Source organism: Aquarana catesbeiana, linkage group LG06 (genome assembly GCF_042186555.1).
Source record: "Aquarana catesbeiana isolate 2022-GZ linkage group LG06, ASM4218655v1, whole genome shotgun sequence".
NCBI lineage: Eukaryota > Metazoa > Chordata > Amphibia > Anura > Ranidae > Aquarana > Aquarana catesbeiana.
The window spans coordinates 79,835,739-79,907,827 of record NC_133329.1 but is presented as its reverse complement, the minus strand read 5'-3'; the positions used below and the strand labels follow the sequence as shown (position 1 = coordinate 79,907,827).

Sequence of the window (72,089 nt, the reverse complement as noted above, 5' to 3'; positions counted from 1 at the left end):
CCACCATGATAACTTCTCGGTAGAATCAATAACCTTGTGAATTTGACAATTAAACAGAATGTCTGTATTTCACACGTCCAACCGTTACTATACTGCAGGTAAGTAAGTGGTTAACAATGTGAAATAAATTAGACGTTTGTTTTGTCAATAAAAGTGGCAACTATGAAAAAAGAAAAATATAATGAAAAATTTGAATCTTTAGAGAAAAATCTACAAGGCGGTTATTGATTCGGGAGAACGATTATCAATTGTATAACATTCAATAATCCAATATTTGTGAGAACATGAGAACATACAAGATAAAATCAACATGACATAATTACCCATTCCAAGATGGCTACTGTTCCTATTGACTGGTTACCAGAGTTAAGATGGCTGCTGTGGCTTTCAAAATGGATACTCTTAAAGAGGATTTACTTCTTGCCACCTCCGAGTTCCAAGGATCAGGTTTCAGGAATCTTCATGAATGTCAAAATATGTATTCATGCATGGTGCATGAGTGTCAGTCTGTCTGGGAGTGTGTGTATCTCCCACTGTCCCCCCTAAGGGTGTGTCCCTAAGTGTGTCCGTCAGGGTGGGTCCCCTGAGCCCCCCTCAGCTCTTCCTGAGCTTTCTCCTCCCTCCATGGCCTCTTACTTGCCTCTAAATACCATTTCAGATAATGAGACCATAAAACTTATAATGGCTCTGCCCAAAAGGATGTGGCTTCTTTTCTATTGGTTAAGAAAAACTTAATCATTTACCTTTCCCGTAAATTTAGTGAGTTCAAATAATATCACCTTTAACCACCAGGTGTCTCACATGTGTTTTGAGTTTATCTTTTTAAGTTGATACGTTCTATTTTCATGTGTATAATGGTGAGAAGAGTGTATACCTTTAAATATTCTGGTAATCGGTCTAATATAAAATACACTCAGTATAATCTTAATTAATCACTATTACATAAACTGGTTACATCTATGTGTCTCTATAAATGTATATCTATAAAAACTGGTCTATCTATGAAAGACACATGTTGTTATATATATTAATCAATACTACATAAAGTGATTATCCATATGGATACATGTATAATTCTGGTATATCCAATGAATATTTGTTTATCTAAACATAGGCTACAGTCTTATATAGTTAAAATCATCATTATATGTTTTTCATAATACTAATTAGTTTTTTAAAACACCTCTACTTATAAAATCACACTTTCATATATATTTTCTTAATACCAAAGTTGTTGGGTCCGCAGATACTAAAATTATATGTCCCTGTGACCTACATTACCATACATTATTTGAAATGACTTATGATAACCATATAGGTACTTTTAAAATATTTTTGACTGGCACAAAATTCACCTCTTTCTACCATGTGTTGAATTGAACTTAGTTTCAAGGGATATTTGGACAGTTTAGCTTAGTTTGTCCAAATAGTTCCTAAAAATTCACACAGTAGGTTTTGTTGGCCAAGGTGTTAGCTATTTAAACAGTTCCTCACTCGAACACAATAGGTTTAGGCCAGGTGAGGTAATTTCTATGTGATAACAGTCCGTATAACCTTGTTTCCTATGGCTGTAAGGGTAGTTTTTGTTTATCCACTAAAACCATGTAAATATCTCCTTGTTTTGTGACTGAGAACTACCATTGTTCCATCGAGTTTCTGTCTCAAAGCAGGCTTGTAAAACTTTAAGAGATGGATGATGCATTAAGCTTTGTAAAGTGTGTGAGTTCACCTGTTTTGCATTAAAGGGTTCCAATAGGGGAACAGTTCAATTATTGCAACATCACAGTTCATCTACTTTTTGATGCCTAAGCAACTCTCATATTTCTGACAGTAAATATAAAATGTATTTCTTCATGAATTCACAACATCCCAAAGGTTCCTAAAAATAAATAAAATCCCCCCGGGAGACCCTTCGTTTATGGGATTAATTCGATGGGAGCTAGGCTAGGAGAATACCTGGATTTCTTCTTGCAACCAGTAGTAAAAGAGATGAAAGCTTATTTAAAAGACACGAAGCATTTGATCCAAAAATACTTGAACAGATTATACTGGATGAGGAGCCAATATATCTAATTACAGCTGATGTAACATTGCTGTACACGAACATTAGTCATCAAGATGCCCTATCAGCCACAAGATGGGCCCTAAGGAAATACAGCGGTCTGAAGTGTAAACAAAGAAAATACTTGTTGGAGTCTTTAGAATACAGTCTAAATCATAACTATTTTTGGTATGACCATAATTATTTTAGACAAATACAAGGGGTGGCAATGGAGGCTAAATACGCCCTAAGTGTTGCCAACCTCCATATGGTACAATGGGGGGATGACTCTATATATAAAAATAGACCCAACCAGCTAATTATATACCAACGTTATTGACGACATATTTATTGTTTGCAAGGGAGACAAGGAGAGTCTCATACAATTTGGGCAGGATCTGGAAATAAATTTTAAAAAATCAAGCTATCCTGGGAAATAAATTTATCAAGAATTAATTTCTTAGACCTGGAAATCTGGCATGAAGAAAGAAGAATTAAAACCAAAACATTCTTCAAAACAGTTGATAGGAACAGCTATCTACCTATGGATAGCTGTCACCATTCATCCTGGTTGATGAATATTCCTAAAGGACAACTGGTCAGATTGAGAAGGAATTGCACAATAGAATCTGATTACAGACAACAAGCTGAATTTATTGGATAATGTTTCTTAGACAAAGGGTATGAAAAATCTTTCCTACAACAGAAGATCGAGGAAGTGGGAAATATTGAAAGACAAAATCTTCTGAGAAATAAAGAAAAAGAAGAATCTAACTATACAGAAATTCCATTAATCCTTGACTACAACATACCATTTAAGAAATTAGAATCAATTATCCAGAAACATTGGAAGATCCTGATAGCTGATCGTCATCTAACCTAGGCGCTACCCTCACTTCCCAGATTCATATACAGAAGGGCTCCTACACTTCGTGATTTGATAGCCAAAAATGTTTTGGATCCTCCCTCGAAGAAACCATTTACTTTCTTTGAGGGTAAAGGGTTCTATCCGTGCAAAAATTGTTATGCCTGCCGACACACTACCTTTAGGAAAAAGAAAAAAGAGGAGTTTAGTGCCACCACTACAGGAAAGAAATATAACATCAAAGACTTTATTTCATGTAAAACTGAGGGGGTAGTCTATGTATTGGAGTGTTCATGTAACCTCCAGTATGTGGGCAGAACCAAAAGACCCCTTTGGAAACGATTAAGAGAACATGTTCAAAATATAAAGTCAGGTTACCCTAAACACAGTGTATCTAGACACTATGCAGAATTCCATGGAAAAGATCCTAGCTAACTATCTTTTTGGGGTATTGAAAAGTACAAGCCTCATTGGAGAGGAAGCAACAAAATAAGCACTCTCAGCAAATCTGAATCTCGCTGGATATTTGAAATGCAATCTTTTGTTCCCCTAGGTCTGAACATAGAGTTTGATTTGAACTGCTTTATTTCCAATTATTGAAATCATTATGTTATAGGTAGGAGATGGTGATTATACATTTTAATTCTTTTTATTTATTTATTTTATTATATTTTTTATTTTTATTTTTGTTCTATTTTTATTATTTATTTTTATTTTTATATATATATTTATTTTCATTGTCTCTTGTCTTTTATTATCATTATTTGACTATTTTTGATCTTAGGGTTTTTATACCATTGTTTTTTACTATGTTTATAGATTAGTGAGAGCTTGAGCGATTTGTTCTTCTGGTTCAGTTATTCCCAGACCGCTCTGCTTCCACTTCTCGTTTGCATATACCAAGCTCATTATTGATTACAAGGCTGTTGCCATGATTACTATTAGTATTTAAGCTCATCTTCGTCACCTAGCACATATACCCTTGATAAAGTCACGTGTGTTTTGAAGCAATGCGTTGGGAGGAGCTTGGTGACGTCACTTCCGGTTACAGCCGTGACCAGAAGTTCTTACATTTTTGACACTTTTTTTGTTGTTTGGCTTGTTATGCCGTTTTTAAACTGAGATGACACTTTTTAAATATATGTAATAACTTTTTAAACCTACTACGCTATGGAGAATCTTCTTTTCTGCTCTTGATCCTGTGGTCCTGGAAATATTTTCTTTTAGGAAAAAGACTGTGGAGATTGGAGGAAAAGCTGCAGTGATTCCCTGTCCTGGACACACTAAGGAGGATAAAGCAATTGTTTTGACGCTTATTGATGCACCACTAGACCCGTTGGGGTCTATCCATAAGGTGAGAGGCTAGCACCACTGGGGGAGGATTCTAGAAGGATTTTCCATATATTATCATCATACATCTGTAAATTGGACTCCCTTATCTGTCCCTCTCTCCCTCATCTCTGCTTGTCTGCACAGGAATGTATTGACTTATATCCTGAATAAGAGACTGATTATCTCTCTGAATCATTAGATTCTTTTGGATGCACTTTATTATTGGACTAATTTCATTGAATTATTTAATTGAATGTTATTATGATGTGATGCAGTTTATTATTGGATTATTTCTATTAAACATATTTATATGAATGTTTTTTGATGAGATACACTTTGGGAAGAATTATTGGTATTTTTGCCCACTAGCACTTTATTTTTGGTTGTGTTTGTAAGTAATTAGCGCTGCTTTACTATACATATACATACCTATTGGTGTTGGCAACACTACAGAAGTTTAGCTGCTTTTTACATTTTTTTACTAAGCACTTTAAATTTTTTCACTAATCACTTTACATTAAGCACTTTACTTATTATTAACACTTTCTTGGTAGTGCATTAGTACTTTATTCTTCAATGAAGGCATTATTCCTTCCACTAAAGGTTTGCCATTGTTTATGCCCATTGACACCAGGATATTTTCTACTCCCACTGGCCACAGTCTGCCCCCCCCAAAAATCTGAAGGGCAGTAAACTGGCTCTTTGTCTAGAATGTTTGGAGACCTCTGGTTTAGATACTATCAGTCCCTGCTCTCAAGTACAATCTAAGCACACAAACACAGGGGAAAATGCAAAGAGAGCCCTGGCCAGGATTTTCTAACCACTGAGCCACTGTGCTGCCCACCCATGTAACGTGATCTCACCAATACTGTGCTCAAGAGCAGATCACTACAACACAATGGCTGTCCAGGTAAGGCGAGTGCTGCTGATTGTGTGATGGCCAATGTGTTGCAAAATATCTGATCATTTTACTAACATCTGGAAATATTTGACAGCCTAAAGGGCTGCTTGGTGTTGGCTAGAAGAGGGCCCGTGATCCATTAACATCAAAGGCAGAGAAACAAGAATGGAGCTGCTCAACTTCAAAGAGTCCAAGGTACATTTATTAGTATTACCCGATACAGAGAAACAGGAGCTTAGTCATAGAGATTCTCTCATATATATTTTATATATATATATATATATATATATATATATATATATATATATATATGTGTGTGTATATATATATATATTATATATATATTCTAGATCCCATTAGATTACATCTCTATGACTAAGCTCCTGTTGGAGTGAAACGCGTATACCCGGTGGATTTTTTCTGTATCGGGTGAAACTCATTCGTGCGCGCAGCCTATTGCATATAGAGTGTGCACCTCAGAGCACAAACACACAGCCGTGTATATCAGTAGAGCAGTGGATGGTGTCAATAGAGCAGAGATTGGTGTCAGTAGGGCAGTGGTTGGTGTCAGTAGTTTTTTTACTTTTATTTTTTTTTTTTTAATTATTGTTTACAATTTTGCTTTTTTAATTATTTTTTTTACAAAATTATTTTTTATTATTTGTGTACACTTTTTTTTTAGAAGCCCCATGGGGGGGGGGGCTTTGGTAAAATGCCAAGGGTCTAAACTGACCCCTGATGTCTCACTTTTGAGACAGAAGAAGGGACTGAGGACAGAGCTTCCCCAATCCCTTTCTCTACAGCCTCAGCTGCACTGGACAGTGAAGGAATGGGAAGTGCTATATGCTGAGTGGCATAGTTTACTATGCTTCAATTAAGAATGAACACAGGAGTGATTGGTATAAGTACTCAATCGTGAAACTACCCCAGCAGCAGCTGGAGGGAGAGTATGAAAGCTGGCAGCACTGCAGGGGGGAGACAGGGGGTGACAGGAAGCAGGGGGAATTTGTATCGCACGGGGTGATTTGGGCACAACCGGCACGCACTGTGTGCATGCCTATGGTGATACTAATAAATGTGCCTAGGACTCTTTGAAGTTGAGTGGCTCCATTCTTGTTTTCCATCCAGCTTCATTCAGCTCACTTCACTTGAGCCCAGATTGTCATGGACCCGTCCCCCCTACTGTGATGTAATCGCAATAGCCGGGGTTCGCAGTAATTCTGGACTGTCAGAAGGCCCTGAGACATCACTGGCTTGAAGACCTTAGGAGAAAGATACCTATAAGGAGCTTAAAAAAAGTTTGATCCAAGGGGGGACTTCAGGGAGGGTAGGGGGCAGGTATAAGCATGAGTTTCACTGCTACTAAAGTAAGAATCAATGACAGGCTCACTTTAACAAGTATTCATTAAATGCAAATACAGTATGGTTTGTGAGGAAGGATTTAGAAGCCCTGAGCTGTCAGTAACATCCAGACTCTTTCATTGCTTCCATCCACCATTCAAATCCTGATATCAGCTCCTGTTCTGTCTGGCTTGTTTCATTCCCATGCCATAGTTAATCGATTAATTAAACAGTTGCCTGGTTACATAATTGCCGTAATGAGTTTAATTTTTATAGTTTGTAATAGCATTTAGGAAATTTGCACAGCATGATTGTGTGGTTCCAGGTGCCTGGTGGAAGAGACGTACCATTAACCTACCTTCCACTAGAAAATGATCCACCATGCTGTCCGAAAGCGGCACTCAGGAGCTGCTATGAACGTCATTACACCCCCGCTTATTCACCTGCTTGCTGGGTTCTGTTTACTAAGTGTACTAATTTTCCATTACGTGTTTTTATTAAAATGAACACCAAAGACATATCCTCTTCACAACAGCAGCAATTAATTTCGCAACACTGCCAAAAATGAATTTTCTTTGGCTGATGTGAGTTTCTGCACATTGGAAGATGACCTCCTGAAGCAAGGAAACTACACAGGCCAGAGTGTTCCATCATTACAGAACCACATTGCTCAGTTCTTAGTTTGGGTATTTGCACAGCACAGAGTCATGTGAAAAGAGACTGCAGCACTTCATAGGATACAGAAAGCCTGCTGAAATATGCTACAGTGGATTATATAAGTGTAACTAAAATAAAGTCAAGAAATGGCAACTCCTACTTTCTTCTCATGAGAGGCCGTTGGCATGTGCTTTTACCTGTGGCCTTTCTTGATGGTCTTCTCCTTCATTACCCAGTCAAGGTCTTCTTTGGTGAAGTCCTGCACATTCTGCTGTTTGTATTTCAATGTATACTGTTAGGCATATGCGTGCGCAGGGGGTGTGCCAGGTGTGCCTGGGCACACCCTAATCACCAAAGGATTGATTTACTAAAACCAGAGAGTGCAGAATCTGGTGCAACTGCTACCAACTTTGGTTCAATTAAGCTTTGACAAATAAAAAAAAAAACCTGGAAGCTCATAGTTGCCAACTGTCCTGGATTTCCCAGGACATTCCCGGGACTTGGACTCCATTCCCGAATTTGTGGTGTCCCGGAAAATGTCCAGAGAAATCCAGTTCTCGATTTTCGAAGCCGCCGCCGCCGATAGAGGTCCACGGCCGCCATTTTAATGAAGTTCAGGAAGACGGCTGGGGGGGCTAGACAGAGCGCCTTCGTCGCCGCCCACCCTCCGCCCCGCCTTGCCCTGCCTACCCCCCCGCCCTGCTGCCAGTCTGATATGGAAAGGGGCGGGGGTTCTTGCCATGCTTAGGACACCTCTGAGGTGGGGGGGCGCACCGCTGTGGGACTCCTGATGTGAGGGGGGCTCCACTGGGGACACACACCTGATGCAAGGGGGGCTCCACTGGGGACACCTGATGTGAGGGGGGGTCCACTGGGGACACCTGATGTGAGGAGGGGGTCCACTGGGGACACCTGATGTGAGGGGGGGTCCACTGGGGACACCTAATGTGAGGGGGGCTCCACTGGGGACACCTAATGTGAGGGGGGGCTCCACTGGGGACACCTGATGTGAGGGAGGCTCCGCTGGGGACACCTGATGTGAGGGGGGCTCTGCCTGGGACACATGATGTGAGGGGGGGCTCTGTCGGGGACACCTGATGTGAGGGGGGGCTCTGCCGGGGACACCTGATGTGAGGGGGAGCTCTGCTGGGGACTCCTGATGAGAGGGGGGGCTCTGCCGGGGACACCTGATGTGAGGGGGAGCTCTGCCGGGGACACCTGATGTGAGGGGGAGCTCTGCCGGGGACACCTGATGTGAGGGGGAGCTCTGCCGGGGACACCTGATGTGAGGGGGAGCTCTGCCGGGGACACCTGATGTGAGGGGGGCTCCGCCGGGGACACCAGATGTGAGGGGGAGCTCCGCCGGGGACACCTGATGTGAGGGGGGGCTCCACAGGGGACACCTGATGTGAGGGGGAGCTCTGCCGGAGACACCTGATGTGAGGGGGAGCTCTGCCGGGGACACCTGATGTGAGGGGGAGCTCCACCAGGGACACCTGATGTGAGGGGGGGCTCCACAGGGGACACCTGATGTGAGGGGGAGCTCTGCCGGGGACACCTGATGTGAGGGGGGCTCCACTGGGGACACCTGATGTGAGGGGGGGCTCCACTGGGGACACCTCATGTGAGAAGGGGCTCCACTGGGGACACCTAATGTGAGGAGGGGCTCTGCCGGGGACACCTGATGCGAGGGGGGGCTCTGCCGGGGACACCTGATGTGAGGGGGAGCTCCGCCGGAGACACCTGATGTGAGGGGGAGCTCCGCCGGGGACTCCTGATGTGAGGGGGGCTCCACTGGGGACACCTGATGTGAGGGGGGGCTCCACTGGGGACACCTCATGTGAGAAGGGGCTCCACTGGGGACACCTAATGTGAGGAGGGGCTCTGCCGGGGACACCTGATGCGAGGGGGGGCTCTGCCGGGGACACCTGATGTGAGGGGGAGCTCCGCCGGGGACTCCTGATGTGAGGGGGGCTCCGCCGGGGACTCCTGATGTGAGGGGGGGCTCCGCTGGGGACTCCTGGTGTGAGGGGGGCTCCGCTGGGGACATCTGATGTAAGGGGGGGCTCCGCTGGGGGCACCTGATGCAAGGACGGACTCTGCTGGGACATCTGACGCAAGGACGGATGCAGGCCCGGATTTACTCCCTTTGCCGCCCCAAGGCCGGGTCCTTCAATGCCGCCCCCCCCCACACACACACACAAACCACCAGTCTTGTCCTTTATCGATGACTTCTACAATAGATCAGTTAAAAACATATCTCCATACACAAGAACACTGAAAATAACTGACTTTAATTGTACAGACTAAAAATACTTCAGGGTAAGCGCGCGAGGGGTAAGGATTTTTTGCGGGCAATTTTTCAGGGCAATTTTTCAGGGCAATGGCTGGTGTTAGTGCTTCAATCATCCCCAGCACCATGGTTGTTATGGTGTCAGGATGATTGAAACACATTACTTCTATCTTTACATTGTAATGTAAAATGAAATAGTTCAACTCACCATAATGCAGAATCATCGGGAGCCCTGAGCGTGTCACTTGCCACTATGCCTGCCACCAGATGGAGACGTCACTTGCCACGCTGCCACCAGATGGAGATGTCACTTGCCACACTGCCACCAGATGGAGATGTCACTTGCCACACTGCCACCAGATGGAGATGTCACTTGCCACACTGCCACCAGATGGAGATGTCACTTGCCACACTGCCTGCCTGCCACCAGATGGAGATGTCACTTGCCACACTGCCACCAGATGGAGATGTCACTTGCCACACTGCCTGCCTGCCACCAGATGGAGATGTCACTTGCCACACTGCCACCAGATGGAGATGTCACTTGCCACACTGCCACCAGATGGAGATGTCACTTGCCACACTGCCACCAGATGGAGATGTCACTTGCCACGCTGCCACCAGATGGAGATGTCACTTGCCACGCTGCCACCAGATGGAGATGTCACTTGCCACACTGCCTGCCTGCCACCAGATGGAGATGTCACTTGCCACACTGCCTGCCTGCCACCAGATGGAGATGTCACTTGCCACGCTGCCACCAGATGGAGATGTCACTTGCCACGCTGCCACCAGATGGAGATGTCACTTGCCACGCTGCCACAAGATGGAGATGTCACTTGCCACGCTGCCACCAGATGGAGATGTCACTTGCCACACTGCCACCAGATGGAGATGTCACTTGCCACGCTGCCTGGCAGCCACCACATGTTGATGTCACTTGCCATGCTGCCTGGCTGCCACCAGATGGAGGAGGGTGGAACAGCGGTGCGGGCAATGAGAGATGTCATCTCTCTCCCCCCGCCGCCGCACCGCTGACATTACTCGTCGATCTTTTCAAAAATGGCGCCGGGCAGCGCAATCACGCTACTGTGCATGCGCCGCCCAGCCGAGCGCATACGAGCTTTCCCGAGCCCGGCCGGCTTCGGAACGGCGCATGCGCAGTAGTGGGCGGCTCGCGGCCATCATTTCTAAGGGCACCGGTGCCCTTTATCGACTTTAACGGGCAGCCTGAAGGGGGGGCGGCCGCGAAGTCACCGCAGGAGCGGCGCCGCCCCTGCACCACTGCCGCCCCGAGGCCTGGCCTCGGTGGCCTTGTGGCAAATCCGGCCCTGGACGGATGGCTGGTGGCAGGTGACACGCTCAGGGATCCCACTGATTCTGCATTATGGTGAGTTGAATGATTTCATTTTATATTACAATGTAATAATAGAAATAATGCACTTCAATCATCCTGACACCATAACAACCATGGTGCCGGGATGATTGAAGTGCTAACACCAGGTGTTTGGAGTATCTTTAACTGCTGATTGTTAAACTTTCTAGAATACACATATTTTTATTGTGTAGGATCTGGGGCTGCTGTCCCGTCATTTCCCTCTCCCCCTCTCCCCCTCTAATCCCTCTCCCCCTCTCCCCCTCTCTCCCTCTCCATCCCTCATTCATCTCAGACTCTAACCACACCCTCTTGAGACACGCCCATTTAAGCCACGCCCACTATGACACGTAAACCACGCCCATTTTGCCACAGCGCGCTAGGCGCGCCGCACTTGTATATTTTTACTAAGCCACGCCTACAAACGAATGTCCCACCCCCTGATTATTGTACAGCTCCGCCTACAGCCACAAAAGTGTCCCACATTTTTTTTTACAATGTTGGCAACTATGGAAGCTGATTGATTTCTATGCAGAGCTGTGCCAGATTTTGCACTCTCCAGTTTTAGTAATTCAACCCCTATATGCGGTGACAATTCCCCCCTACTGCCCGGGCTTCCTCCCCTCTTGTTGCCCCCCCCCCCTGCCCCACAGTGCTTCTGGCTTCTCTCCTCTGCCCCTGGCTGCTGTGGGGGATGTTTCAGGATGGAGAGCGGGGAAAGGGGCTAGTGAATATGTAATTTACCAGCCCCTTCCTTTTCTAAATTAACACAGTGAACACACTCGCTCACTGTGTCCATTCATAGCTGAAGCATAGTAAACATTTTTTTTACTATGCTTCAGTTTGTGAATGAACAGGAAGCCACTTAGCACAGAACACTTCCCATTCATTCACTGCCATGTTCAGCTGAGGCTGCAGAGAAAGGCATGTGTGTTTGAGCTTTGGGGTGCACACCCTAATGCAATAGGCTGCGCACACCTATGCTGTTAGGGAACCAACAGGCAACTGGTTGACATTCTATGACTGTCCGAGGCAGCTCTATGCTTTGTGAGGCCTTAAGCAAAACTTAGACAGCAGGCCCCACTCATGCCTATAAAGCGAAAAATAAGCTCCAGAGCTCCAGAAGTCTTAAGTTACGCAAGAGATGAGTGTAACAGGGCACACAGCAGCATTAAGGTGTAACTAGAACTTTCAGGGCCCAGGTGCAAAAAAACCATGCAGAGCCCCCCGACCCCAGCCTGGGGCCCTTTACTCCCATGGTGGGGTCCTTTATTATGGTCCTGCAACAGGACCCTTTCACGTGTTCTGCAGCGGGCCACCTTCCTGCCCCTACATTAGAATCCCCCTTACATCAGAGTTCCCAGTATTCCCAGAGCCTCCTCCGCAGGGTTTGCCTTACAGTGCAAGTGAGAACTCTGCGGGCCCTAAAGTAAAGGGGAACTCTGCGGACCCTGATGTAAAGGGGAATGTTGTGAACTCTGATGTAATGGGGAACTCTTACTCCTTACCTCAGAGTCCACAGAGTTCCCTTGCACTGTAACCCTGCCAACTGCGATGTAAGGGGAAACTCTGCGAAGTCTGAGTCCACAACATTTCCCCTTACATCAGGGTCCGCAGAGTTCCCCTTTACAGCAGAGTCTGCAGAGTGAATACACTAAGGCAGGGGTCTTAAACTGGCAGCCCTCCAGCTGTTGTGAAACTACAAGTCCCATGAGGCATTGCAAGGCTGACAGTTACAAGCATGACTCAAAAAGGCAGAGGCATGATGGGACTTGTAGTTCCCCAACAGCTTGAGGGCCACCAGATTGAGACCCCTGCACTAAGGTAAAAGGAATCACTGATGTAAGAGGGGAGTGAGGACACTGATATGAGGGGGGACCTTTATATCAGTGCCCCCCCACCTTACCTTAGAGTGACTGACTGTGTCACATACTAACCTGTAATTGCCTGCAGGCTTTGGTCTTCCTCTCCCCCGCTCACCCTCCTTGCTGATGCTTTCAAATTTTCCGGAAAGGCGACGAGCACCATGATGTCAATGCACACTTAACCAACAGCCCACCAATCCCCCCCCCACTCAAGGTAATCCCCGCCCAAGCCAAATTCCCCTGAGCCCGTACTGCACTCAACTAGTTACTGATTGGCCAGCTCCAGAACTGCGCACAAACAGTTCTGGAGCCAGCTGATTGGTAATCGGCTGAGGTTGACTCGGGCTTGAGTGGAGGGGGGGGTCGGGGGGTGGATAGGCCCCTGGTAAGGTGCGCAAAGAGGGGCACAGGGGAGAAGAAGCTGTTTATGGACAGCAGGAAGTGCAGTTTTTTACCCAAAGGGCCTGGTATGGATTAGGAGGGGGACCCCCACGCTGTTTTTTTTTTTTAACATTTTTGTATTGCTGGAAATGGTATTCTAATGCCGGGGGAGTTTGGCCCAGCTCTAGTACACAAATAACAATCAAATACAAATATAAAATTTTTTGAAGAAACACTAATGAAATTAACCTAATTGCCTGAATACATCACCCAGCCCCCAAACAAAAAAAAACACACACACACGTTTGCTTAAGCAAAATAATACATTTGAGAGTTTCCTATTCAGCACAATTTTGCCAAGAGCTAAAGCAGTTCTTGCCAAGATTGCTCATCGTTATTAATAATGCACCATAAATAATTGGAGAATTTATCAGTAAGTGTTTTGTACTCAAACAAAGCCAGCACTTTCCCCGGGCACAGCAGGAACACAATTATAGACTTAAATGTGCCTGGGATGGATAGAAGACAATGCCAAAGTATGGGGATGCTATCATGAAAAAAAGATAAAAGGAAAAGAGAAGACTTCATACAACTGGAAAATTATGGGTTTTGCAATTTCAGGTCAGTTCATCAGATTATGCGGTTCATTGCTCAGGCTAATCTCACAGCAGAGCTCTGAATGTCATAATCAGACTATAAGGTTTCAGGCCGTGTTAAGGTCAGATACACAAACTACTGCAGGAAATCCACGGAGATATAAATCCTCAGATGGCAAACTAAAACTGAAGCTTCAGGTTTGGTTAGAGCTAACCTTTAAAGGGTTAGTCCATGCAAAATTGATATTTTAGTTTTTGGTAGATGCTGAAAGGTGCAACCACCTGAGGGATCCCTTTTTTTCTTGGTGATGAAATCTCAGGGTATTTGCACCAGCATCTTCACACCACTATGAGGGCTACTACCATTACTGCTGAATTTCTATTTATATAATGGAGAATGTAACAGCGGGAACTAAAAAACACAAAGGTGGGCAGGAGCAGCCAAAACTCCAAGGTGAACAGGAACATAATATGTTAAAAAATTATATTTACCTTACCTTTGGCTTCTGCCAACAACTTCTAGACATGGGTAAAATCATGGGACTTTCGGCAAGATTCTAGGAACACTGAGGACCACAGCTCTTGGAGGAGATGCTCCAACAGAGTGCAAAGTTTTGGGATCCTTGGTGTTCCAACAATCCCGGAAGGCCATTGACATTACCCTCTTTGAGACACCACAGTTGGAAGGTGTATGGTAAATATATTTTTATCTTTTCTTCCCAATAGAGGAGTGCAGCATTTTTACTTGGTAAGCTGGCCAACTAACAAACACGTAGACCTTGATTTTTGGTGCAATCTCTGCTTTAAAGCTAGCCATAGGCTGTTCGAAATTCAGCCCTTTAACAGGAAGCTTGTAAGGGGGGTGGTAAGCAGGAGATGATGGACCTTTCCTCCATGCTTCCTGTTGACTTATTGGGCACAAAGTTCTGGGTCACATGAGAGGACTACCCTGGGATTGGGTTCTTAAGGCTACGCCAGGCGGTGTCCGGGGTCACTCATGCTAGCACAGGAATAACACGTCGCCTGAAGGCATGCTCGCCAATGCCTGGGACCAGGTGGGGAGCCACAGTCATGTGAAGAGTCAAACATTAAGGCAGTCCCCCAACTTAGAGATGAGCCATTTGTGTGTACTGTTAAGTGTAGAGTTTCTCCAGAAGATGTTGTCCTACTCACTTGTACAGGTGTACGTGTTGCATTAGGAGGGGCATGCAGAGCCTATACCCTCTCCACCAGCCAGTGTACCTCTGTTACCTCACTGCCAGTAACAGAATGGGGTGCCCTCGAGCGCTTAGCATTGACCTCATGCATTCTCTCACTTAACTCTTGCCTCACGTACCCAGTGAGCAGGCCATAAATCTCCTTAACGCTGTTTAACTCCCGGTGACTGATAGAGACAGGCAGCTAGGGAAGGAGTTGGAACCCTCTCACTACTGAAGGACCAGTCACCTATCTAGGTACCACACCAATGACTGGTTGTTGTTTCCTTCTGTGGTTATCCACTGCAATTTCTTCTCTTCTTAGACTCTCAAGCTAACCTTGCATTGCAGTGCTGTTTCACAGACTCCAATGTGTTATTTCAGACCCTGGTTCCTTGAAGAAACACAGGGATCCCACATGCACCCCTTGAGTAACTTCAGACCAGGCCTTGAACAGTTGAAACAACTTTACTAAACTTTTGGCAGGACATGTATAATTTCCCTAACTAAACCTTACTGTGACTGCCCCAGGTTATCTGCATGGTTGAAGTCTCTTAGAGAATAGTCCAAACAGAGAAGTCCATGTTCCCAGTTTCTTCCAGCGAATTGACATTCCAGTGCACACCATAGGTCCCAGCAAGTCTTTAGTGTAGGTTTCCAATGCGTTTCCCCAGTGTTCCCCAGAGCCCCCTTAGGCACCAGAGCTCTTCCCTTTTATGGAACACGGGAGCATAGGCATGTGTAGGGGGTGTGTCAGGTGTGCCTGGGCACACCCTAATCATTATGTGATTACTGCCCCGGGGAATTACTCTGCTTCAGTTTGTGAATGAACAGGAAGTCACTCAGCACAGACCAATTCATTCACTGCCCCATGCAACTGAGGCTGTAGAGAAAGGCATGTGTGTTTGAGCTTTGGGATGCACACCCTAATGCAGTAGGCTGCGCACATCTATGCACGGGAGGGAGGCTGGACTACAGAGAAAGCTGTTGTACGCAGCGGGGAAAAGGCAGCAAAACATTAACACTTTCCCCCTGACCAAGGCAGTCGGGTTCATCCTAAGGTCCAAGATGATAGCTTCAAGTTTGCCCTCTTTACTACATATTATAATCAGCATTATGAGATAAAAAGGGTTATTCGTAAACATTAGAAAGTGTACTGCAAAATGACAGTTTTGGGATCACGTCTCCCTGATCAGCCTCAGGTGGTCTATAGGTGTGTCCACCCATTAAGATTGCAGATTGCACCCAATGTTGTTGATCCCCCTTTCTTTTTTTCAAAGTGTGGGTGTTTTTTTTCCTTGTAGGAAATGTCCGATTTGCAAAATTAATGCTCAGAGATGTAGGAGAACTGATTCCTTTTAGTCTACTTCCACCCATGAACATATTCCTATCAAGCCCTTTATTACATGCTTGTCCAAAAATGTCGTCTATATCATTCGTGGTCCATGCGGGTTTCAGTACATTGGTTGTACTGTCCGTATGTTACAGACAAGATTGGGTGAGCATGTAGCCAATATAAAGAAAGGATTTCCTAAGCATAGCCTGTCCAAGCATTATGCATTATGCTTGGACAGGCTAATCCGAGGGTACTACCTTTCTAGGAATAGATAGGTTTACTAGCCACTGGAGGGGTAGCAATGTAGTTAGAGAGATTCCCAGGTTAGAAACGAGGTGGAGATATCAAGTCAAAACTTACACCCCATTCGGTATGAATATTGAATGGGATATTAATTCCTTTATGAATAATGGCTGATAATATATGCTGTTATTGGTGTATTATTTTTATCAATATATGTTGAGGTGGGTTTATTGTTGTAATATATGCACCAACCACAAGATGGCGCTGTTTCCTAGTATATTCGCTTGATTGGGAATGGCCTTTGGTATGGTTTCGGGATCTCTGGAACGCAGCTAATATCCGCTTTCTACAATAGGTCGTCCCTTATAAAAATAACTGTATTGTACACTTAGCCACGCCCCTGACAATGCCATCCGATGACGAAACGCGTTGGAAGCAGTTGGAACGTGTGACACAATTACGTGCTAGGATGCAGCGGCCATTTTGTTAGTTGGAAATGCCTGGTCGTTTCTTTATGCCTGTATTCTACTTTGAACATGTGAGTTTTATACGTCGGTTTAAATAAACATTGTTTGGAATGTCTGCACAATGAGGTTTGTTCCATTTATGTTTGAGAATACCATTGCCCTGGTGAAGAGTTCCTATTGACATTTTGTGTGGGCTGTTGATGGAATATATCTTTGAACCGACTTTTTCAGTGGCATTGTTAGGTGGGTGCGGGGGGGTGCGGGCCGCACCCGGGTGACACCCGCCAGAGGGGTGACACCCGTAGGCAGCGGCACGCACCGCTAACACTGCCCGCTGCCCTGATTTGCACCACGGACTTGCGCTGTGTCCCTCAGCACAGCGGTCTGAAGCCGCCTCCCCCTCCTCTCTGTTTACATTCACACAGGAGGAGCCTGAGGGACACACACGGCTGTGTGCATCTGTCCGCGCTGTTCTGAGGTCTGTACACTTCATGTATACAGTATGTGGGTGGACATGTTCAGGGGGATTCTATACTAATGGGGGCTGTTAAGTGCAGTTTTCAACTTAACTGCTTCTAGTTTATATTGCTTTGCCAAATTTAGCTATCAAAGAAATAAGACACAGAATATAGATTTCTGTATATCAGATCCGAGCCTTAAAGGTCCCGTACTATCAACTGAACCTGTCGGCTCTTTATTGGGGCTTTTTATAAGGCTTGGTTACACAAGCATCAGTTTGAGCAAATCTCCATATAAGGTAACAAGCAGTATAATTTCAACATACATGACGCTGGACACATCTGGAAAGACTTAAGCTACGTCTTACAACTGACACGCACACATTATGTAGAAAAATGAAAAACAACTTAAGTAGAACTCCAACCTATTATTTCCAACCTTATCAATTTCCCCCTTTGACATCATCCCCTCCACGATTCTGGGTCCTTGCAAACAAGTGAATAGCCGATACTTCAAAGAGTACTATCCCTGACCGCGGGTTGTCAGAGGAGGATAAGTCTTCTTTATTTACCCTCATCCCTCAAATCCATACCAGCATCTTATAAGCAAAGAGAATAGAAAAGGGGTGATGTCAAGTTACCCTTTTTGTCATTGGAGTTCCTAATACCTTTCTCTTTCCATTCTATCTGTTCATACCTTAATCTTCCTATATAATCAACAGTTTATCACAGTAAGCAGTACAAAAACTAAAATTAGATTAAGTATCGGATTGAGCATCCAATTAAAAATTGCCGTAGCAGTGGGTGACCATCCAGCAAATACATCATACCAATGATGTGTTGTTTCATCTCTTATTTGTGAGGATAAATGTATTAATTTCCCTTTATCTATAACCGCAGATATTAGATTATTTTGAAGGGTATGTTCTTGTGTCTCTATGTGTTTTCTAAGTATTTCTGACTCATTTAAGATTTGCCGTAAGAGCTCTAATGATATTATAAAAGGAGTAGTATCAGTAAGATTATCTACCGTCCATTCTAGATTAAATATTCTATGTGCATCTGGTTCAAAAAGGAAAGTGTCATTTTGTCATTTAAGCATTTTAACATTCTTTACGCATCCTGAAAAAAGGGGCCGTTTTATTTAAACTTTCCATAGTTTCCTGATCATTTGTGACTAAACAAATATGTTGTGGTCCTATCTCCATAAATCTGTTTCCTACACCTGCTGGTAATCTCTGAAACTTACATATGTTAGATTGATGTTTCAATAAGCAAAGTTCATAGACTGGAGAACTTCTTCCACAGACTATTCCCTTATTAGTTTTAACACATAAACTTAGATCATGAGTCATGTTTTGTGTATCTACATAGTGTCCATAAATCTCAGAATACCAAAATTCAGGTAGATCCTTTCCTATCAGGAGTGGCATCACTATTAACTTACACATTACCTGGACCTCCTCCACTTTGTATACATCAAACCTTCCAGCACACCATCTTTCCTCACATTCAACTTCTTTTCCTGGTACTTCAAACCATGTACTTTCTAAATTTAAACCCTTGAAATAGTTCATCCAAGTGCGATTTGAATGTGATAAGATAGTGTAGAAAAAGCACATTAAGTAATGTTTATAAACTCCTGATTTTCTTTCCACAACTCCAGACTAGCTAGTGCTGTGTGATTAACCATAATATTGAGATATTTAGTTAATTGTACCTAGCTAATTTGTGTTTCGAATGTTGTAGGTAACCATTTGCTTGTAATTATTAAACTATCAGCTATGTGACTTCCTGCACATTTCCACTTATTTTGTATCATTTCCATCTGTATCCCATTCATTATTCCCATTCCAGTTCCTGCAGCCCCGAGAATTGTATCATACCATTCTCGGCGATACCTACATTCTGGTAGCTGGGGAAAAGTTACATTAAATTTGATTTTTGTTTTCTGTTGTAATACCGAAACATTTATGCAAGATCTAGGAATAGGAGTTAATAGAGAAGATTCGAAGATGGTGGGTAGAGCGTCTTCTATTTTTATATTGAAACCATAATGTTGCCATTGTATATATATCCTCCTGTTGTGCTTCCCATTTCCTTACTAGTACAAAATACCATTCGTAGTAATGATATTGTGTTATACTCTTATCCTGATTTACCCATCTAAGATCAGTACTATTTTCATGAACTGTTACATTGATACCCGGAGTCCATGTATAAACAAACATTTGAAAACATTCAAGCACTATTATCATAGAAGAATCTTCATTCTGTTTCTCTCGGTTCAAGACTCTTTTTGCAGTGTGATGCGTGGATCCAGGCTGCTTTTCCTTCCAATTTCACTGAAGTGGCTGTAGTCAAAAGCACTTGATAAGGACCTTCAAATCTAGGTTCCAATGTCTTTCTGGTGTGTTTCTTAACATATACATAATCTCCTGGTAGCAGTGTATGTGTACCTGCTATTGAGTTAGGGTCTGGAAGAGAAGAATACACACTTTTGTGGATCTTAGTTAGACGTTGTTGTAATTGTATCACATATGCAGTCAAACTATCACATTGCAATTGCATACTCTGTAGAAAGTATAGACCTAATCTAGGTGCATTCCCAAAAAGTATTTCATATGGGGATAATCCTGTTTTCCCTGTTGGAGTGTATCTTATAGAGAACAAAGCCAAAGGCAGGCATTCTGGCCATGGCTTGTTTAACTCTTGCATGGCTTTTTGTATTTTCAACTTTATTGTCCCATTTACTCTTTCCACTGATCCTGAACTCTGTGGATGATAAGGGGTGTGGAAACTTTGTTGAACCCCTAACATGGTCATCACATTCTGCATGATTTCTCCTGTAAAGTGTATCCCCCTATCTGATTCTATTGTTTCAGGAAGACCAAACCTAGGTATTAACTCAGTAATCAGTTTCTTGGCTGTGACTTTTGCTGTAGCTTATTTTACTGGATAACTTTCGGGCCAACCTGAGAATAAATCGATACACACGAGGACAAATTCAAAGGGGCCGCTCTTAGGCATTTGTATGTAGTCAATTTGCAGTCTCTGGAAGGGGTATTGGGCCCGAACCTGGTGTTTCCGTGGGGTTTTTACTCTCTATCCTGGGTTATTCAGGAGACAGATTTGGCAGGCTGCACAGTAGTTTCTTGCAGTACTACTGAATCCAGGGGCGAGCCATCCTTGGTTCACAATCCTATACATGGAATTGGAACTGACGTGTGTGGGTAGGTGAACTGCCGCTGCCATTGCTGGGTACAGAGAGGCAGGCAGGCATACTTTGCCTCCTTCCCTCCATACATTGTCAAGGTCTGGTGCTGCTCCCATCCTGACCCACTTATCTTTCTCGCTCTCCCCTACTTGCTCCTGTAATTTACTCAACTGCTGCCATGTTGGTTCTGGGATACTCACCTCTACCGCTGCTAAGGTTTCAGGGCTTCCTTCCCCTAGAGCTGCCTGTTTTGCAGTCAAATCTGCAAATGCATTTCCTTTTGCCTCAATTGTTTTTGCGCTCGTGTGTGCCGCTATCTTCATAATGGACACTCGTTTAACCTTTTTGAAGATTGTTCAGAACTCTCTTAATCCCTTCTCCATGTTTTACAGGTGTACCTGCTGCTGTCAGATAACCTCTAGCCTTCCATATATGGCCATAATCGTGCGCTACGCCATAAACGTAGGCAGAGTCAGTGTAAATATTCCCTTCTCGTCCTTTTAAGTATCCTAGGGCTTGTTCTAAAGCTTTTAATTCTGCTTCTTGTGCTGACATGTGGGCTGGTAAGGGCTGTGCTTCAATCACCTGTGTATCAGTCACTACGGCATACCCTGTGTGATATTTACCCTTGTCATCAGCAAACCTACTACCATCTATGTACAAAGTGTGCTCAGCATTTAAGATTGGTGTATCTGTAACATGTACCTTTAAGAAAAAAAAAAAAAAATGTACTCTGTCTTAATTATCACCAGATGTTCCTTCTAACTAGAATGACTCTATTGTAGGGATGTTTAACCCTTTCAACTCTGAAAATACACTATATATGAATGTAAAAAATGATGTGTAAAAAATATCTCATCTTGATATAATAAACATGTCCTGTCACATAAAAATGATATATAAAAACTGCAACATATCTGATGGATAAATTATTTCATCAATAGTCAAAAAAACTAAAAAGTCCATTGTTTTTAGAATGTCCTCTCTTATCAGAGGTTCTCGAGAATTTTTTTTTTTCTTCCTCTTCTTCTTCCTTATTAGCACTATTATTCCCCCTTGCCAAATCTGGTGACTGAAGAGGCAAAAAGGTAGCCAAATTTAAAGTTGTACAGCGCTGAAAAGTAACATTTGGAGGTAAAAGTAAAGTACACTGTAACCTCAGTTGCCTAGCCATTGAAATGTGTTTGGGCTGTACCTGAGACAAGATTGCATGTATGTCATGTGTGGTGTGCACTACAACTGGATTGTCTAGAACAATCTCTGATGACTTATCTAGGATTATCGACACCGCTGCTACCGCCTGTACACAAGACGGTGAACCTCTGGACACTGGATCTAATGCTGCTGAAAATTAAGCAACGGATCTTTGTTTTACATGTGCCTGTGTCAAAACACCTGTGGCGTGTCCAGTGATTTCAGCAATGTACAAATAAAATATCTTGGTGTAATCTGGAATACCAATAGCCAGGGCAGAAATCAACAACCTTTTCAAAGTGACAAACGACTCATAAGCTACTTCTGTAAGCATATACGGTACAATTTTCAAACAATCGTATAATGGCTGCCTCAAAACGCTAGCATGTGGTATCCATTGTCTACAATATGACACAATACCTAAAAACATATGCAATTGTTTGAAATTCCGTGGGGGTAACATTCCCTTTATCACTTGAACCCTCTCCTCAGTGAGATGTCTCGTACCCTGTGATATACAATGTCCCAAAAAGATAACCTTTTTCTGACACACTTGCAACTTTTTCTTATTAACCTTGCAACCTTTTTCTGCCAAAAATCGCAACAAATTAAGGGTGGTATGCAGGCTTTCAGTCTTTCACTTATCTGTGGAATTAATCCTTCCATAAACTGTCTATTGAAGGCTCAGATCGTGACTGGCAGAGCCAAATCCAATCCCTCATCTGCCATCATACTTTCCATAGATAAGTAAAATTCTGATACAGTCTGTCCTGGCATTTGTTTCATGAGTGATATTGACCCTCTCTCCTGTTGTTTTGCCTGAGAGAAAGCTTCTAATCTAGCAATAAAAGGGGCCCTTGAGTCTATGTGTCTGACCTCCTGTCTCTAAATTGCCATCCCCCCTCAGCTCGGTCTGTAGGTCGGTCATAAACTAGTTAAACAGGGTCAGAGTCATTTTATGTCTGCATAAATCCTCCCCATCCTGCCAGGTTGCTTCATGTGTATTCATTAACTGTGTCACAAATCTACAGAAAGCAGCTGGCTTTGCTATACAAAACCCATCCTCTACCCTCAATTTCAGGATATATCTTGTGTAGTTTACGTACTATGTCAGTATATGGGGGTGGGATGGCTGAACTAAGATTATTTAAAATTTCAACATTTTTTTTTTTTTTTTTATTCTTCTGTCTTTCATATCCCAACCATCACAATCTGAATTATATTTCCACCCCTCTTCTTTTGCTCTATTTGAGACCTTAATTAAGCATTGAATCTGACGCATCCATTGCTTCTCTAACACCTCTCCTTGTCTGTCCCTTTTTATTTCACTCCATACATCCAGGTCTAAACCCGCTGCTCCTTTCACCTTAAATTTACGAAGGACATCCTTTAAGTCCTATGCTTCATCTTTCCCATAGATGTTCTTAATTATCTGTGGCACCGTATAATGCACCACAATTCCCTGACGGGGTTTCGTGTTCTGCTGGCCCATTCTGACAGTCCGTGCCTAGGTAGCGTGTGGGACACTTAGTGTACAGTACTAAATACTAAAAAAGCTACACTAGTTCCTCGTTGCCTTCCTCCTAGGGTGCCAGAATACTAAAAACCTCTCCGGATGAGATTTCTGAAATCGAATTACTTTATATGCTAGCCAACTCACAAATATTATGACCAGACTGACAGCTACACATATACAAGCATTCCTTTAAGTGACCAGGTATCCGACTAGATCTCCGGGCTTATGGAGACCTCATTCCCCCTGTATCTGGGAATCCCTCTCATACACTCTTATCCCTGCTTTATGGAGCAGACAGGGCTTATACTTTCAACCCGTCTATGGTTTATGAATTAAATTGAATATCAAACTTAAGCGGCAGACCCCCAAAGTCCTCTTGCGAGGTTAAGGACGCATTCTACTGCTCATTGGGATGATATTCTTTCAATTCATACCAACCTAGGCAAGGCTCATTCACTTTCTCAACAAGACAGACAGACAACAAACAACAATTAATTCCAGCAATATAAACCACAATATGCAGTAATTCTAGACTCACCACTACAGAGGCTGGTGTTTTAAAACCAGGAGAACCGTAACTGACAGAACGGATAGGCACAAATCAGGGGAGCACAGAATATAAGAAAAATAAAGCTTTTTCTTACCTGCGCAGGTTTTCAATCTGTGGTTCCCGGAATGCCTGACCTTTTGTTCCGTCAGTCCAATTCATCCACCTCTTGAAGTGTCATCGGTGTGTCCCTGTTCGGGCGCCAGAAATGTTAAGTGCAGTTTTCAACTTAACTGCTTCTAGTTTATATTGCTTTGCCAAATTTAGCTATCAAAGAAATAAGACACAGAATATAGATTTCTGTATATCAGATCCGAGCCTTAAAGGTCCCGTACTATCAACTGAACCTGTCGGCTCTTTATTGGGGCTTTTTATAAGGCTTGGTTACACAAGCATCAGTTTGAGCAAATCTCCATATAAGGTAACAAGCAGTATAATTTCAACATACATGACGCTGGACACATCTGGAAAGACTTAAGCTACGTCTTACAACTGACACGCACACATTATGTAGAAAAATGAAAAACAACTTAAGTAGAACTCCAACCTATTATTTCCAACCTTATCAGGGCTCTGCACTGGGGGGATTCTATACTAATGGGGGCTCTGCACTGGGGGGATTCTATACTAATGGGGGCTCTGCACTGGGGGGATTCTATACTAATGGGGGCTCTGCACTGGGGGGATTCTATACTAATGGGGGCTCTACACTGGAGGGACTCTATACTAATAGGGGATCTGCACTGGGGGGGGATTCTATACTAATAGGGGGCTCTGCACTGAGGGGGATTCTATACTAATGGGGGGCTCTGCACTGAGGGGGATTCTATACTAATGGGGGCTCTGCACTGGGGGGATTCTATACTAATGGGGGCTCTGCACTGAGGGGGATTCTATACTAATGGGGGCTCTGCACTGGGGGGATTCTATACTAATGGGGACTCTGCACTGGGGGGATTCTATACTAATGGGGGGGCTCTGCACTGAGGGGGATTCTATACTAATGGGGGCTCTGCACTGGGGGGATTCTATACTAATGGGGGCTCTGCACTGAGGGGGATTCTATACTAATGAGGGCTCTGCACTGGGGGGATTCTATACTAATGGGGACTCTGCACTGGGGGGATTCTATACTAATGGGGGCTCTACACTGGAGGGATTCTATACTAATAGGGGATCTGCACTGGGGGGGGGATTCTATACTAATGGGGGGCTCTGCACTGAGGGGGGTTCTATACTAATGGGGGGCTCTGCACTGAGGGGGATTCCATACTAATGGGGGCTCTGCACTGGGGGGATTCTATACTAATGGGGGCTCTGCACTGAGGGGGATTCTATACTAATGGGGGCTCTGCACTGGGGGGATTCTATACTAATGGGGACTCTGCACTGGGGGGATTCTATACTAATGGGGGGCTCTGCACTGAGGGGGATTCTATACTAATGGGGGGCTCTGCACTGAGGGGGATTCTATACTAATGGGGGCTCTGCACTGGGGGGATTCTATACTAATGGGGGCTCTGCACTGAGGGGGATTCTATACTAATGGGGGCTCTGCACTGGGGGGATTCTATACTAATGGGGGCTCTGCACTGGGGGGATTCTATACTAATGGGGGCTCTGCACTGAGGGGGATTCTATACTAATGGGGGGCTCTGCACTGAGGGGGATTCTATACTAATGGGGGCTCTGTACTGGGGGGATTCTATACTAATGTGGGCTCAGCACTGGGGGGGATTCTATACTAATGGGGGCTCTGCACTGAGTGGGGATTCTATACTGATGGGGGTCAGCACTGAGGGGGGTGTATGTACTGATGGGGCGGTCTGCACTGAGGTGGGAGGTTGATACTGATGGAGGGGGGTCTGCAGACTCTGCACTGAGGGAGGTTTTCTGTACTGAGGGAGGGGGTCAGTACTTAGTGTAGGGTCTATACTGAGGAAAGGGGGTCTGCACTGAGCGGGAGTCTGTACTGATGGAGGGGGTCTGTACTGAGGGCGGGGAGTCTGTACTTAGTGGGGGGTCTATATTGATAGAAGGGGGTCTGTACTGAGGGAGGGGAGCTATATTGATGGAGTGGGGTCTGTAGTTGGTGGAGGGGGGTCTGTACTGAGGTAGTTGGTGGAGGGGGGTGACACCAATTTTTTCGGCACCAGGTGACACCAACCCTAGTGACGCCACTGGACTTTTTTATGAATTTTATGAAGTTTTATGTTTTTTTATGAATTCTACACAGTCATGCACATGAGCACTTTGGATTGAGTTGTGCATTTGAGTTTTCACATTGTTGTTTATATAAGCTGTCACATCACACATTGATCACTATTTACTTGTATTTATGTATTTCGGTATCCAGATTGATTGGGTGTGCATAACATATTATCTAGCGCAGCATAATTATTTTTAAGCTGTTACATCACGTATTGATCTATTCTCTATGCTAGTTATTTTTATGTATGCACTTCAGTATCCATACTGATAAGGTGTGTATTACATTTATACGCGCAGCATATATATTTGGTTAAATATATAAAAAGAGGTCACCCTCCAGTCCAGTAATTTTTAAAAATCAATAACTGTATTTTAAATACTGATAGTATAATAATACACCTGAAGTTCGTATTTTTTTTTTTTTTTTGTCCTCCACAGGAGCAAAATAAGCCTGAGATAAGTGGATGTGAGCCAGACAGGTGACACAGAAAGGTTGCAACAGGAAACAATGGTGTCACCTTATAAATGTGGCTGCGCTGTCTGAAAGACGGTAACAGCTGAGCAGTATAGAAAAAGTAATATAGTGTATTTATAATTATATTGTGGATTGGTGCTGCTTTAAATAGTTCCATCAATATCACCCGCAGGGCAGTTGCTCTGCCACAATTGGACAGTGGCTCCATTTGTGGTGTGTGATGTTAATATCTTTGAACATAGGTAAAGGCCATCAATGACCTGTAGTGTAATCATCAAATGTTTTTAGTACATGGATGACAACCTTCGTCTCGGTTTCCGGTATACCTCTGCCCTTTTCAAACACTGTACTCAGTAACAAATCCCTGAAATTACCTCCTAGGGAAATTTAAGCCGTCTAATTCCATTGATCCTACACGGGTATCCATAGTGATGCTTGTTCTTGCCGAAAAATGCATACATATATATAGCCATAGAAAATTATATTGTCCTGGTCCATTGTGATTTTTTATTTGTGTCTGTCTCCATAACAGTCTTTCTCAACCTTTTTAATATGGAGGAACCTTTGCAATACCTTCAGGTGTCAGGGAACTCCTGATAATAGTTACCATATCTACAGCTCAATATGGCATGTTAATAAATACAGTAGGTTTATAAATAAGAAATAAAAAAAGAAAAAGGAATGTGGAGTACTGGGCATATTTGACAATCACTTTATATGACAAAATAATTTTCAGTAGCAACAATTAGATGATAGAAACCATAATATGGCCAAAAAGAAAAAGACAGTAAAAATCGTATTGTGCCCTGGTGGTCAGTGGCAAATTGCCCCTTTTAGTACTGGTCAGTGGAAAAGTGTCTCATTACATCAGTGGTCATCGAAATGCCCCCTTACATTGGTGGTCAGTGAAGATGGATGAGGGCCCCTGAAGATTGGTGGTCAGTGGAAAAAGAACCAGCTTACATTGCTAGTCCTTGAGAGAAGGGCCAACTTACACCGATGGTCCCAGTGCACTGGTGGCAATTTCAAAGATGACCCCCTTGCAGATAACTAAAAAAGCATTAGTGTCAGTGGTAACTTATCTGAGAGGCAGAAATTGGCCATTGCTCATGGAGCCCCCAGCAACCTCTTGAGGAACCCTTGGATTCCATGGAACCCTGATTGAGAAAGGCAGCTCTTTCTGTAGAGAATGGAAATAAATTAAAATTGACCACAGTCCTCAGACTCATTTTATTGATTTATACCGTCTTAAAGTATTTTTCACCCTTAGCACTGAATTTATCCAATCCCATCTAGTACATCTTAAAAATAAAATTACAGAAATTCCACCATTTGCTGGATACACTTTTCTTGGCAATAGTCCCATATATCCAAACTGCATTTGTATTTACATTTCCCTGCAGATAGGTGAGAGGGCAGCATCTTGTTCTTCTTCTTTCCAGAGTTTAGTTGCAAAAGACATCCAATTTAACATTGTTATCTCTCGCAAGTTAGCAATAAATTAGTATCACCACTTCACCAGTGATTATATAGTTTCAGAATGGCTTATCTTGAGACATGACAATGAATGGATTTGGGGTTGCTCCCAGTGGAACAAATATAACACTGGTTATAGTTGCTATTCCTTATTTCCCATCAGTTTTGTTTAGCTTAACCATCTACTATTACAAAGTGGTTGTTTTGGCACATATTTTGTTGCTCTAAAGAAATAAATGTAGTCTGAAATTTGTCTTTAAGTGCTATAAGATATAGGAATTGTCCCTCTGTTTAGAGTAACCTGTCTTGACGGTGGTGGCCCTTTGGACACTTTTGTCTTTTTTACAGTCTAGCCACTGTTTGTGTTCCACAAAAGAAGCTGACATGTGGAGTAAAACCATTCACAGAGGAGGTCCTGGGAACATAGGTGACTTGTGGTTCCAAAGATAATCTTGTCAATATAAAAAGTTGACAACAAAGTCATCCCTCTGGTCATGTCATGTGTGTAGGACCACTCTTTGTCAAGGTGCTTTGGAGTATTCTTCATATTTCATCACCTGAAAACACCTTTATCATTTTTGAAAGGAGTTCAAGGATGGTTACACTTGGTTTCTTTCTCTTGTTTTCTTGTCGAAAGTTCAGGGAGTGCCTAACGGTCTAGAAGAGTCTGAATGATTTCCAGTTGTTTGACGAACACTTCTCTTTCCATGGTCTTCATTGATGTGGGACACTTCAGTGGAGGCGGCATCAAACCCAGGCTCGGCGTGGGCCACATTGACTACATGCACCTTGTTTCGTCCTTTCTTCCTTAAGAGACAGCTGAAGACTTTCTGGAATCCTTTTCGGAAGTGCTTGGACACTAGAGCATAGACAATTGGATTGAGGCAAGAGTTGGCATAGGCCATGCAATGGGAGAGAAGGCGGAAAGCATAGGTAACTTGGTTGAATGGAAAGTCACCATAAAGATAGCACATGACCACCACATGGTGAGGAAGCCAACACAGGCAGAAGAGGACAGTCACAATAATTATCATCTTGGTCACTTTTCTCTTGGCTTTTTTGGACTCCGACATGTCCTCTAAGGGATCTACAGCAGTCCAAAGATATTTAATGGTTCTGGTGTAAGACAGGCTTACAATAAGCACCGGAATAACATATCCCACAATGAAGGTGCCAGTATCCATAATTTTACGAGTTCTCTCTTTCCATCCTGGCATGCAGATGTGGCTGGTATCAAAATCCATCAAGTCGTAGTAACTTAAATAGGGTCCAGCAAAGACCACAGATAAGCCCCATATAATGGCCATGGTGGCTACAGCGTTGCAAGGAGTCCTCAGTTCCCGTGAACGCAGGGGATATCGGATGGCCAGGTATCTGCAGGACAACAAAAATAATTGCTCAGTGTTTTTTACTCATCTAATAACCTTGTTGTATTGATTGTCTTCAAGATAAACTATCACTAAATTCAAGCAGTGTTAAAGCCTTCCTTTCATCTTGGTTACTATCCTGTGGTGCCAAAAATGTTCCTATTCTTGTGACCAGTCAATTTTTTTTAACATCCCTGACCAACAAATAAATAAACAAATCTTGGCACTCCATTCGAAAAAACTAAACTCATAGCTTCACATAATGCATACACATAGGACACCCAATGTTAGAGGGTATCCTACATAAGGCAGCAACATCTACACATGTAGGACACCCAATGTTAGAGAGTGTCCTACTTAATGCAGCAACATTCACACATGTAGGACACCCAATATTAGAGGTGATTTATTTTTCCAAAGCAGATACACCTTTGCAAACTGATATTGACTAGTATTCCAGTGTTTCCCTTCTCCTTCAGTTTCTCTGCCTCACTCAGCTAATGTGACCCCAGTGCTGATGGAGAGAGGCAGTAAAGGGCAAACAAAGCTGCTGTGATCTCCTTCCTATCAACTAATGATGTAATTGGATGCTGGCAGATAGAAGGTTGTAATGGTGCACAATAAAAACATGTGGCTTTGTGTAACTAAAGGGCAGGCTTCATCCACTTGCTGGCTTACAATACCATTTTTGAGCAATTTTGGGGGGTTTTGCCAAGGGACCCCTGGAGAAACCTGAGGGCACCCCAGGGTGCTGGGCACTCTGGGTAAGAAAGGCTGCTATGGACTACCAAGAGTGACAACAGGTGACAATGATCTAAGAGGGGATCCCCCTCCCTTTGGAGAGATTTCCAATCATTTCCTGAGTTGACCCTTGGTAAGGAATTGATGGAAATCCTTGTAACACGACACAGACTGCCAAAACTCCAGGTGGATAGATAGTTGTACGTATATAGGCTTAGCTATGAAAGACTTATTTTTGCCTACTTATTTAGCCTTACATACTCTGTGGATGAATAAAAGTCCAATGTATAAGTTAATTAGTATTAATTATTATAAGGTGACCAGATTTTCAAAATAAAATCTGGAGACACCCTACTGACCATGCCCATTTTTATGGGGGTGGGACAGATGTAGGGATAATAGCATCATGCAAAGCATGCCACACCAAATGTTTGGTGTGGCAAAATTGGTTTAATAATACCTAAGCCTACTTTGCTCTGGTTCAAGAGTGCAGGCTCAGGTGTGCACTGCAGGTCACCGTCACAAGCTAAGGTAAGGTGGCAAATGATTAATTTTCTTGCCTCCCACCACGAGGTCTGCAAAAGACATTATTAATAACCCTGGACATAGCTGGGAGCAGACACACCCCTCCTCTTCCTCCTCTTGCTCCAGGCCAGTCACAGAAATGTTGCTAAGATGGATTACCTTGAAGCAGTTGGGAATGGAACAAGGGACATTTTTTCCCGGTGACAGCATTTATAATCAGGAACTGTCCCCAGAAACTGGGAGTGCCTGGTCACCCTAAATTAGTAGAGTGGGGAAGGTTAAGGCCACTTTCACACTAGCGAACCAATCATCCAATCTTTCAGGTGGACCCGATCATACCATCTAGTCTCCTTTATGGAACGGCTGGTGTCAACAGACATGTGACCGTTGACACTCGCCGACATCCGATCCTATCTGCTGAAAACAGACAGATGGGGATAGGATGGGATGGTAGTCAAGTGTAAATGGACATGTGGTCAGTTTACATCTGACTGCCCATAGAGGAGAGCGGGCTTTGTCTGTGTCCACTCTGCATAAGCAGAATGGACATGGACCAAACATCCGCCTACTCAGCGGGGATCAGCTGACAGATTCCCCCCTAGCAGGTGGACTCCAACGGAGCCTGCCTCGTGTGGAAAGGGCCTAAGAAATTCTGACAATGTTTTTGTTGCTGTTGTTCGTGCTTTCATGTCCTGGTGGCACTAATCTTTCCTTTTTTTGTGCAAAGGTCTGGAAGTGAGGTAAAATCTACAGATAGAGATAAAAACCTTAAAAAAAACTCTTTCTCATTTTAACTAAAAGCAAAAACAATTGTCTGTAGTTAGACTGTATGAAGAATATAATCAGCTACTTCTGTTCACTGATTCTAGAGCTTTTATTGCTTTTTCTGATGTTATTGCTCCACTACGTGTGCTAAATGCTATAATAAATTTACTGATGCTTCATTAGTCCTTGTAAAATGACAGTCTTAGTCCCTTTCAGATCATTAAGAGGATTCCTGACTAACTTTAGCTTCACATAGATCTGTTTTTAAAGCTGAACTCCAGCCTTCCCCCTAGTCTTGCACAGTTTTACAGGCTCCTCTCCTGAAATTTCCTGAAGGTTCAAAGAAGATTCTATGTCATTTAAGTGATTGAGTTCAGATCTTCCTTAAATGGGGACTTACCGATCCACAGACACAGCTGCCAAGGTGAAGCTGCTGGCATACATGGTCAGGTAGATGAAGAAGTGAACAGCCTTGCACATGAATGCTCCAAAGACCCAGTCCTCCAGAGAGTAGATGGTGGCCTGGAATGGGACGCAGAAGATGATGAAGGACACATCGGCCACACTGAGGTTCAGGATGAAGAGGTTGGTGGTATTGTGAGTGCGCTGGCCACTTCTCAGAAGCACAGCCAGGACAAGACTGTTCCCCACTGTTCCCAGCAAGAAGATGAGAGAAAATATAACTGGCACCACCACACTGGCTGGGTTAAAGAGACTCAGATCTGATGAGTTCCAGGAGCCTGCCAGGGCCGCAAAGTCATCCGGGTCCGACATGGACACAGCTGGAGGAGCTGGAATAGGAAAAGCCAAAGTAAGTTTAAAGGACAACTTCCCCTTTCTTATTTCCTACCTGTGGAATGCTTTATTTTCTGATCTATGTCCTTCCACCCATTAGGGTTAGCATTAGGGTTGGTGTTAGGGTTATTGTTAGGGATAAGTTTAGTATTATGCCCCGTACACACGGTCGTATTTTCCGACGAAAAATGTGTGATCGGACCTTGTTGTTGGAAATTCCGACCGTGTGTAGGCTCCATCACACATTTTCCATCGGATTTTCCGCCACACAAAGTTTGAGAGCAGGCTAAAATATTTTCCGACAACAAAATCCGTTGTCGGAATTTCCGATCGTGTGTACACAAATCCGACGCACAAAGTGCCACGCATGCTCAGAATAAATAAAGAGATGAAAGCTATTGGCTACTGCCCTGTTTATAGTCCAGACGTACATGTTTTAAGTCACCGCGTTCAGAATGATCGGATTTTCCGACAACTTTGTGTGACCGTGTGTATGCAAGCTGAGTCTTTCGTGCAACAACGCTGGATCGAGATGGGGCTCAGGTAAGTATTAGGGACGGTGCTGCACACAGAAGGTTTTTTATCCTAATGCATAGAATGCATTAAGATAAAAAGAAAAAACCTTCTGCCTTTAGAACCCATTTTAAATCTACAATGTTGCTTTTAAAAGGGTTTTTTCCTGCCTCTCACAGTTGTGTCATCTGCTCCATCCCTCTGAAGTGTTATCTCTATATTATAAACAGTAGGGAGTTCTTTGTTCTGCATTGAAGCATTTGAGTTATGAAAACTTCCAGGGTCACAGCTCCCTGCCTCTCCTTCCACAGGGAGAACAATGTGGAACATGGAGAGAGAGCAGTGAGCTCACCGCAACAATTCTGATGGATGTATTGACGTGTGTGGCTGGAGCAGCGGGGAGCCAGACTATGGAACCGAGAAATGACTTCATTTCTATTCTATTCCATCACTGTAAAGTATTCAGAGCTTATAGGAAATGTATAGTGCTTATGAAAATAATTGATTTATTGTGCTCAGGAATAAAAATCACAATAAAGAACACTACATATGAGGAATTCATTATATTGCATTTCTCTCCCTTTCCCCCCTCTCTCTCTCCCCCTCTCTCCCTTTCCCTCCTCTCTCTCCCTCCTCTTTCTCTCTGTCCCTCTTCCTCTCCCCTCTCTCTCTCTACCTCTCCCTCTCCCCTTCTCTCTCTCCCTCTTCCCTTCTCTCTCTCCCCCTCTTTCTCTCTGTCCCTCTTCCTCTCCCGTCTCTCTCTCTTCCTCTCCCCTTCTCTCTCTCCCTCTCCCTCATCCCTTCTCTCTCCCCCCTCTTTCTCTCTGTCCCTCTTCCTCTCCCCTCTCACTTCCTCTTCCTCTCCTCTCTCTCTCTCTCCCCTCCCTCTCTCTCCCTCTTTTTCTCCACCTCTCTATCTTTCCCTCTCTTCCTCTCTCCCCTCTCTCTCTCCCCCCTCCCTTCTCTCTTTCCCTCTACCCCCCCCTCTCTCTCTCTTTCTCTCCCCCTCTCTATCTCTCTTTCCCTCTCCCCCTCTCTCTCCCCTCTTTCTCTCCCCCCTTCCCCCCTCTCTCTCCCCTTCTCCCTCTTCCCCCTCTCTCTTTCCCTCTACTCCTCTCTCTCTCTATATCTATCTATCTCTCCCCCCTCTCTCTCTCTCTCTTACACTCCCTCTCTCTTTCCCTCTCCCCCTCCCTCTCTCCCCCCTCCTCTCTCCCTTCCTCTCTCTCTCCCCTCCCTCTCTTTCTCTCTATCTCCCTCTCACCCCCTCCCTCTGCTCTCTCTCGCTTTCCCACTACCCCTCTCTCCCCCTCTCCCTCTCTCTCTCACACTCTCTCTCCCCTTCTCTCCCCCTCTCCCCTCCCCTCTCTCTCCCCCTCTCCCCTATTTTTGTCTTTCTCTCCCTCTCTCTTCTCTCTCATTCTCTCCCCCTCTCTTTTCTCTCGCTCCCCCCCTCCCTCTCTCTCTGCTTTCTGCCCAGGCTTTGTATGGCACAGTGATGATGTCTATTTTACTTACTTTTTCAAGGTAATGTCTGGGACTACAAAGGCTTTTGCTGCACACAGTGAGTGATTTATATTCTTTGTGACTACTGAAAATTATACTTAAATGAAAGTGTTTGTGCAGGTGTCACTGGGTTAGAAAGTGAAGGAAAATCTCCCCAATGTTTCTATTCCACTTATAGAGTCAGCCAACCAAAAGTGAGATTTCATTTATAATTAAAGGCCCCAACCTTGAGATCTCCCTGCCACAACCCTACTTTATCCATGTGTACATAGGAGTTTAGGTGTTCCCGCCAACCTTTATGTATTCTAGATCCACCGGGTTACATTCTCCATAATGTACATACTGTACGTATAATAGGAATACATAAAGAATGGTGGGGACATCTAATAATGGGCAGAGCAGATGTTCAGACCTGGGAGATCCCACCAATAGAGTCCCCAAAAGACAGAAGAAGCTGTTTAACTCTCCAGCAAACACTGAAATATTACTTTTGGGTGGAAGTATCCTTTCAGACAACATTCCAAGAAAAGAGGGGATGTGTGCAGGATTAGTGCAGGAACAGAAGTCTCCTGGAGCTATTCTTGGTGCTTTCCAGGAAATGTTCATCCACCGACAGCTGAGAAGATGTGTAGCTCCCCACAATTCTCTACACACAATCTCTCCTCCCTGGGTCCTGGATCATGGTTATAATCACTCCCAGCATTTTCTGCGGCACGAAGCACACTATGATGACATGACAACCCTAATCACACATCATAGGAGCCATGTATGTCTGAGCACAGACACCAGCGAACGCCAAGACTTCATGCTGCCTCTGTGATCCGAGAAAATGGAATTTCTAAGAAACTCCAGAAGCTTAAAGGGAACAAATGGTGTGATGATACATAGACAGAGAAGATAGAAGGATAGCTACATAGACAGATGGGAAGATAGGAGGATAGATACATAGACAGAAATATAAGACAGAAAGAGAGACAATATAGAGAGTGAGTGAAGGGGGATAGATAGATAGATAGATAGATAGATAGATAGATAGATAGATAGATAGATAGATAGATAGATAGATAGATAGATAGATAGATAGATAGATAGATAGATAGATAGATTAGGAAAAATATTGGGACACCTGCCTTTACATGCACATGAACTTTAATGGCAGCCCAGTCTTAGTCCGTAAGGTTCAATATTGAGTTGGCCCACCCTTTGCAGCTATAACAGCTTCAACTCTTCTGGGAAGGCTGTCCACAAGGTTTAGGAGTGTGTCTATGGGGATGTTTGACCATTCTTCCAGAAGAGCATTTGTGAGGTCAGCCACTAATGTTGGATGGGAAGGCCTGGCTCTACATCATCCCAAATGTGTTCTATCAGGTTGAGGTCAGGACTCAACCTGATAGAACACCCTTCCTGTTCCAACATGACTGCGCACCAGTGCACAAAGCAAGGTCCATAAAGACATGGATGAGCGAGCTTGGGGTGAAGGAACTTGACTGGCCTGCACAGAGTCCTGACCACAACCCGATAGAACACCTTTGGGATGAATTAGAGCAGAGAATGCGAGCCAGACCTTCTCATCCACATCAGTGCCTGACCTGAGGAGCAGACCAGTCAAGTTCCTCCACCCCAAACTCGCTCATCCATGACTTTTTGGACCTTGCTTTGTGCACTGGTCCAAATCATTTGGTGGAGGGGGGATTATGGTGTGGGGTTGTTTTTCAGGGTTTGGGCTTGGCTCCTTAGTTCCAGGAAAGGAAACTCTTAAGGCATCAGCATACCAAGATATTTTGGACACTTTTATGCTCTTTGAACTCTTTACAAATTTGTTAAAAATAAAAAACAAAACAAATCCCATGTACAGAAGTATTCACAGCCTTTGCTCAATACTTTGTTGAAGCACCTTTGGCACCAATTACAGTTTCGAGTCTTTTTGAGTATGATGCTACAAGCTTGGCACACCTATTTTTGGGGAGTTTCTCCCATTCTTCTTTGCAGGACCTTTCAAGCTACATCAGGTTGGATGGGGGGCGTCGGTGCACAGCCATTTTCAGATCTCTCCAGAGATGTTCAATCGGGTTCAAGTCTGGGCTCTGGCTGCGCACTCAAGGACATTCACAGAGTTGTCCCGTAGCCACTACTTTGTTATCTTGGGTGTGTACTTAGGGTCGTTGTCCTGTTGGAAGATGAACCTTCACCCCAGTCTGGGGTCCAGGTCTAGGGTACTCTGGAGCAGGTTTTCATCAAGGATGTCTCTGTACATTGCTAAATGAATTGGTGATACTCTTGTGCTGTTAATAAAATATGAAACGACCAACTGCTGCAAGCAACGTTCAGCTAATCTATGGCGGATATAAAATGAAAGTGTAATAATAGTGGTTCTGCACTGTTGAATACCAGATATGTGATAAGTGAAAAGCTTCTGCTTAAAGTGCAAGTGCAAATGGGCATCAATGTATGCAAGTGTATTAAATAATCCCACAGAAAGCTTGTGCAAATAAAATATGAATAGGTTCAAAGTAAATTGGCTCGCAGGATCGGGATAGCAGGCACGCGCGATCGCGAGCACGAGGGGCAGAACACGGAAGTGTGTGTGTAAACACATAAATCCCTGTTCTGTTCTGAGAGGAGTGACAGATCACGTGTTCCTATTAGCTAGGAACCACGATCCCTCACTTCCTCTAGTCAGTCCCCTCCCCCTTCAGTTAGAAACACACACTAGGTAACACACTTAACCCCTTGAGCGCCCCCTAGTGTTAACTCCTTCCCTGCCAGTGAGATTTTTACAGTAATCAGTGCATTTTTATAGCACTGATCGCTGTATAAATGCCAACGGTCCCAAAATGGTGTCAAAAGTGTCCGATGTGTCGGCCATAATGTCGCAGTCCCAATAAAAATCGCAGATCGCCGCCATTACTAGTAAAAAAAAAAAAATGCCATAAATCTATCCCCTATTTTGTAGACGCTATAACTTTTGCACAAACCAATCAATATACGCTTATTGTGTTTTGGTTTTTTTTACCAAAAATATGTAGAAGAATACATATTGGCTTAAACTGAGAAAAAATTTGCTTAGTTAAAAAAAAAATAGGGATATTTATTATAGCAAAAAGTACAAAATATTGTGTTTTGTTTTTCAAAATTGTCGCTCTTTTTTTGTTTATAGCGCAAAAAATAAAAAACGCAGAGGTGATCAAATTCCACCAACAGAAAGCTCTATTTGTGGGAAAAAAAGGACGTCAATCTTGTTTGGGTGCAACATCGCACAACCGTGCAATTGTCAGTTAAAGTGACGCAGTGCCGAATCGCAAAAATTGGCCCGGTCATTCAGCAGCCAAATCTTCCAGGGCTGAAGAGGTTAATAGATAAATAAAGTACGATGAAATTTAATGTCCCATGTGCCACTCAAACTATCTAAGTGAATAACAATCAAAGTAGTAATCCATAAGTCAAACAACAGTTAATGAGTGATGAATCCATTCACCATGAGCAGTGAATAAATGGCTGGTGCCTGGCCAATCCAGTGTGATGACACCTCTTTGTACACTAGCCTCTCACCTTACTGCTGTATGGTAGCAGCATAAAGAATCATTTCCAAGTGCTTAAAACGGCCTCAGGGAGTCCTCTAGAGGTCCTTCTCTGGTAAGTTTGACTGGAGGCTCCTTATGGTAAATGGTTCCTTCTCTATGATATCCTCGATGTTAGTGGTAAATGTGGAAGAAAGGTTCCAAATAATGTAGTAACATTTTAAAATATTTATTAAAGTACAAACAGCTGGTACACTCACTTTTAAAAGGAGATAACAAACAAATACTCCACGAGCGGTGAGCTCATACTCCCGCATCACTTCTGGTTTGCCTATTGCTCAATCCCGACGCGTAGCGTCACACCCACGTGACTGCCGTTCAAGCCGAAGAGTTCAATCTTTGTTTCATTGGACCAGAGGATTTTGTTTCTCATGGTCTGAGAGTCCTTTAGGTGCCTTTTAGCAAACTCCAGGCAGGCTGTCTTGTGCCATTTACTGAGGAGTGGCTTCCGTCTGGCCACTCTACCATACAGGCCTGATTGGTGGAGTGCTGCAGAGATGGTTGCACTTTTGGAAGGTTCTCCTCTCTCCACAGAGAAACGCTGGAGCTCTGTCAGAGTGACCATCAGGTTCTTGGTCTCCTCCCTGACTAAGGCCCTTCTCCCCCACTCACTCAGTTTGGCTGAGCGGCCCGTTCTAGGAAGAGTCCTGGTGGTTCCAAACTTCTTCCATTTATGGATGATGGAGGCCACTGTGCTCATTGGGACCTTCAATGCTGCAGGAATTCTTCTGTGCCCTTCCCCAGATCTGTGCCTCCATACAATCCTGTCTCGGAGGTCTACAAACAATGCCTTGGACTTCACGGCTTGGTTTGTGCTCTGAATTTACCACAGGTGGACTCCAATCAAGTAGTAGAAACATCTCAAGGACAATCAGAGGATGCGCCTGAGCTCAATTTTCAGTGTCATGGCAAAGGCTGTGAATACTTATGTACATGGGATTTATTTGTTTTTTATTTTTAATAAATTTGCAAAGATTTCAAATAGATAGATAGATAGATAGATAGATAGATAGATAGATAGATAGATAGATAGATAGATAGATAGATAGATAGATAGATAGATACAATATATAAATTGCAGCTCGCTACATGTGTTGACTGCATTACTTTCCTTTTTAAGGCTTTAAGTACAATTTCTGCAAGTACAGAATAATGCCTGTTGATCCTGCCAAAATTTCTGAATCCTTGTGACTTCCTGTGCACTGTAGTGAAATCCTAAGTACAGGGCCGATCCTACCCGTGGTGCGCAGGGTGCTATGCACCCGGGCGCCTGCAGAGGTGGGGGCGCCGAAGAGCCAGCGTTCTCCTCTCCCTCCTCTCCTTGTGAGTGTCCGTCCAGAACACCAGTGTGAACGTAGGGCAGCCCGTCCAGCCTGGCAAGCGTCTCTTCTCCAGAGAGAATAAGTTCAGTGCTCGCACCTTTCCTCATAACTAAGATCCTCCAGACCCTTTATTAGCTTTGTTGCCCTTCTTTGTACTCGCTCCATTTCCAGTACATCCCTCCTGAAGACTGGTGCCCAGAACTGGACAGCATACTCCAGGTGCGGGAGGACCAGAGTCTTGTAGAGCGGGAGAATTATCGTTTTATCTCTGGAGTTGATCCCCCTTTTAATGCATGCCAATATTCTGTTTGCTTTATTAGCAGCAGCTTGGCATTGCATGCCATTGCTGAGCCTATCATCTAGTAGGACCCCCAGGTCCTTTTCCATCCTAGATTCCCCCAGAGGTTCTCCCCCCAGTGTATAGATTGCATTCATATTCTTGCCACCCAAATGCATTATTTTACATTTTTCTACATTGAACCTCATTTGCCATGTAGTCGCCCACCCCATTAATTTGTTAAGGTCTTTTTGCAAGATTTCCACATCCTGCGGAGAAGTTATTGCCCTGCTTAGCTTAGTATCGTCTGCAAATACAGAGATTGAACTGTTTATCCCATCCTCCAGGTCGTTTATGAACAAATTAAATAGGATTGGTCCCAGCACAGAACCCTGGGGAACCCCACTACCCACCCCTGACCATTCCGAGTACTTCCCATTTATCACCAACCTCTGAACACGCCCTTGTAGCCAGTTTGCAATCCATGTACTCACCCTATGGTCCATGCCAACGGACCTTATTTTGTACAGTAAACGTTTATGGGGAACTGTGTCAAATGCTTTTGCAAAATCCAGATACACCACGTCTACGGGCCTTCCTTTATCTAGATGGCAACTCACCTCCTCATAGAAGGTTAATAGATTGGTTTGGCAAGAACGATTCTTCATGAATCCATGCTGATTACTGCTAATGATATCATTCTTATTACTAAAATCTTGTATATAGTCCCTTATCATCCCCTCCAAGAGTTTACATACTATTGATGTTAGGCTAACTGGTCTGTAATTCCCAGGGATGTTTTTTGGGCCCTTTTTAAATATTGGTGCTACATTGGCTTTTCTCCAATCAGCTGGTACCATTCCAGTCAATAGACTGTCTGTAAAAATTAGGAACAACGTTCTGGCAATCACCTGACTGAGTTCCCTAAGTACCCTCGGATGCAAGCCATCTGGTCCTGGTGATTTATTAATGTTAAGTTTCTCAAGTCTAATTTTAATTCCGTCCTCTGTTAACCATGTAGGTGCTTCCTGTGTTGTGTCATGAGGATAAACACTGCAGTTTTGGTTACTGAAGCACCCCAATTCACTCGTGAATACTGGGGAGAAGAATAAATTCAATACCTTTGCCATCTCCCCATCCTTTGTAACCAGATGTCCTTCCTCATTCTTTATGGGGCCAATATGGTCTGTCCTCCCTTTTTTACTGTTTACATACTTAAAGAATTTCTTGGGATTTTTTTTGCTCTCCTCCACTATGTGTCTTTCATGTTCTATCTTAGCCGTCCTAATTGCACCCTTACATTTCTTATTGCATTCTTTATAAAGTCTGAATGCTGAGGATGATCCCTCAACCTTGTATTTTTTGAAGGCCTTCTCCTTTGCTTTTATATGCATTTTTACATTGGAGTTAAGCCATCCAGGATTTTTGTTCGCTCTTTTAAATTTATTACCCAATGGGATACATTGGCTAATGCCCTTATTTAATATGCTCTTAAAGCAAACCCATCTCTCCTCCGTATTCTTTGTTCCTAATATTTTATCCCAATTTATGCCTTTTAGCAAGGTTTGTAGTTTAGGGAAGTTGGCTCTTTTGAAATTCAGTGTCTTTGTGTTCCCTTCATGTTTCCTATTTGTGTGATTTATACTGAAACTAATTGACCTGTGATCGCTGTTACCTAAATTGCCCCGTATTTCCACATCTGTGATCAGGTCTGTATTGTTGGTAATCAGTAGATCCAGTAATGTTTTATTTCTAGTTGGTGCGTCTACCATCTGACCCATAAAATTGTCCTGCGAGACATTAAGGAACTGGCAAGCCTTAAATGAATGCGCGGTTCCCTCCTCCCAGTCTATGTCTGGATAATTAAAATCCCCCATTATGATAACACTTCCCATTCTTGCTGCTAATCCAATTTGTGATAGGAGATCCGTCTCCACTTCCTCCCTCAGGTTAGGGGGCCTATAGCATACTCCCAGTATTATTTTCCCCTTAGCTTCATCCCTTTGGAGCTCTACCCATAAGGATTCCACCTCCTCACTAGCTCCCTCAGTGATGTCATCTCTCACATTCACTTGTACATTATTCTTGATATATAGGCATACCCCTCCCCCTTTTTTACCCTCTCTATCCTTGCGGTATAGGGTATACCCTTGAATGTTTGCCAGCCAATCATGAGAGCTGTTGAACCAGGTCTCTGAAATTCCCACAAAATCCAAATCCTCCTTGTACAACAGTATCTCTAGTTCACCCATCTTGTCCGCCATGCTCCTGGCATTGGTGAACATGCCACATAGTTTAGACCGGTTGCATATTGTCCTCGTATTGGGTGTTTCAAGATTGAAACTAGGACTTGCTACTATACTCACCTTGTGTTTTTGTGCTTTGGTTAACCTATCACTAATGCCCCCAATACTACCCTCTGGAATATCTTCCGCGCTGGCTATCACTGTCTCTGGACCCTCCCCCCCATCGCCTAGTTTAAAAACCCCTCTAACTTTTTGGCCATCTTCATTCCCAGCAGATCTGCACCCTCCTCATTTAGGTGCAGTCCGTCCCTTCTATAGAACCGGTTACCGACTGAGAAGTCGGCCCAGTCCTCCAGGAACCCAAACCCCTCCTTGCAACTCCCTTCTCATTGGCCTACCGCTCCATAGGCTATCCCCTCTTCAGTCTATCATGAATGCTGCTGCCAGACTTATCCACCTTACCAACCACTCAGTGTCTGCCAATCCTCTACTTCAATCCCTACACTGGCTCCCAATCACCCAGCGAATTAAATTCAAAATTCTAACCACAACATACAAAGCCATTCACAACTCTGCCCCAAGCTACATCACTAATCTTGTCTTCAAATATCACCCAAATCGACCTCTCCGCTCTTCTCAAGACCTCCTGCTTTCAAGCTCTCTCATCTCCTCCTCCCATGCTCGTCTCCAGGATTTCTCCAGAGCCTCTCCCATTCTCTGGAACTCGCTACCTCCATCTATCCGGCTATCCCCTACTCTTGCTACCTTCAGGCAATCCCTGAAAACTCATCTCTTCAGGAAAGCCTATCACGTCTCCAACTAATCTCCTACCACTTCCACCAGCTCATTCCCCACAGTTACTACCTTTTGTACCACCTGCCCCACCCTATTAGATTGTAAGCTCTTCTGAGCAGGGCCCTCTTAATCCTATTGTATTGTATTATAACTGTATTGTCTCCCTTTTATATTGTAAAGCGCTGCGTAAACTGTTGGCTCTATATAAATCCTGAATAATAATAATAATAATAATACACCAGCTCTTCAGCCACTTGTTTACTTCCCTAATCTCCCTCTGCCTTTCTGGTGTGGCTCGATGTACCGGTAGTATTCCTGAGAACACTACCTTGGAGGTCCTTTTCCTCGATTTAGCACCTAAGTCCCTAAAATCGTTCTTTAGGACACTCCATCTGCCTCTGACTTTGTCATTGGTGCCAACGTGCACCATGACTGCCGGGTCTTCCCCAGCCCCTCCCAGTAATCTGTCCACAAGATCCGTGATAATATAATGTCTGCAGTCTCTGATCATCTCCTGTACTATGTTTGCAGTCTCTGACCATCTCCTTTACTATGTCTGCAGTCTCTGACCATCTCTTGTATTATGTCTGCAGTCTCTGACCATCTCCTGTACTATGTCTGCAGTCTCTGATCATATCCTGTACTATGTCTGCAGTCTCTGACCATCTCTTGTATTATGTCTGCAGTCTCTGACCATCTCCTGTACTATGTCTGCAGTCTCTGATCATATCCTGTACTATGTCTGCAGTCTCTGACCATCTCTTGTATTATGTCTGCAGTCTCTGACCATCTCCTGTACTATGTCTGCAGTCTCTTATCATATCCTGTACTATGTCTGCAGTCTCTGACCATCTCTAGTATTATGTCTGCAGTCTCTGACCATCTCCTGTACTATGTCTGCAGTCTCTAATCATATCCTATACTATGTCTGCAGTCTCTGACCATCTCTTGTACTATGTCTGCAGTCTCTGACCATCTCCTATATAATGTCTGCAGTCTCTGATCATCTCCTGTACTATGTCTGCAGTCTCTAACCATCTCCTGTACTATGTCTGTAGTCTCTGACCAGCTCCTGTACCATGTCTGCAGTCTCTGATCATATCCTGTACTATGTCTGCAGTCTCTGACCATCTCCTGTACCATGTCTGCAGTCTCTGATCATCTCCTGTACTATGTCTGCAGTCTTTGACCATTTCCTGTACTATGTCTGCAGTCTCTGATCATCTCCTGTACTATGTCTACAGTCTCTGACCATCTCCTGTACTATGTCTGCAGTCTCTGACCATCTCCTATATAATGTCTGCAGTCTCTGATCATCTCCTGTACTATGTCTGCAGTCTCTGACCATCTCCTTTACTATGTCTGCAGTCTCTGACCATCTCTTGTATTATGTCTGTAGTCTCTGACCATCTCCTGTACTATGTCTGCAGTCTCTGACCATCTCCTGTACTATGTCTGCAGTCTCTGATCATATCCTGTACTATGTCTGCAGTCTCTGACCATCTCTTGTATTATGTCTGCAGTCTCTGACCATCTCCTGTACTATGTCTGCAGTCTCAGATTATATCCTGTACTATGTCTGCAGTCTCTGACCATCTCTTGTATTATGTCTGCAGTCTCTGACCATCTCCTTTACTATGTCTGCAGTCTCCGACCATCTCCTGTACTATGTCTGCAGTCTCTGATCATATCCTGTACTATGTCTGCAGTCTCCGATCCGTCTCCTGTACTATGTCTGCAGTCTCTGACCATCTCCTGTATCATGTCTGTAGTATTTCTGGGGGCTCTTTCTAACAGACTCTCTAACAGAAGCGCTCTCTGTCTCCATCAGAGAGGCCCCCCTCCAGGTCCCAATAAAGTACTCTTGCTTCTCTTCCTGTATTTTGTTTATTTTACCTGTAAGGATCCCAGGGTAATGAAGACTTTGTGGTGGAGCATCTCTGTGGTTGAGGCATTGCCATAGAAATATTTGTAAAGGGGAGGAGTTACTAAAATAACCACGCCCATGTGGGGGCGCCAGAAATATTTCTGCACCCAGGCGCCTATGACCCTAGGATCGGCCCTGCCTAAGTAATGTTAATAGCCTTTCCAGTCTTCTCTGTGGACTGCAGAACACTTCCCCTTATTTCACAGAGACAAGGGAAGGGGGAGGACACAGTAGTCCTGAAGCACTTCCTGTCCTCGAGTGACAAAGCTACTCCTCCATAGATACAGTGCAGTGAGTGAACGTTGTTACCCTTAGACTGGAAGTGTGCTGAAGAAGGACACTAATGTAGTCGCCACATCCTCAGGCTGCTAAGCTGTAATATCTCCTGGACATATATCCCTCCTCCTGCGTTGCAATGAACAGCCAGCTCTTGTAACAATTCCATCCAGACCTAAAAACGGGCCACAGATATTAACCTCAATCCAGCTAACAGATGTACAGCCAAGGGCATGGGTGGCAGCACCCGTACGGCTGCAAATTCATCTGCAGTAGAAGAGACCCTCTGGAAGCTTGGCCAACCTCCCCTTTATCACTGCCAGGCATACAGGACCTGCCAAGTCATAAACCTGCACTATTTACCATATCAATGCAGGACAACAGCCTGACAGGAGATGATTTAGCCTCAGCCAAAAAATATGAAGAGGAAAAGGCCTCAGTGATAAGTTGTATCGGGTACATCACCTAGTTACATTGTTATGTGGAAAACTGTCACATTTTAAGTATGTAATGTACAGAGTAGAGGGGTCAGAAGTATGTAATGTACAGGGGGCAGGGGGCAGAAGTATGTAATGTACAGAGTGCAGTGGTCAGAAGTATGCAATGTACAGAGTAAAGGGGTCAGAAGTATGTAATGTACAGAGTAAAGGGGTCAGAAGTATGTAATGTACAGGGGGCAGGGGTCAGAAGTATGTAATGTACAGAGTGCAGTGGTCAGAAGTATGTAATTTAAAGAGTAAAGGGGTCAGAAGTATGTAGAGTACAGAGTGCAGTGGTCAGAAGTATGCAATGTACAGAGTAAAGGGGTCAGAAGTATGTAATGTACAGAGTAAAGGGGTCAGAAGTATGTAATGTACGGGGGGCAGGGGTCAGAAGTATGTAATGTACAGAGTGCAGTGGTCAGAAGTATGTAATTTAAAGAGTAAAGGGGTCAGAAGTATGTAGAGTACAGAGTGCAGTGGTCAGAAGTATGCAATGTACAGAGTAAAGGGGTCAGAAGTATGTAATGTACAGAGTAAAGGGGTCAGAAGTATGTAATGTACAGAGTGCAGTGGTCAGAAGTATGTAATTTAAAGAGTAAAGGGGTCAGAAGTATGTAGAGTACAGAGTGCAGTGGTCAGAAGTATGTAATGTAAAGAGTAAAGGGGTCAGAAGTATGCAATGTACAGAGTGCAGTGGTCAGAAGTATGTAATGTACAGAGTAAAGGAGTCAGATGTATGTAATGTACAGGGTGCAGGGGTCAGAAGTATGTAATGTGCAGAGTGCAGTGGTCAGAAGTATGTAATGTAAAGAGTAAAGGGGTCAGAAGTATGTAATGTACAGAGTGCAGGGGTCAGAAGTATGTAATGTACAGAGTAAAGGGGTCAGAAGTATGTAATGTACAGAGTAAAGGGGTCAGAAGTATGTAACATACAGAGTGAAGGAGTCAGAAGTATGTAATGTACAGAGTAAAGGGGTCAGAAGTATGTAATGTACAGGGGGCAGGGGTCAGAAGTATGTAATGTACAGGGGGCAGGGGTCAGAAGTATGTAATGTACAGAGTGCAGAGGTCAGAAGTATGTAATGTACAGAGTGCAGTGGTCAGAAGTATGTAATGTAAAGAGTAAAGGGGTCAGAAGTATGTAGAGTACAGAGTGCAGTGGTCAGAAGTATGTAATGTACAGAGTGCAGGGGTCAGAAGTATGTAATGTACAGAGTAAAGGGGTCAGAAGTATGTAATGTACAGAGTAAAGGGGTCAGAAGTATGTAATGTACAGAGTACAGGGGTCAGAAGTATGTAATGTACAGAGTGCAGGGGTCAGAAGTATGTAATGTACAGAGTAAAGGGGTCAGAAGTAAGTAACATACAGAGTGAAGGAGTCAGAAGTATGTAATGTACAGAGTAAAGGGGTCAGAAGTATGTAATGTACAGAGTAAAGGGGTCAGAAGTATGTAATGTACAGAGTGCAGTGGTCCGAAGTATGTAATATAAAGTGTAAAGGGGTCAGATGTATACAATGTACAGAATAAAGGTGTCAGGAAAATGTAATGCACATTGTGCAGGGGTCAGGAGTACATAAAGTACAGAGTGCAGGGATCAGGAGTATGTAAAGTACAGGGGTTAAGAGTGTGTAAGATACTGAGCGCAAGGGTCAAAAAAATGAAACCCCCATAGAGCAGGGGCCAGAGCTACATAACCCATAGGGGTCCAGGGGATCAGAAAGGTGTAATGCACGGGCTCAGAAGTATAGAAAGGGGGACAGGAATATGCAACATGCAGAAAGCAAAGGTCAGCAGTGTGTAATGCACAGTGCAGGGATCAGGCGTGTGTAAAGCACAGAATGCATGAGTCAGGAGTGTGTAATGCACAGAATGCAGGGGTCAAGATTGTGTACTGCACAGTGCAGGGGTCAGAGGAATGAAAAGCACAGGGTGTAGGGGAACATAATGAACAGAGTGCAGGGCTCAGAAATGTCTTACTTACAGAGTACAGGGGTTAGAAATACATAATGAATTACATGCCTCTCATCAGAGTTCTATGTAATTTATTGGAACAAGAAAGTTTACAGGAAGAGCATATCATTGTAGAGCAAAGTGAATCCCTTTTTTACACTCAAGTCACTATTGCCAAGTAATCAGCTATTCTATATATATATATAGACAAAGATATAAATATATATCTATATATCTATAGATATATAGATATATATATCTATAGATATAGATATATAGATATATCTATATCTATAGATATATTTATGTATATATACACACACAGTCGCAAATAATCCTGGTAATGTAATTTAATGTGTGTATTTTGTATGATCGCCAGCTCCATCTAGTGGCAATAATTAGGTGTTTTCCTGATTGTGATATTATAGGAAAATAATGCCCCATCTAGTGACCATAATGCAGTATTTTCCTAAAATACCACAAGCCGTAAAATACCGCATTATGGCCACTAGATGAAGCTGTTGATCATCTCAATCTTTCCTGAAACAATCGACAATAATTGTTGGAATGCTGGAATTCTATTCCACCTTTTCCCCCTATTCTTATCGTAAAGTATACTTTTCACAGCCGGAGATGAAAAGAAACCAGGAGTTTCCCTTCCTGCTGAGTTCCTCCATGCCCCTTATTAGCTGCTCTTCTCGGTGTTCTTTGCGGTTCTTGGATTTTCTGCATTGCAGTAATCTGTGGTAAGCCCCCCAACATGCCTCAAAACTGAGAACCCTGTGGGGTCTATTTATTAAAAAAATTACTGTGTGAATGCATCTCCATCTAGTGGTCATAATGAGGTATTTTCTTTATTTTGGTATTTCAGAAAAAATATATCACAAAACGGGTTAATCTAGCATTCACCCAGTGATTTTTTTTTTTTTTTTTTAATAGTAGTTTAAACGCTGTAAGTCTATTCCACCTTTTCACCTCATTCTTATAGTAAAGAATGCTTTTCACAGCCAGAGATGAAAAGAAACTAGGAGTTTTCCTTCCCGCTGAGTTCCTCCATTATTAGTTCAGCTGCCCTTCGCTGTGTTCTTTGCTGTTCTTGGACTTTCTGCATTGCATTACAGCAATCTCTGATAAAACAAATGCATTGCTTCAATGCAGAGTAGAGCATCGTGGGCCATGTTAGAGTGTCATGGTACCCACCAACGGGCCTCAAAATTGACACCCTGTGGGGTCTATTTATAAAAAATTAAATACATTTTTTTTTTAAAAATTGCTGTGTGAATGCAGCGCCATCTAGTGGCCATAATTAGGTATTTTCCTTATTGTGGCATTTCAGGAAAATACCGCAATACTGGTCCATCTAGTGGTCATAATGTGGTATTTTCCCTGAAATACCACAATCAGGAAAATACCACATTGTGGCCACTAGGTGGATCTGGTTATCACAGGAAATACACATATTAGACACATTACAAGATATTATGCATGATGGCTATACAAATGCCTCAGCATTCACACAGTGATTTTTTTTATTGATTTTTTTTTATACTTGTTCGAACACTGAAAGTCTATTCCATCTTTCCACCTCATTCCTATTGCAGAGAATACTTTATCCCACCCGGAGATGAAAAGAAACCAGAAGTTTTCCTTCCTGCTGAATTCCTCCATGCCCCTTATTAGTTCAGCTGCCCTTCTCTGTGTTCTTTTCGGTTCTTGGACTTTCTGCATTGCATTGCCACCATCTCTGGTAAAAGAAATGCACTACTGCAATGCAGAGTAGAGCACCGTGGTCATGTTAGTCACGGTATCCACTAGTAGGCCTCAAAATTGAAACCCTGCGGGGTCTATTCAAAAAAAAAAAAAAAAATTGCTGTTTGAATGCTAAAGCATTCACACAGCCATTGCAAATATTCCTCGTATTGTGTCTAATATGGGTATTTTCTATGATCGCCAGCTCCATCTAGTGGCCATAATGAGGTACTGTATATTGCTAATTGTGGTATTTCAGGAAAATACCGTAACACTGATCCATCTAGTGGCGATAATGCAATATTTTCCTGACTGTGGTATTTCAGCAAAATATGGCAATACCCCAATACTGGTCCACCTAGTGGCCATAATGCAGTATTTTCCCTTAAATACCACAATCAGGAAAATACCGCATTATGGCCATTAGATGAGTTGGCAATCATAGGAAATACACATATTAGACACATTACAAGATATTATTTGTGATGTCTGTGCAGATATCTCAGCATTCACACAGTGATTTGTTTTATATATAAACCCCTATGTGTTCTGGTGTGAACGGGCCTTGAATGCTATTGGAAATGAATTTTTTTATTTTATTCTGAAGGTTGTATTCTGTATACGGCTGACCTCATCAGCTCACTCCTGGCCCTGGAAGCCTGCACAACCGGAAAACAAAGAACAGACATCTCCTGTCATTGGTGTTGCTTTTTTTTTTTTTTTTTTTTTTTTTTTTTTTTTTTTATGAGACACTTTCTAAGACTGCTGCTTGGGTAAAAATATTCATTTATTCATTACAGCACTGAGCAGACTGTGCCACTGGGGACATGGTAAGGATTACATCAATTGTTTCAGAAGCAGATATAAATCTCATACAACTGGGGGGGGGGGGAATCCTTGCAATGTATACAGGGGATTACACTTCTGCTCAACAAGCCTGGAGTCTGTAGCAGGAGTCTGCATGGAGTCAGCAGCTCCTAACACTGCTCTGTGCCCTGGAGGCCACAGATGTCTATTGAAAATGTAATATTACGCTGTAGATTTAATTAGCATCACAGCTTTGCAGGTGCAGTAAAAATGTGTTAGGGCACTTTCACACTGGGGCGGGCGTCAGCTAAAATTAGCGGCGCTCTACCGTCGGTTTTGCGGTGCTTTTCGGCTGCTAGCGGGGCGCTTTTAACCCCCGCGCTAACGCCTGAAAAAGGGTTAAAAGTGCCCGCAAAGCGGCCCTTTGTAGGCGCTTCGTTGGCACTGCCCATTGATTTCAATGGGCAGGGGCGCTGTAGGAGTGGTGTATACACTGCTCCTACAGCGCCTCAAAGATGCGGCTTGCAGGACTTTTTTCAGCGTCCTGCCAGCACACCGCCCCAGTGTGAAAACACTTTGGCTTTCACACTGGAGTGAGAGGAGAGGAGCTTTACAGGCGCTTTACAGGCGCTATTTTTAGCGCTATGGCGCCTGTAAAGCACCTCAGTGTGAAAGTAGCCTTAAAGGGACACTAAAGGTTCTTTTTTTAAATAACAAACATATCATTCTTACCTCCACTGTGCAGCTCGATTTGCACAGAGTGGCCCAGAACCTCTTCTTCTGGGGTCCCTCGGTGCCTCTCTCGGCTCCTCCCCGCATCAGATTACCCCCTCGGAGAAGCGATCTCCTGGGGGGCACCGTCGGGCGCGCTCCCAAGTCTAGTATTCAGGGTCCATAGATGCCGAATGCAGGACTCGGCCCTGCCCCCAGCAGGCGCATCATTGGATTTGATTGACAGCAGCCAATGGCTGCGTTGCTATCAATCTATCCAATCAAGAGCTGAGAACCCCCTGCAGAGAGAGAGCGCGTCCCCGTGGGACAAGTTCCAGGGTTCAGGTAAGTAAAACGGGGGGGCTGGTCACGGACAGGTGTTTTTTCACCTTAATGCATAGGCCCGACCGCCTCACGCAGATATACTGCGGCAGAAGGGCACGTACAGGCAGATTAATGTACCTGTACATGGCCCTTTAAGAGGCGGCTTGCGGGGGCGCACGCACCCGCCGGGAGCTCCGTGAGTCAGATTGCGGGATACCCGTGATCGTCTCACGGTGAGGAGAAACAGGGAAATGATAATGTAAACAAGCATCTCCCCGTTCTGCCTAGTGACACTGTCACTGGTCACAGCTCCCTGTGATCGGGAGCTATGATCAGTGACGTGTCACTCGTAGCCACGTCCCCTAACAGTTAGAATCACTCCCTAGGACACACGTAACCCTTTCCTAGCCCCCTAGTGGTTAACCCCTTCACTGCCAGTGTCATTTTTACAGTAATCCGTGCAATTTTATAGCACTTATCGCTGTAAAAATGACAATGGTCCCAAAAATGTGTCAAAATTGTCCGATGTGCCCGCCATAATGTCGCAGTCACAATAAAAATCGCAGATCATCATTACTAGTAAAAAAAAAAAAAGATTAATAAAAATGCCATAAAACTATCCCCTATTTTGTAGACGCTATAACTTTTGCACAAACCAATCAATAAACGCTTATTGCGATTTTTTTTACCAAAAATATGTAGAAGAATACGTATCGGCCTAAACTGAGGAAAAGAAATGTTTTTTTTATATTTTTGGGGGATATTTATTATAGCAAAAAATAAAAAAATAATGCGTTTTTTTCAAAATTGTCGCTATTTTTTGTTTATAGCGCAAAAAATAAAAACCGCAGAGGTGATCAAATACCACCAAAAGAAAGCTCTATTTGTGGGAAAAAAAGCACGTCGATTTTGTTTGGGAGCCACGTCGCATGACCGCGCAATTGTCAGTTAAAGCGACGCAGTGCCGAATCGCAAAAAGTGCTCTGGTCTTTGGCCACGAAACAGTCCGGGGCTTAAGTGGTGAAAAAACACGAACCTTTAGTGTCCCTTTAATGTAATTAGTGATCTGCTGTACATCATTGTTCTAATTTCTGAGACATATTCTGTTTAAAGGAATACTCTGCACAAATGTGGTATTTCAGTCTTTCTGCTGTATACCAGAAAACAACAGCGGTCTCTTCTATTTCTCAGGGACTCTGGTGAGTTCTCTGGGCTGAGTTCCTGGGTCTGCTGAGTGGTTCCCAACATTCCCGGTTGAACATTATTGGTTGAACTAAATGGACTAACCATGAAAATATGTGCTGGATTTTATCATTTTATCATATTATGTTATGTTATAATATATTATATTATATAATATTATATTAAATGAAGCAGGGGTTGACAGAGCCCACAATTCTCCACCCAATAACTAAATACTACTTTTGTATGGATTGGCCCTTTAAAATGTTAGCAAGCGTGCTAATCTCTAGTATCCTGTCCCTTATAGTCACTTTTCAATTTTCATTCCCTGTTGCAACAAATCTGGGCTTCAGACGCAATGCTCTGCGCCCTGAGTCCACCCTATTTTGAAGCCCATTAGAGCCTCTGGCTCTAATCAGGTTCTTCAAAAAAAAAAAAAAAAAACCTGGCCGCTGTAATTCATATGCCTGGTGACTCAAAAAGGGCCGGACACATGAATAGGGGGCAGCCGTGGATAGAGTCATGTTATACATGACTCTATCCATTGCATATAGAGGGTGGCTGGAGAGAGGGGGCGGCGCCCCTAATGGAGGGGCCGCCACTGGCTGATTGTCTACCGTGCACAACTGCACCAGATTTTGCACTCTTCAGTTTTAGTAAATCACCCCCACAGTGATACATAACACACTTTTGCACCTCAAAGTAGTTAGCCGGTGTTTTATGTAGAACAGAGATGCCGGTGATTCTGCATTTTGCATCCTCTGCTGTGCCTAATCAGCTTTTGTTAGTCACACGGATTGGTATGATTGGTAATTTGCATAATATGACATTATCTGACTTCACTCTCTGCTTGTTCCAAGTCAGCCAGTAGCAGCCAGGTAGGTAGCATTTTCAGACAGATGGTAGCACCTGTGTTATGACCAATCTTCAAATCAGTTACCTTCCCGAACGACTTACCATAAAATCCATGTTTTTAGACGTTTCAGTGTTCTGATTATCTTCACAATTATGCTAAAGTAGTATTAAACCCAAAGCAACCATTTATTAATTTGCAGATTACCAGTTCTTAGATGTAATGGCTGCATTCATTTCCCCTTTTAGGCTTTCTTTCTTCTATTTTGCTTTGTTTTTACGTTTTCTCTTATTTTCACCAGCTGTCCTGCAGCTGTACAGTGAAACCTTGGATTATGAGCATAATCCATTCCAGGAGAATGCTTGTAATCCAAAGCACTCGCATATCAAAGCGAGTTTCCCCACAGAAGTCAATGGAAACGAAGATAATTCGTTCCGCATTGACTTCTATTGCATGCAATACCGCATGTGGCCAGAGGTGGGGGGCGCCGGAGAGACTCGGAAATACTCGGGGACAGCTCGGCTGAACTCGGAAACCCTAAGAGAGGCTCGGAAACACTCGGGAACTGAGTATTTCAGTGTTTCCGAGTATTTCCGAGTGTTTCCGAGTATTTCCGAACGGCTCCGAACCGTTCTGAGTGTCACCGGCGCCCCCGCACCTCTGGCCAAATGCGGTACTGCACACCCTATTGGCTTGAATCCTGCTCGTTTTGCGAGACGACACTTGCAAACCGAGTCAGAATTTTTTTTTTAAAAGTTGCTCGTCTTTCAAAACGCTTGTTAACCGCGTTACTCGTAAACCAAGGTTCCACTGTAGCAGTTACAGGAATGAGACAAACCATTTACCAATGACAGGGGGGCATACAGTGATCAGCTTTTATTTATTCATGTAAAACCTTTATCCCAAAAGTAGAACTGCACGATTCTGGATAAAATGAGAATCACAATTTTATTTTACTTAGAATAAAGATCACGATTCATTCACAATTCTCACGTAACATCATCTTTCACATTATAAAAAAAAAAAAAAAATTGGGCTAACTTTACTGTTTATTTTTTGTTTTTAATTCATTAAAGTGTATTTTTTCCCTCAAAATTGCATTGAATGTGCAGTGCAACATAAAATATTGCAACGATCACCATTTTATTTTTTAGGGTCTCTGCTAAAAAATATATATAATGTTTGGGGGTTCTAAGTAATTTTGTAGCAAAAAATACTGATTTTAACTTGCAACAAATGTCAGAAAAAGGTTTAGTCTTTAAGTGGTTAAACTGACCTCATTTACAGACTGAAGTTCATCCCTTTGATCTAAGAGAACCAAGTGATACTTTTTTTTATAGTTGTCTCTAAGGCCTCTTTCACACTGACGATCCGTTCAGGTCCGCCTGTCAGTTTTTTAGGCGGACCTGAACGGACCCTCCATAGATCTCTATGGAGCGTCGGATGTCAGCGGTGACATGTCCGCTGATATCCGACCCGCTCCGTTCCGAAAAAGTATAACGGAGGAAAAACCTACTTTTCCATCCGTTTTCGGATTGGATCGGGTGACGACGGACTCTACTTTTTTTTTAAAGCTGTCAGCAGTGAGCAGAGAACGGCTCTGCACTGAATCTTGGAAATGCTGGATTAAGATCATGAGGGGGGTTGAAGCGAGATCACGATTTTTTTCATGATTAATCGTGCAGCTCTACCCAAAAAGGAACAAAAAAAACCTGTTTGCCGTAACTGATTATATAGTGTGAGTTGGAGTTTGACTTCAACTTGTTAGTGTATCTATATCTGCTAGTTCATCTAACACTCCCCTCCCCCTAGACAGACAATGCTGCTGTCCAAAGGTGCCCCCTGTGCTCCTTCATCCAGAGTGGAGGTACTCTAATACATGAGGAGTGGTACTAGATGGAAACCAGAGCGTAAAAAAGCCTAAAAAAGAAAACTAATATATATATGAGCAGTATTATGTTTGTTATATTTCACTGTAAGCACTATTTTTTTATTTATTTAAATAATACATTTTAAGAAATTAAAGAAAAAAAAAGAAAACTAATGCAGCCTTCACATCTAATGATTGGTAAGCTGCAATATATTACTTTTTTGGTTCTGGGTTTAATGTTCAGTTGGTCAGAAGCATCTCATTAAAGTGTATGTGAACCCCAACAATGAACTTCTATTATTTGCTCCCTGTTATATATACAGTTGGAAGCATTTTGTGTACAATATACTTGTCGATCCTGCCATAAATCCAGCACTGTCCTTTGCTCTCTGCTGCGTTATCTCAAATAATGTTATTGGGAAGTGTGTTTGGACTACAAAACACCCAGAGCGGGGAAGGTGTCCTGGAGTCCTAAAACACTTCCTGTCCTAGGGTGACAACTTTACTCTTCAATACAGTACAGGGAGTGAACGTTGTCACCCTAGGAAGGAAATGTGTTACTGGCAGGATCACCAGGAGGTAATAAAAGAAAAATAAAACAAAATAAAACTAAAAATAAATTATTATTATTATATAAAATTATTATTATTATATAATAATAATAATCAACAACAACAACAACACATAAATAAATGATAGAAATAAAACAGTCTAATGCCCATACACACAATCCGAAAATCAGACGACAGATCGTTTGTTTTTTTTTTGCATGCTAGTCATATATCGAAGCTGAAGAATTTACTAAAGTTACGAAAATTCTCGTATGACAAATAAAAAAAATCGGAAGTGATGTCACGTGTTGTAATGTATTTGTATTGTATTTTCGGACGACAACTGTACTGATTAAACGAAAATCGTACGATCTGGTATCGTACAAGAAAAATTTTCGTGCTTGTCCGGTAAAATAATATCAGATGAACTGTCGTGATCGGCTCTCGAAAGCTCTGTACTAACGATACGATTATCGTACGATCGCGTCGAAAGCGGTATTTTTCGTCCGATTTTGGGATCGTGTGTACGGGCCATACATCTAAAAATTGGTAAGGTGCAGTTTATTATATCCTTGTTCTCAGTTTGTACTTTTAGGATAGTCATGTTAGCTATATGTCATGTTACATACAGTAGTTACATAGTTAGTCAGTTTGAAAAAAGACACATCTGGTTCAACCAATTATAAAAAAAAAAAAAAAAGAATCATACAATCCCATATACACAATCCTATACCCACAGTTGATCCAGAGGAAGGTAGAAAACCCCAGCAGAGCATGTTCCAATTTGCTACACCATGGGAAAAAAATTCCTTCCTGATCCCCCGAGAGGTAATTGGATATATTCCCTGGATCAACTTTACCTATAAATGTTAGCACCCAGTTATATTATGTGCATTTAGGAATGAATCCAGGCCGTTTTTAAAGCAATCTACTGAGCTTGCCAGAACCACCTCTGGAGGGAGACTATTCCACATTTTCACAGCTTTTACTGGGAAGAAACCTTTCCGTATTTGGAGATGAAATCTTTTTTCCTCTAGACATAAAGAGTGCCCGCTTGTCCTCTGTGATGACCTTAAAGTGAAAAACTCAACACCAAGTTCACTATACGGACCCCTTATGTATTTGTACATGTTGATCATATCCCCCCCTAATCTCCTCTTCTCAGGAGAGAATAAATTCAGTTCCTCTAATCTTTCCTCATAGCTGAACTCCTCCATGCCTCTTATCAGTTTGGTTGCCCTTCTCTGCACTTTCTCCAGTTCCCCGATATCCTTTTTGAGAACTGGTGGTCAAAACTGAACTGCATATTCCAGATGAGGTCTTACTAATGATTTGCACAGGGGCAAAATGATATCTCTCTGGAGTCCATACCTCTCTTAATACAAGAAAGGACTTTGCTTGCTTTGGAAACCGCAGCTTGGCATTGCATGCTATTATTGAGCTTATGATCTACCAAAACCCCCAGATCCTTCTCCACCATTGATTCCCCCAGTTGTACTCCCCCTAGTATGTATGATGCAGCTTGCTAGAACATTAAAAAGATTAGAGCATCACAAAATCTGAATGAATCAGTACAAGAAGTCAAAAAGCCATCATGTTTTAGGCTCACAACTCTCCCTTCATCAGGGCTTGAATGCTGGCAGTGAATTCAGAATAATACTGTATAGCAGTTGCAAATAAAGAATTAAAAAGATTGCTTACAGGCTGCACTCAGCCTGAGAATGCACGTAAAATCACGCCACGTTTGTGCACATTTTGTGTGGGTTCTTGTGCCATGCACACGGGGCAGCCTATTCGGGTCAATGGGCTGCTCTTCACGCAAAAAATGCTGCAGAGTAGCTCATGTAGCTTTTTGCCATGTTGGGCCCCGTGTGTGTCTAATCACGCATTTTGCTGCATTTTTTCCACGTGGAAAAATGTGCTTTAGCTTGGCGCATTTGGGGTAAATTTAACAATGAATGGCACCACAAACGCAACACGTGTACTTTAACTGCATCAGGTCCACATTATAGCTGAATGACGGGTACAGCGCGGATCTGCTTTGCTGGGAGTACGTCTATTGACGTCCTCCCCTTTACAGGCTCACCACGCCCCCTAAAAGGGCACACGGGGCGCGCGTTGTGATCACCTGAGTCAATGAGACTCGGGTGATCACAGATCGGAGTAAGGGGCTGATCCTGGCCCACCAGTACCGCCTGCTAGTGCCAGGAATCAGTGCCACCTATCAGTGCCCACAAGTGCCACCTATCAATGCCCACCAGTGGTGCCAATCAGTGCCTCATCAGTGCCACCTAGCAGTGCTGCTTATCAGTGTCACCTACCAGTGCCCATCACTACCACCCATTAGTGCCCATCAGTGCCACCTATCAGTGCCACCTACTAGTGCCCTTCAGTGCCACCTATCAATGCCCTTCTGTGCCACCCATCAGTGCCATCCATCAGTGCCACCTCTCAGTGCCCACCAATTCCACCTATGAGTGCCCACCAGTGCCACCTCATCAGTGCCCACCAGTGCTGCCTATTAGTGCCCATCAGTGCCCCCTTATCAGTGCCCATCAGTGCAGCCTATCGGTGACCATCAGTGCAGCCTATCAGTGCCCATCAGTGCAGCCTATCAGTGCCCATCAGTGTAGCCTCATCAGCGCACGTCAATGAAGGAGAAGAATTACCTGTTTGCACAATTTATTAACAAAATATAAAACGGTTTTGTATTTTTTTTTTTTTTAAATCGGTCTTTTTTAATGTTTTTAACAAAAAATAAAAAACCCAGAGGTGATCAAATACCACCAACAAAGCTCTATTTGTGGGGGAAGAAATGAAAAAAATGTCATTTGGGTACAGTTTTGTATGACCGCGCAATTGTCATTCAAAGAGTGACAGCGCTAAAAGCTGAAAATTGGTCTGGGCAGGAAGGGGGTTTAAGTGCCCAGTAAGCAAGTGGTTAAAAAAAGCTCAGGTGTGATTGGAGCCACAGAAAGATTATGGGGCTGATTTCCTAAAGGCAAATAGACGGTGCACTCTAAAAGTGCAGTTACTCCAGAGCTTAGTAAATGTGAAGAAGCTCTGCTGACTTCCATCATCCAATTATAAGCCAGCAAAAATGCAGGTTTTTGTTTTTTCTTTTCCTTGCACGTGATTGGATATTCTTTTGCAAAGTGAAGTTTCATCTCATTTACTAAACTCTCGAGCAACTGCACCTGCAAAGTACAAAGTCTATTTGCCTTTAGTAAATCAACTCTTGATTGATAGCTCCAGGGACCATCTGGTACACCTTGGTTGAGCTGCTTCTAAGGCTCCATGCACACTGGGCTTATAAAAATGTCTGTTCTCTTGGGAGTTAAAAAAAAACAGTCATATAGAGCATTTTTTGTACAAAGTTTAGACGAGTTTAGGAGAGTTTTACGTTTTTTTCTGCCTCCAAGCTCAATTCAGAAACGTGATCTAGAAGGTTTTTTTTTTTTTCTGCCTCTAAACGTTAAACTCAAAATATGCCTCTAATCGCCCTAATGTGCATGGACGCACGGGGGGTTATTTACGAAAGGCAAATCCACTTTGCACTACAAAGTGCAAACTAGACATGTGCGCCGTCAATAAATTTGTTTCATTTCGTTCCGTTTCATATTAAAATTAATTCGTATTTCGTGTCCGGAATTCAATTCGGATTCGTACGAATTTTCGTTAGCTTCGTAAACTTTCCGTAACAATGCCGAATGTCCGTTATGATGAATTTATCATTATGTGAATGTACAATGTATATGTAAAGCGCTGCGTAAATTGACAGCGCTATATAAGTACCTTAAATAAAATAAATAAATTATGAGGGGCTCCCACCATCCCTGTACTGTGCTGACTTCCTGGGGTTTTTAACTTAATCATAACGAATATTGGTACTTAACGAACATTCTGTCCGATTCTGTTGCAACTGAATTTGGATCCGAAGTTCGTATATGAAATTTCGTATTTCGTACAGAATTCGTATGCATAAAAATTTGTATTTCGGGTTCGTACGAATTTCCGGAAATTTGTACGAATTTCCGATTCGTACGAAACTAATCGCACATGTCTAGTGCAAACTACAAGTGCAAAGTGCACTTGAAATTGCGCTGAAAGTGCACTTGGAAGTGCAGTCGCTGTAAATCTGAGGGGTAGCTCTGAAATGAGGGGAAGCTCTGCTGATTTTATCATCCAATCACGTGCAAGCTAAAATGCTGTTTTTTATTTTCCTTGCATGTCCCCCTCGGATCTACAGCGACTGCACTTCCAAGTGCACTTTCAGTGCAATTTCAAGTGCAAAGTGGATTTACCTTTCATAAATAACCCCCATAGGATAACATTGAGCTGCTTCTACAAGCAGAACACAAAACACAAAACAGGCAACGTTTTTTTTTAAGTCATGGAGCCTAAAAGTCGGATCCTGATTTAAATTTTCGGGTCCAGGGCTCCGCTAATCGCGCCAATGCTGTGAAGTTTGTAACTATTGTGTCAGTTAGTATAGCAAGGAGGAAGTCCCCATTGGCCATGAAGGTTGTATGGTGGATCCTTCCAAGTATCAGATCTAGGAAGGTGCAATAGATTGCATGCTGGCTAACCCATGGACTGCCCTCCCTCCCTTATCTCATGCATTAGTGACCGGTGGGGCTCACGTCCGGTACTTACCCATGCACTAAGATTGGCGGTCCCTCTGCTGGTTAAGCACACATGCCATAGAGATCATATGGTGGTACATCCCAGGCAGTGGTGATGAGTAGTCTTCTCTCTGTCCTCCCGTAGTGGTACCCAGTGCTCAGGCATCCCTGCATCCACAGCACATCTCTGCTCAGCTGCATTTATCAGAGCTCTGCTGAATCCAACAGTTACCTTGTAAAGGAGGGCTCTGCTCCTCCTCCATAGACTCAGCACAAATCAAATAGAGGGGGGAGGAAAAGGGGGGGGGCAGGATTGCAAAGGGGAAGCTTGTAGTCAGTAAGGGATGTAGAGATGTACACTATCAGTTCATCATTATAACACAAAGAAATAGAGGATGTCATTCACCAAATCCACAAATATCTATTATCGTGATTGGTAAAATTGATGCTTATTGAGCTTTCGGAAAGCAATTCAGAGAAGCATTGGGGCTGATCTTATTTTGATAATTATATAACTAGATTTGTTCCTATTAGTGTCAATCCAGACACCACATCCCAGCGATCAAAAGCATTAAATTGCATAAATAGAACAGCAGGGGCATTACTAGACCCCCGATCCCCCCCCCCCAGGCAGGAGCCTCAGGTCTTCTATAGAGAACCCAGAATCTCCTTTGAGATATAGAAATGATAAACTCACAGTATGCCACTTTGAAACATTGTATATTTTATCCTTTTAATCCATCTAATATTTATTTGGTCACCATAATTATATATATTTATTATATATTTATTTATATAATATATATATATATATATAAAAAATATAAATATATATCTATAATATATATTTATATAGCGCCAACAGTTTACGCAGTGCTTTAGAATATAAAGAGGGGCAGTACTATTACAAAACACTTCAACACAGAAGGAATAGGAGGGCCCTGCTCGTGGAGCTTACAATCTAAAAGGAGGGGGAGGTGGTACAAAAAGGTAATAGCTGCAGGGGATGAACTGATAATACAGTTTTAGACTATTAAAATAATTGTGTTAGCCTTATGCCCTGTACACACGGTCGGATTTTCCGACTGAAAAAATGCGATCGGATTGTGTTTTCGGAAATTCCGATCGTGTGTGGGCTCCATCGGACTTTTTCCATCGGATTTTCCGACACACAAAGTTTGAGAGCAGGATATAAGATTTTCCGACAACAAAACTTTGTGCGACCGTGTGTATGCAAGACAAGTTTGGCACAAAATCCGTCTGAAAGAATCCGACAGATTTTGTGGTTGGAATGTCCGATCAATGTCCGATCGTGTGTACAGGGCATTAGGCTTATTTATTTCATTGATTTATTACAGGCACTTATATAGTGCCGTCAATTTATGCAGCACTTTACTTAACACTTGCCCCCCGGAAGGTTTTACCCCCTTTATGACCAGACCATTTTTTTTTTGCAATTCAGCACTTCTGTGCTGCCCCAACGGGGCATAGAATTTATAATAGATTGTTTTCCTAATCATTTTCTATCGACGTTCATATTTAGTTCACATGCTGCCATCTAGTGACCTTTTGTGGTAATGCACTTGTTTTCTCAAGTTTATTTTCCCTTATGTTATGACACACTTCCTTTATATGTAATGCTCCACCCTTCTTCCTGTGTTTTGGACTTCCTGTGTCATGGATGCAGCAACAAGCCACATGTAGCAGGGCACATGTATTCTGCATTGTAAGCTACAGACAGTATCATCTTTTGACCGCATAAATACTACAACCTGTTCATCTGCTGTAACCTGATGTTCAGAATAAAAGCATCTTGTGGATGGAATCGGTATTTGGTGAGTTCAAGCTATCTGATGAGGATTGTCCTCAGTGATTATATCTTATACAGGCCAGGCATAGAGGTCTCACAAGGGATAGTCGCTTCACGACAGTCGGGGTCAGAATAACTTCACTAGTTTAAAGTGGATGTAAACCCAGAATTTTTTTTTTTTTTTTTTGATGTCATAATGTAGAGTATAAGATTTCCTATCATTTGAGCCCAGTCTTGCCACACAGAGTTAATCCATCTCTGAGCAATCCTCTTTTATTGTTCAGTGAGACAAATCTTGACAAACTGAGAAAAACTTTGTCAAATCTGCCCCCTTGCTGTGAGTGACAGCATAAGACACAGGCATTATTTTTTAATTCCCTCCCCCACTCCTTTCTTCAGCAGCTCTGCAAGGATTGGCTGTTCCACACCTCATACGTGATCCAGGGTACAGCGGCGGCCTTGCCGCAGTAGATATACGTGGAGCAGTCCGCAAGTGGAAATATTATATATTCACATTAGTCCCAGCCATAGGCGTCGCCAGGGGGTGGCTATCGAGGCTGGAGCCCATAGCCCCGAGTCTCTTGCGTCCCTGCCTAACCAGCACGGCGGGAGGCATTAGGGGTGGAGGAGAGAGATGAGCGGGCAGTCGAACAGAGATGACATCATCTCTTTTCACCCGCTCCACGTCACCACTCTTCCGCCCTCACAGCAGGACCACTTCAATGTGGGAGTGATGTGCAACGGGGAGCAGAGAGATGACACTATCTCTCACTGCCCGCCACACATCAGCGCTCTCCCACCCTCACAGCGCGGGCCTCTTAAATGTCGGAGGTGCGGCGGGGAGCAGAGAGATTACATCATCTTTCACTGCCCGCCCCGCATCTCCGCTCTCCTGCCCTCAATAAATGGACCAGTGCTGCCAGCCTGCCACCAATGCAATGACAATGCACATTTGGTGGCACTAGCTGGCATGGCAAGTGACAATCCACATCAGTTGGCAAGTGACAATCTGCAAATGGTGGCAAGTAACAATCTGCAAATGGTGGCAAGTGACAATCTGCAAATGGTGGCAAGTGACAATCTACAAAAAGTGGCAAGTGACAATCTGCAAATGGCGGCAGGTGATGTGGCAATCTGCAAATGGTGGAAGGTGATGTGGTAAGTGACAATCCACATCTGGTGTCAGGCAATATGGCAAGTGACAATCCACATCTAGTGGCAGGTGACGGTGGCAAGTTAAAAAGCTGCATCTGGTGGCAGGAGATGTGGCAGGGCTCCCACTGATTCTGCATTATGGTGAGTTGAACCACTTCATTATATATTAGAATGTAACAATAGAAACAATGCGCTTCGATCACCCTGACACCATATCAACCATGGAACCATGGTGCCATGATGATGGAAACAAAAAATTGCTTGCCCAACCCCCCCCCCCCGCTCCCAGAACGCGGTGACGTACAACACGTACGACGGGACTAGAAAACGGAGGTTCACTAGCCAATAGCTTCCGTCTTGTACTTGCTTCAGAGTATGTGTCGTTTTTAGTGTGTCGGAACAGCATACAGACGAGCGGTTTTTCCGATAGTAATTTGTTACGTCGGAAAAATATAGAACATGTTCTCTATCTAAGTCCATCTGAATTTTCGACAGAAAAAGTCCAATGGGGCATACACACGGTCGGAATATACGATGAAAAGCTCCCATCAGACTCTTTCTGTCGGAAATTCCGCTCGTGTGTATGTGGCATAAGTCTTGTACTTACTATGAAAGTCCAGTACATGGGCATGAGCAGGCATGTCATAATATTGAAAAAAACGAGGTTCTAACTATAAAACTATATAATTTGAACCTCATGTATTAGACAGGCTATAAGACGAGTAAGGAAGGGTTACCAGGAAAGGGTTATGTGTTCTGGAAACTCTGTTTACGTCTATCCCTGCAGACATGATTCTTCTAGAATCATCTAATATTATATAGATCAGCATTGCTCAACCAGGGTTCCTCCTGAGGTTTCTAGGAGTGCCTTGAGCAGGGAGCAATGGCAAATTGATCTCCTACCTTCACTGATCACTGAATTATAGGTAAAATTATTTTTAGCAGGGGTTCCCCAAGACCTGAAAATTATTACAGACATTCCTCCAAGGTAAAAGATTTGAGAAAGACAGCTCTAGATCACATTACTTACTTACTCATTCACATGGTGGGGGGGCCTCAGCTGGTACCTAGGTACCCCCTTTTTGTTAAGGGTGGCTTCCCAATTCCAATAAACCCCCTGCCTGCAGACTTCCACAACCATTGGGCCAGAGTTGAGGGGAAGAGGCCCTCATCCTCATCAATATGTGGACAAGTTTGAGGGCATGTGGCTGCTCTAGATTAAATCCATTACTTATTCACATGGGGGGGGGGCTGGCATCTGCGCACCTCCTTATTGTTGAAGGGGATTTCCAGATTTCAATAAGCCCCCCCCCCCCCGCCTGCTATCCCCCCTCAACCACCAAAGCCAGGGTTGTGGGGATGAGGCCCTTATCTTCATCAATATGTGGACAAGATTGAGGGAAAGTGGCTGTTCTGGATCAAACCTCTTACTCATTTACATGGAGGGCTGGTATCTGTGCACCTCCTTATTGTTAGAGGGAAATTCCAGATTGCGATAAGCCCCCCATCTGCAGATCCCCACAACCCCTGGGCCAGGGTTGTGGGGAAGAGACCTTCATCAATATGTGGACAAGGTTGAAGGCATGTGGCTTCTCTAGAACAAACCCCTTACTCTTTCACATTGGGGGGTTTGAATGTGTGTGCCCCCTCATTGTTAAAGGGGGCTTCCAGATCCATTGTTTATTAACTGTTCCAAGCAACTTTGTTTACATGGCTGCAGTTTCTAAGCCAGTGAATGAATGGGGCTTGATGCATGTACCATTTCTTATTAACCATTGACCTATATACTGTAGTAGTGGGTGAACCCCCGAACAAGCAGGGCTCCTCACTAGTCCTATCCAGATCCTGAGCAGTCCTTGAGAGGGATTAGGTAGAGGTCCATTATACCCTATAACAATCACTGCTTAAAGAAATAGCAGACTTTAGTGCTGGATGCCAATGCTGGCTGTGACATATAACAGATGACCTGAGAAGCCCCCTAATTGAAATCACCTTGCTATCTGAATAATCTGTATGAGAGCTACCATGCGTGTGTGACCCCTCACTGAGAACACCAGGACATTAAGATATCTGCTGCAAACAATCACAGCACCAAGATCGTGTGTTAGATTTGTTGTCCTTAACTTGGCTGAGACACCAATACATCCCTATGTGGCGATTTGTGATAAGCAATGATCACTGAGTAATTCCGCAGCATTCTCAATGTATTGGAAAGTCTCTGCCTGTGTATTGAAAGCTTCAGATGATGCCAAGGACTTGTTACCGCTTAACTCTCATATAGTTTATTTGTTGTAGGCAAGGTTAGAATTATTATATGGCTTACCAATGCGTTGCAAAGCTCGGGTAAGAGCAACTGAAAATCTGACCTTGGGGTTCAGGTGATGTTATCCAGACCCCTGTGAACCTAAACTTCTGACCTTGGAATTCCAGGTGGTGTCATCCAGACCCCTGTGTCTGGATGACACCCCCTGTGAGGTCTGAAGGCAATGTGGTGGAGGAAAAAGGGCATCCTTGGTTTGGAAATGTGGTGGGGGTAACTTCTGGGACTGAAGTTGGACCAAAGATGGGTCCAATAGGCAAGCATTGGGGAATGGGGCCAATTTAGATAATTTCACATAATAGACAATATTGCAATTCAGGTTTTTCCAACACATACAGTATAATTTAGTATCTCCATCACTACCCTAAGGTGATAGCAACAGAATTTGAGACAAAGGGCTCCCCTGCTTCAATTACAGTAAAGGGCAGAGGGACTTACGCAAAGAATAGCAGGCTGTGCCCTCAGAATCTGCAACAGTTGAAAGGATCTGATGGTCTTTTGAAGAATTGGGGGGCTACTCATGAGATATTTGCCCAAAACAAATTTCCTAAAGTAGCCCCGGCTTTTTCTTAAAGCAGCTCTGGGCATATAGGTTATCTTCTCTGTATGCATGTCAGCGTTAAATGATCGAGTTAGGATGGTGTGCTCCTTTAACCTTCATTATCTTTAAGTATGTTGTAAGTTATCAGATGTTGTCATTATTACTGCCTTCTGCTCTGCCTTATTATATAGATGGTAAGTCAGATCTGTTCTAGTCATTGTGCAGAAATCTCTTCGTGGTAATAGGAACAGTGGGCAAGAACAGAAGAGAAAACTGACATTGATTAGAGAAATCAGTATAGTGCTTTGACCTTTTCAGAAGCAGTACAGAAGTTTAGGACAAAATGACATTTATTTAATAACCTAACAAAGAGCAGTCATGTACCTTAACCTAAGACAACCAATCAGATTTCTGAATTCATCACTTTAGGGTAGTGGCAGATGGTGGATTACTGTACTTTAGATACTGATGTCTTTGTTATGAAATATACAGTATATATATATATATATATATATATATATATATATATATATATATATATATATATATATATATATATATATATATACACTATATTGCCAAAAGTATTGGGGCGCCTGCCTTTACACGCACATGGACTTTAATGGCATCCCAGTCTTAGTCCGTAGGGTTCAATATTGAGTTGGCCCACCCTTTGCAGCTATAACAGCTTCAACTCTTCTGGGAAGGCTGTCCATAAGGTTTAGGAGTGTGTCTATGGGAATGTTTGACCATTCTTCCAGAAGCACATTTGTGAGGTCAGGCACTGATGTTGGACAAGAAGGCCTGACTCGCAGTCTCCACTCTAATTCATCCCAAAGGTGTTCTATCGGGTTGAGGTCAGGACTCTGTGCAGGCCAGTCAAGTTCCTCCACCCCAAACTCGCTCATCCATGTCTTTATGAACCTTGCTTTGTGCACTGGTGCGCAGTCGTGTTGGAACAGGAAGGGGCCATCCCCAAACTGTTCTCACAAAGTTGGGAGCATGAAATTGTCCAAAATGTCTTGGTATGCTGACGCCCTAAGAGTTCCCTTCACTGGAACTAAGGTTTCAAACCCAACTCCTGAAAAACAATGCCACACCATAATCACCCCTCCACCAAATGATTTGGACCAGTGCACAAAGCAAGGTCCATAAAGACATGGATGAGTGAGTTTGGGGTGGAGGAACTTGACTGGCCTGAAGAGTCCTGACCTCAACCCGATAGAACACCTTTGGGATGAATTAGAGCGGAGACTGCGAGCCAGGCCTTCTTGTCCAATATCAGTGCCTGACCTCACAATTACGCTTCTGGAAGAATGGTCAAACATTCCCATAGACACCCTCCTAAACCTTGTGGACAGCCTTCCCAGAAACATTCAAGCTGTTATAGCTGCAAAGGGTGGGCCAACTCAATACTGAACCCTACGGACTAAGACTGGGATGTCATTAAAGTTCATGTGCGAGTAAAGGCAGGTGTCCCAATACTTTTGGCAATATAGTGTATATATGTATTGAAACAGGAAGAGGTACACAGTACACCTGGGTTTCAAACATAATACCACCAACAGGGATTAATCCATAAAGCCTGAGGGGGAGGCAGTAAAAACATGCAACTGAATCCCCCCTTTCCCTCTCAATTCCCCACCTAGGGTACCTGACCTCCGGCCTTCCCTTCAGTCTTGCATAGTTGTACAGGCTCCACTCCTGTACTGAAAATGTTTACTTTGATTTCACTGCACACTGTAAGCTTCTCACAAGGGCATAAACAGTAGCTCGCCGTATGGGATAAATCACCCAAAGTGAGTAAACAAGAGTAACAACGTAGAACAACTTGCCATTTAAAGACTCTCAAACAAAGTGGCTAAGTTTAGGCCTGCAAGATAAAGATTTAAAGTTAATGACAGATCTGCCCTCAGGATAGAGTGGTCTGAATAAGTCTTTGTTGTGGATCTTCTGCCGACTACGTTGGGGCCCTTTGAGGACGGTGTGCAGGGAAATAAAAGTGTGTCTATAAACTGGGTGTTGCAGCAATGTTGTTAATCTTAGTGGAGGAGGGGGACTCCTTGGGTACAGATAAAGGCTAAAAAGGGGCATACCCAGTTGCAGCAGTCAGCTGCAACCATTAATGGTTGTGGCACAGATCTTCTTCCAGATTACATCTTCCAGAGGCACACCTGTTACTGCTATCTTGTGAAAGAAAAAGACTTCCGAAACCAATAATATTACCCTCTGTTACATTTGCTTAACTCCTCCCAACTGCCCACTGCTTGCATCAGGTTTGAGGGCTCTGGAGAGGACTACTTAGGCAGAGTGCTGTAATGTGTTCAGGAGGTTATGTACAGCATCCTGCTGGCCTCGCCCACCAGCCATGATCTGCCTGCATTTCATAGAGTTACCAAGAGACATAATGATGATGTCTTAAATTAGGTACCGTATATACTCGAGTATAAGTCGAGTTTTTCAGCACATTTTTTTGTGCTGAAAGTATCCCCCTCGACTTATACTCGAGTCAAGCACTTTTCTGCAGCAAAAAAATTCATTTTCCGAACCGACTTTGGGGCCCCATATCTCAGGGCCACTTGGTGCTAGGAACCCCAAATTTGGTGTGCAAACCCAGTGGAACTAACATATCCAAAGCTGGGGTTCCTAGCACCAAGAGGCCCCGAGATACGGGGCCCCAAAGTAGGTTTGGAAAATGGCATTCTCTGCTGCAGAAAAGTGCTTGACATTTTCTGAACCGATTTTGGGGCCCTGTATCTCGGTTCCACTGGGTTTGCACACCAAATTTGGGGTTCCTAGCACTAAGTGGCCCCGAGATACGGGGCCCCAAAGTTGGTCAACTGTATCCATCTGCAGCAATGTCATTTCGGGACCCTTTGGGTTCAGAGACACCAAATTTTGGTTGCAGCTAGGAGGCATCTAGGAACCCTTAACTACCGAGTTTGAAGTTCAGGGGACCTATGGCTGCAAATGGGCACAGTGAGGCTGCAAATGGGCATTGTTGACCCTCTTTTATCCACTTACAGTAGCTGCGCATTTCTCACCCTCATCTTATACTCGGGTCAATAAGTTTTTCCCATTTTTTTTGTGGTAAATTAGGGCCTCGACTTATACTCGGATCGACTTATACTCGAGTATATACGGTATGTAAAGAAAATTGAAAGGTTTAATGAAATAACATAACATTCACTCCAGATTTCAGAAATTAATAATATGATCTAACAAGGTGAACTCAAACAGATTATTGCATTGAAATATTGAATGCTGGAACCAGAGAGTAATTCTCCCCCCAAGTGTGACCATTTCTCTTTCTCTGCATGCATGCAAAGATGTGATCTGAAGTGGTAGAGTACTGTGACACAAAAGGAATACGATTATATTGTTGCCTACATGATAACCTCTGCACACCCACTGGCATTATCACCTGACGCCTCCACCCGACTAATACCATTATCTAGTTTCTCCTCCTGGGGACACCCCTGTCTCCTGCAAATTAGATTTCATCCCCATAAGTCAACTTTTATGTGTGGTAGGATCCATACCAATCCTAGAAACACATTTCAATTGTGCCCTCAGGATATATTTAAAGACATTTTACATTTTCCAGATGGAAATTAATGTAAAGTAGCAATATGTTCTTATCTATAGAACTTTACATAAAGATCAATAACTAGCACACTATCACTGATAGAGATCTGTGTATCTAATAAAAGACTTGTTTCATGTCCACGTAGTATAATAAAACACAAATCTCACACCAATTTATTAAGCTCCTCATGGAACTGCAACAGAGATGACTGATCACCATGAATTGCATACTTTGCAAATAAAAAGTGCATGTACATGAGTTCTGTGCGAAAGGGGCAAATAAACAAATGTTATTAGGCTATTTCCTGTTCTGAATTAATGTTTTTTATTGATAAAAAAAATAAAGAATTTGGCCACTGGAGAATGTCAAGGTCATAGAAAACTTATACTTAGCACCATCTTTTTGATGTGATGTTACTGGCAGGATCTCCAGGTTAGAAACTGTGCAACAGATTCACAGATATTTGCTTTAAAAAAAAATAGTATACAGTAAAGCATTACGCCAGATGTATTGAAAAATAGATTTAGGGTCTACATACACATTGTAAATCTGACATTATTCTGTTGGAACTATCCAAATTCACCAGATCAGAGTAGGTGGATACAAGTCAACAGATCCTATCTGACGTTTATATGTGAGGCCTTCAAAGTGGCAAACAAATTGCTTGAAAATTGGCCAATTGTTACAGTACTTCAAGACATCCTGACAGAAATTCCAGAACTCCTAATTTAAAAATCCCTGCTATGACTTCCAGTGGTACTCTCAAAATCCCTACATGACTTCCAGTGGCCCCAGAATGCCTGAAAGGACTTCCTGTGTTACTCGCAGAATCCAGCCAGGTCTTCCAATGGTACCCCCAAGGGGACCCCCAAAATCCCTGCTGGGACTTTCAATTGTACTCTCAGAATCACGGCCAAGACTTCCAATAGTACTCTCAGAATCCCTGCCAGGACTTCCAGTGGTTCTTGCAGAATGCCTGCCAGGACTTCCAATGGTACTTGCAGAATCCCTGCAGGACTTCCAACAGTACACCGAAAGCGACCTGGAATCCTGGCCAGGTCTTCCAATGGTACTTGCAGAATCCCTGCTGGGACTTTCAACTGTACTCTCAGACTCTCGGTCAGGACTTCCAATAGTACTCTCAAAATCCCTGCCAGGACTTTCAATGGTACTCTCAGAATCCCTACTGGGACGTCCAATGGTGCTCGCAGAATCCCAGCCAGGACTTCCAATGGTATTCTCAGAATCCCTGCACGGCCATCCAGTGGTACTCTTAGAATTCCTGTCTGGACTTCCAGTGGTACTCACAGAATCATGGTCAGGACTTCCATTGGTACTCGCAGAATCCCTGCTGGGACTTCCAATGGTGTTCACAGAATCCTGGCCAGAACTTTCAATGATACTCTCAGAATCCTGGCCATGACTTCCAATAGATCCCCCTATTAGGACTTCAAATAGTAGTCATAGAATCCCTGCCACTTCTTCCAATGGTACTCGAGAAATCCCTGCCAGGACTTCCAGAATTCCCTGAAACAACACAGAAATAAAAGGGTATTTAACCACCAGCCTTGAATTGACTAGTACTGTGTCCTATCACCAGTTGTCCTTTGTGCACACTTCCTGATTGCCTTGCCTGTTGCTGACCTGGATTGTCCAAACTACCCTCTCCCACTACCTGCCCATGACCTCTGCCTTGATCTGACTACTCTCTTCCCCGGACCACAATATCCAAACCGTAGCCATTCTATTTCAGCTACCCCATTAGTGGGGTAATCCTCAGGGCAGAGACCTGGTGTCAGCTTGCAATGAAGAAAACCAGGGCCACTAGGGTTTCCAGCCCATCTCTACCATCAGGAGCTCTGGTGAAGACCAGCTGTCACTTAGACCGCACACCTTAAGTGCCGGTTCACACTACAGCAACTTGGGATACGACTTGTCAGACCTCAAGCCACCCCAAGTCGCTGGACATAAGAAATTCCATTGAAGTGAATGAGAGCCGTCTTAATGTACACTACTGAAGTCGCTCTGACTTCAGAAAAGGTTCCTGTACTACTTCAAGGCGACTTCTAGCCGACTTGTACCTATAGATTTCAATGGAAGTTGCCTCCAAGCTGGATCCTTATCTTAAAAGTCGGATCCTTATCTTAATGTGATTTGGATCCGACATTACAGAAAGATTACCCAGGAATTCCCTAAAGTTCCTTCGAAGTTGCCTCAAAGTTGCCTCCAAGTTGCCTGGCAAAGTCGTGCCGACTTTCAGGTCGCTGTAGTGTGAACCGGCACTAAGACCCCTTTCACACTGGGGTGTTTTTCAGGCATTTTTCAGGCGCTTTAGCGTTAAAAAAAGTAAAAGCTGTAAAGCGCCTGAAAGAAGCCTCATCTGCAATCCCAATGTTAAAGCCCGAGTGCTTTCACACTGAGACCCCTTTCACACTGGGGCATTTTTCAGGCGCTTTAGCATTAAAAAAAGCGCCTGAAAGAAGCCTCATCTGCAATCTCAATGTGAAAGCCCGAGTGCTTTCACACTGGGGCGCTGCGCTGGCAGGGCGTCAAAAAAAGTCCTGCAAGCAGCTTCTTTGCAGCGCTTTGGTGTTTTTGCCCCGGGGCTGGGTGCGCAGATGGCCCGAGCCCTTTAACACTGCCAGTGCCCGAAAAACGCCCGAAAAACGCCCCAGTGTGAAAGAAGTCTTAAGCAGCGCTTTACCAGCGTTTTTCGGGCGCTGGCAGTGTGAAAAGGCTCTGTTTTTTACATTGGGATTGCAGATGAGGCTTCTTTCAGGCGCTTTACAGACGTTTTTTTTAACGCTAAAGCACCTGAAATACGCCTGAAAAATGCCCCAGTGTGAAAGGGGTCTAAGTGAACCCATAACACCTGTCAGGTGTCACCAATATAATCGCTCTATTATTTGCAATAAATATCTATAGAAATAGAGTCCTGAGCCCTACATTGCC

The 72,089-nt window shown here is 43.4% G+C and overlaps 1 protein-coding gene and 1 long non-coding RNA gene across 2 annotated transcripts; both read right to left on the bottom strand.

The window, feature by feature from the left end:
• Positions 1-17,794: 17,794 nt before the first annotated feature.
• On the bottom strand, positions 17,795-24,384 carry LOC141148663 (uncharacterized). Its single transcript, XR_012245238.1, has 2 exons — positions 23,919-24,384; positions 17,795-19,824 (listed from the first exon to the last, which is right to left on the bottom strand). It is a non-coding gene; the product is annotated as an uncharacterized lncRNA (long non-coding RNA).
• Positions 24,385-26,737: 2,353 nt separating this feature from the next.
• On the bottom strand, positions 26,738-59,955 carry LOC141148662 (galanin receptor 2b-like). Its single transcript, XM_073636296.1, has 3 exons — positions 59,754-59,955; positions 31,782-32,172; positions 26,738-29,357 (listed from the first exon to the last, which is right to left on the bottom strand). Exons 1-3 carry the CDS (start codon positions 59,755-59,757, stop codon positions 28,622-28,624), a joined length of 1,131 nt encoding a protein of 376 aa, XP_073492397.1. The 5' UTR covers positions 59,758-59,955; the 3' UTR covers positions 26,738-28,621.
• Positions 59,956-72,089: the final 12,134 nt, after the last annotated feature.

Coding starts and splice junctions, on each gene's coding strand:
- LOC141148662 (XM_073636296.1), bottom strand. Junction 29,358..31,781: donor GCAGCTGTGTCTGTGGATCG/GTAAGTCCCCAT, acceptor GTTGTCCTGCAG/ATACCTGGCCATCCGATATC.